The following is a 72089-nucleotide window of genomic DNA, read 5'->3' as shown; positions in this document are numbered from 1 at the left end:
GCCGCGGCTCACTTGGCTAATCCCCTGCCTGTGGCGCTGGCACCCCAGGTTCTAGTCCCAGTTGGGGCACCGGATTCTGTTCCAGTTGCTTCTCTTCCAGTCCAGCTCTCTGCTGTGGCCTGAGAGTGCATTGGAGGATGGCCCAAGTGCTTGGGTACCTGCACCCGCATGGGAGACCAGAAGGAAACACCTGGCTCCTGGCTTTGGATCGGTACAGTGCGCCGGCCATAGTGGCCATTTGAGGGGGTGAACAAATGGAGGGAAGACCTTTCTCTCTGTCTCTCGCTCTCTCTCTCTCTTTCTCTAGGTTTAAATCTGCCTGTCAAAAAAAAAAAAAGACAGAATCATTTTATAGTGGTCCAAACTACCTCTAAATTTATTACAGGCAAAAGAGAAGTGAGGAGAGTCAAGAAGACCTCTGATAGGATGCTGATACTGGGAACTTGCATTGGAGAGGTGTGGGGCAGCTGTCAGCCAAAGCCTTAATTACTCAACAAGTTGAGTACAAGGTCATGAGACCAAATAGGTGAGTCTAAGTTTGAGGGACATTAGTCTTAAGTCAAAGTAATGTCCCAGACAAGGGGAGACAGTTTACAAGCATGAGGCATATCATCACAATTTTTCTGTATTTTATGTGCTCTGTCTCCTCTGTTGGTACATTAATAACTTTTATTGACCTTTTATTAAAGTCCTCTTTTATTGAGCTAGAGAAACGAAAGGCAAGTCACATCTTTGAGGAGGAACACAGAGGAAAGCAAATACTTTGCATAGGCAGGGCCCTTCCTTGGCTGACAACAGATATCAAGTTTTACCCTTACTAACCAACGTGGGCAATTTATAAATCTATAAAATGTGGGTAGATACCAAATACTGTTCCTGTTTCTTCAATACATGTTGCTTTCTAGATGCCTCCAATATTCTTGCATTGTTGAAGTTTACCTACTTTAGAGAGATTTGTAATCCTAAAAAGAGAATTAATTCTTGTATTCTCAGTCATTTAAATTATCTTAAAGTAACTTTAAGAGTTTTGATTATTTGATATTTGCCCACATTTTTAAGTACACCCTACATTGATTTTGTGTCTTCTTTTCAAAAATGGATTTTGTCTTTCTATTTCCCTAAAAAGAAATCTAAGTTCTCCTCCTTACTGACCTCAATAGTCATCTTTCTCCATTTTATCTGATTCTTTTGCTCTACACTTGGAATGGTAAGTGCCACGATCATTCTAGTATTGCCTTGTTCATCATATTCCTTCAATAGGCTTTAAACTTTGGCTTTCCATATACCTTCAGGTTAACATTTATCCTTCTATCTTTCCCTCTACCTTATAATGGAGAAAACATTTTACTCTTAACACAGATATTAGTGCCAGACATGAGAGACAGTAGGAGAGGTTGTTTAAATGTTTGGACTCTAGCAGACTGTCTAGGTTCAAATCCCAATACCAACATATTTAACTCTATGAATTCAAACAATATTCTTAGTCAGTTGCTGAGTTTCCAGTTTGGTGCTATCATAAAGAAAAAGCACAACTCACTCAGTTGCATAAAACTAGGGCTTTTGGGGCCGGTGCTGTGGTGTAGCGGATAAAGCTGCCGCCCACAGTACTGGTGTCCCATATGGGCACTGATTCGAATTCCAGCTGCTCCACTTCCAATTCAACACTGTGCTATGGTCTGGGAAAGCAGTCGAAATGGCCCAAGCACCACATGGGAGACCCTGCACTCATGTGGGAGACCCATAAGAAGCTCCTCTCCTGGCTCCTGGCTTTGGATTGGTGCAGCTCTGGCTGTTGTGGCCATCTGGGGAGTGAACCAGTGGATGGAAGACCCCACTCTCTGTCTGTAACTCTCTCTGTAACTCTGTCTTTCAAATAAATAAATCTTTTTAAAAAACAATGCTGGGACTACTAGATAGCCACATACAAAAAAGTAAATCTTAACCTCTACTTCATGTCATACATAAAAATTAACTAAAAATGATCAATTACCTAAATTTAAAGTTAAAATTATATAATTCTTAGAAGAACACATAGTAGTAAATCTTCTTGATCTTGGATTTAATAGGGTTTTTAAGTTTTGACTACATGCAAGACAATAAAAAATAATGGCTGGACTGAACATCATAAAAATTAGTTTGTGGGGCCTGCGCTGTGGTGCAGTGGGTTAATGCTCTGGCCTGAAGCACCAGCATTCCATTTGAGAGCCAGTTCAAGACCTGGCTGCTCTACTTCCGATCCACCTCTCTGCTATGGCTTGGGAAGGCAGTGGAAGATGGCCCAAGTCTTTGGACCCCTGCACCTGCGTGGGAGACCCCAAGGAAGCTCCTGGCTCCTAGCTTCGGATCAGCACAGCTCTGACCATTGCAGCCAATTGGAGAGTGAACCATTGGATGGAAGACCTCTCTCTCTCTCTCTCTCTGCCTCTCCTCTCTCTGTGTAACTCTGACTTTCAAATAAAAATAAATCTTTAAAAAAATTAAACTTTGTGCATCAAAAGACACAACCAGGAGAGTAAAAATACAACCCATATACTGAGAGAAAATATTTGTAAACTATGCCTCATCAGAGTCTAGTATCCAGAATATATATAATTATTTCATATACACATACGTATTCCATGTTTCCCATATGCTAATATAGAATATATATACATATATATACATATATATATATATATAAAACGATATGTATTCCAGAGAAAATCTACAAACTACTAATAAGCATTAGAAAAGATGTTCAACAATTTTAACACTTAGGGAAATGCAACTAAAAACTACAATGAGATTTAACTACATATTCACAAGAAGGGCTATAATTAAAAATATAGAAAACAGCAAATGTTGAGTATCTAGGGAAATTGGCAATCTGATCTATGGATGATGGGAATGTAAAATGGTGCAGCTGTGGTGAGAAACACTCTGATGGTTCCTCAAAAAGCTATACAAAGTAATCAAGTGGTCCAGTAATTCTACTCTTAGGTCTATGCCCAAAAGAATCAAAAGCAGATATTCAAATTAATAATTTTATAAAATGTTTTATGACTTCCTTAATAATGGCCAAACGGTGGAAACAACCCAAATGTTTGACAAGTGGTGAATCAATAAAAAATAGTATATTGTTACAGTGGAATATCATTCAGCTATAAAAAGAAATTAAGTATTGATACATGTTATATCAGGAAGAGGTCATGAAAACATTGTGCTCACTGAAAGGAGCCAAAACTAAAAGGTAAGATTTCTGTGAGTTTATTATGCGAAATACCCAGAATAGGTAAATTGTGAAAAACAGAAAGCAGAGGGGCTGGCACTGTGGCACAGCAGGTTAACGCCCTGGCCTAAAGTGCGGCATCCCATATGGGCGCCAGTTCGAGACCTGGCTGCTCCACTTCTGATCCAGCTGTCTGCTATGGCCTGGGAAGGCAGTAGAAGATGGCCCAAGTCCTTGGGCCTCTGCACCCATGTGGGAGACCAGGAAGAAGCTCCTGGCTCCTGGCTTCGGATGAGAGCAGCTTCAGTCGTTGCAGCCAATTGGGGAGTGAACCATTGGATGGAAGACCTCTCTCTCTTTCTCTGCCTCTCCTCTCTCTGTGTGTAACTCTGACTTTTAAATAAATAAATAAATCTTTAAAAAAAGAAAGCAGGGTCAGGCATTGGGGGTAGTAATTAAACCTGCACTTGTGATACCCAGATCTGAATTTGAGTCCTGAATCTGCTCTCCATCCTAGCTTACTCATAATGTGCATCTTTGGAGGTAATGATGATGGATCTTGTAGTTGGGTACCTGCCATTCATGTGGGAGACCATAATATGGTTCCTGGCTACTGATTTCGACCTGGCTTAGTCCCAGCTGTTGTGGGTATTTGGAAATTGAACCAGGGGATGGAAGATTCTCTCTCTCTCTCTCTCTCTGCGTGTGTGTGTGTGTGTGTGTGTTTCAAATAAAAAGAAACAGAGGTGTTAGCTTCTGGTAATTGTAGGTATGGGCTCCTGTTTTCCAGTTTCCTCATTTGTACTTAATTGGAATAAACCTGGTGATTTATAGGGAAATTTTTAAAAAAGATATAAAATAAAATTTACAAAAAGGTAGCAGATTAGTAATAGTCAGAAGCTGGGGAGATAAATGGAAAATGACTATTTACTCAATATGGAGTTTACTTTTTGGGCGATGAAAATATTCCTAAGTGAGATAGGTGGTGGTTGCACAGTATTATGAATTTACTAAGTGCCACTGATTTGAACATTTTAAAGTTATTTAAATTATAAAGTTTATGTCATGTTTACTTTGCCACAATAATAAAACTCAAAACAAAAAGGTATATCTCATTTGATGAGCTTGTATTCTTTAAATATTCCTGTTCTAGAACTTAAATTTGTTACTGGCAATAAGGATAGTCCTTTTCAAGGTGACATTGCCATTACTGGCAAAGGAACATGACGTACTACATTATAATCTGTGTCTGGTACCTTCATTTATACCTGTACTTCAAAAGCTAATTCTTCCTTTTGTTGGGACACATTGGTTGTTTTTCAGAAGATTCTTCCACTAAAGAGCTCTTATAAGAGTTCTGAAAATGGGTGATAGTTTTCCTCACTGATTCCTTATGACTATTTTTCATCCAAATGCTAGATTCTGGGTGAATAGCTGTTATTTGGGGTCATCAACAGTGCTATCAGTGCTCTTGAACAAAATTCCTTTCAACACTATGCAGTTTTATTTGCTTCCAGATCAATCCCTGTTCCATGGGAAATGTGTAGCTTGGTCCCATCATTAGTGGAAGTGAAGCTTGCTCTGAATACTTTCCTCATGTTTGTCTCTACTTTCTAGCAATAGGTATATCAGGTCAAAACCCTCATGCATTTAATATTTTTTCAAAAATGACTTTTTTTGCCTTTCCTTATATGACTTGGCAATGGGTAATTTCTGCTGGCAAATCCATTTTAAAAATATCTTATGGGGCCAGTGCTGTTGTATAGGCAGTAAAGCTGCCACTTGCAGTGCTGGTATTAAATATGGGTGCCAGTTCGTGTCCTGGCTGCTCCATGTCCATTCCAGAACCCTGCTAATAATGTACCAGGGAAAATAGCTGAAGATGGCCCAAGTTCTTGGGTCCGTGCACCCATGTGAGAGATTTTGGATGAAGCTCTTGGGTCTTGGCTTTGGCCTGGCCCAGTCCTGGTGAACCAATGGATGGAAGACATCTCTCTCTTTCCCTCTGCCTCTCCCACTCTATAACACTGATTTTCAACTAAGTAAATAAATAAATTTTTAAATTTTTTTAAATTAAAATCTCATGATCATTTCTTTTTTTATTTTTTATTTTATTTTATTTTTTGACAGGCAGAGTTAGAGAGTGAGAGAGAGAGACAGAGAGAAAGGTCTTACTTTTTCCGTTGGTTCACCCCACAATGGCTACTGTGGCTGGCACGCTGCGGCTGGCGTACCGTGCTGATCCAAAGCCAGGAGCCAGGTGCTTCCTCCTGGTCTCCATGTGGGTGCAGGGCCCAAGGACTTGGGCCATCCTCCACTGCACTCTTGGGCCACAGCAGAGAGATGGACTGGAAGAGGAGCAACCAGGACAGACTCCGGCACCCCGACCGGGACTAGAACCCGGGGTGCCAGCTCTGCAGGCGGAGGATTAGCCTAGTGAGCCACGGCACCGGCCAATCTCATAATCATTTCATAGTATCTTAGTATGGTTTGATGTATCATCTTATTAGATCTTATTTATTTTTAGAAGCTTTCTTTCTTGATTTATTTGAAAGGCAGAGTGACAGAGAGAGATATCTTCTGCCCACTGGTTCACTCCTCCACTGCCTGCAATGGCCAGGGAAGTACCGGGCTGAATCTAGAAACCAGAAACTCCATCCTAGTTTCCCATGTGGGTGGCATTACTCCAAATATCACCTGCTACCCCTAAGGCACACTGGCATGAGGCTGGATTGGAAGTGGAGGTAGGACTGAATACTAGGTACTCCAGGAAAGGATACAGGCATCACAAGGAGTGGCATAACCCACTGCACCACAACTCTTACCTCTACAGTATCTTTAGCATGTCAGAATACTTGACTCCATTTTGTTGTTCGCTTACCATCTGTTAATATTTATTTGTTTATTTGAAAAGCAGAGATAGAAGAGAGAGAAAGAGATATATAGATAGATAGAAATATCTTCTAAACTTCCAGCTCACTCTCTAAATGCCTACAATAACTGCGGCTGGGCCAGGTTGAATCTAGGAACCATCCAGGTCTCCCACATGGGTGACAGGACCCCAAATTATTGGCTTACAGTCTACTGCATCCTAGGTGCATTAGCAGGAAGATGGATTGGAAGCAGACATGGGACTTGATTCCAGGTACTTCCATATGGGAGGCAGGCATCCCAAGCAGCCAATTAACCACTGTGCCACAATGCCTGCCTCTCATGTTTTTATCGTGTCAGAATATTTGACCTTATTTTGATATTTTTTCTTATTTTTTAAAGTTTTATTTATTTCTTTTTACTTATTCTTTTTTAAAATATTTGTTTATTTTAAACTGGTAGTTGCTTTACCTGCTATGCCACAATTCCAGTCTCTCTTTTTACTTATTCTAAATGCAGGGTGACAGAGAGAGAGAAAGAGAGAGAGAAAGAGACAGACAGTGGGAAAGATCTTCCATCTGCTAGTTCACTCTTCAACAGCCACTTGTGCTGGATCAAACCAAGGCAGAAGTCTAGAATTCAATTTGGGTCTCCTACATGGTGACAATAAACCAACTACATGAGCCATCACTGGCTGACTCCCAGAGTGTACACTACTGAAAGTTGGGTCAGCAGCAGAGGAGCCAGGTCTCCAACAAGGCTGTCAGATATGGTATGTTAGCATCCCAAGCAGCAGCTTACCCAGCATACCACAATACCTATCTCCTTCTTAGTTTTGAGTTTGAAATTAAAAACCCATGGGAAAAGTGATATTTAACACCTTGCTTTGATAATTACAAAAAAAAAAACCCTTGATAATTTTCTCCCTAAATTCTATTTTCTTTTGTTTTCCACTTTTATTTAATAAATATAAATTTCCAAAGTATACCTTTTGGATTCCAGTGGCTTTTTCCCCACCATAACTTTCCTCCCACCTGCAACTCTCCCATCTCCCACTCCCTCTTCCATTTCATTTGCATCAAGATTCATTTTTAATTATCTTTATATACAGAAGATCAATTTAGTATATACTAAGTAAAGATTTCATCAGTTTGCACAACACAGAAACACAAAATGTAAAGTACTGTTTGAGTACTAGTTATAGCATTAATTCACATTGTACAACACATTAAGGACAGAGATCCTACATGAAGAGTAAGTGCACAGTGACTCCTGTTGTTGATTTAACAAATTGACACTCTTGTTTATGGCATCAGTAATCTCCCTAGGCTCTAGTCATGAGTTGCCAAGGCTATGGAAGCCTTTTGAGTTCGCCGACTCCAATCTTATTTAGACAAGGTCATAGTCAAAGTGGAAGTTCTCTCCTCCCTTCAGAGAAAGGTACCTCCTTCTTTGATGGCCCGTTCTTTCCACTGGGATTTCACTTACAGAGATCTTTGATTTAGGTCTTCTTCTTTTTTTTCCAGAGTGTCTTGGCTTTCCATGCCTAAAACACTCTCATGGGTTCTTCAGCCAGGTCTGAATGCCTTAAGGGCTGATTCTGAGGCCAGAGTGCTGTTTAGGACATCTGCCACTCTATGAGTCTGCTGTGTATCCCGCTTCCCATGTAGGATCATTCTCTCCCCTTTTAATTCTATCAGTTAGTATTAGCAGACACCAGTCTTGTTTATGTAATCCCTTTGACTTTTAGAGCTATCATTATGATCAACTGTGACCTGAAATTGACCACTTGGACTAGTGAGATGGCATTGGTACATGCCACCTTGATGGGATTGAGTTGGAATCCCCTGCCACGTTTCTAACTCTACCACCTAAATTCTATTTTCTTTGTGTTGTGCATATCAGTGAAATTTTTTTCAACTTCTCTTATCTTGCATTTTTAAAGTCATCATTTTGATGAGCACATTGTACTCAAGGTTTATCCTTATCTACAGATCACAAAGTATTGTAAACAACTTCTCATTATATAAATATTCTTCTCAAACAGTTCTGTCTCCATGGCTTTCTTGAAATAGAAAATAATGGCTTCTTATCTAACAAAAAATAGCTGAAAATGTATCATGTGCACTCTGAAATAACTATGGCTGTTCCAGAAACTGTTACAGATTTAGAATGAAGTTAATTTTCAATATTCTAGAAATTTTATCTCTTGTCCTAATATCCCCTTATGTCAAATCACTGTAAAAAAAGTTCCTTAAACATTGCTGTTTGCTTTTTGTTTTGGAGAAAGAATGGGGGTGAGAACTAAGAATGGAACATGCTTCAGGTTGCACAGAAAACTCATTAACACAGTCAACATGGAGTTCTCTGTTATCCTAATAAACACCACAATCAAAGCTAAACTATATGCTTCCCCTGAAGCTTCAACAGGAACCAAATATTGTCTGGGAATTCTTTGTAAACATTTCCTAGCTCTACAAGAAAGAAACAGTGTATTTTTACTGCAACTTTTCTTATTTCTTTGGACTAAGTTATCACAGCCAAACTTATGATTTACTTTGCCCTTCTGAAATGTGATTCCTATCATTCTTCATGTCTTCTGAATGAATTACTTAATTTGGTTCAAAAAGGAGAGAAAAGTCTACAAAATGATTAATGTAGTTTCCTATAAGTGTGTCAATTATTGTAATATAATTAATATAATAAAAAGATAAAGATATAACCATATTCTATACAACACATTCTAAAAGGAAATAGTAAATATATGGATGCTGACAGTAAATGTCTTTCACCATACACACTCTCTAGCCAAGTAAAAGGGGAAAAAGCAACAGCAATTTCATGAGGTCAAGTGAATGACGGTGCCTTAGGCATTTTTTTGATCTTTAAATATAGTGTCAGCCAAATCAATCTTTAAGCAGTGTGACTAGAGTGTACAATAAGATTTTGTTTTATTCGAAGAGCGTTTCAGATTCCTTTCAACATCATGAATGGCTGTACAGCACGTTTAACAACATGAAATGAAGAGCAATATGTTTCAGAGCATCACTTGATTAACATATTATTTAACCTGAAGTTGAGGTAGTATTATCTAATGGTTCCTGTATTCTACTGCACATCAATCTGGGGGCTCTTTCAAAAGCAAGATAGCTATGCTCATCCCTGGTGATCATGATTTATTTTGACCAGGGTGGAGGGAGAAGGTGAAATGAGGCCACACTACTTTAACAAAAGGTATAGTTTAAGGGCAAAGATCTCTTTCTCTATATCTGCCTTTCAAATATATTATATGGTACATATTTATCATTGTTCAATGAGAACCAATTTTCATATCATTTGTTTATTCTATTTTATTTTCATTCACAATTCCTATAGTCCTCATAGATAACTGTTAGGAAAAATGTATCTTTTATGTGAATGAGTTCAAGTATCTTTGAACTTTGCATATGGTGTCTAGAAACCATTAACTTTGAATTAACATTATCACTTGCTCCCTTATAGTTTATGCTTTTGAGCTTTTATTTCAGATGACCTTCCCTGCTCCCTAGTAACAAAGGTATTTTTCTATTAAGCACATAGTTGACTGTGATATTGTGATGTTCAGTAAATGCAACTTTTTATTAGACATTAAGTAGAGATCTACTTTTATATATTTTAATTTAGGGAGCCAATTTTCTTCACACAAACTATTTTTAAAAAACATATCTGTCCCCTATTGATTTATAGTATCTCTATCTTATGAATTTACATGCACATAACACAAGCATGTGCACAGACCATCATATCAGTCTGCCTTTGAGTGCTCGATGCTTCTTCAGTGGCATTTTTCCCCTTTGGTGGATACCACAGATGTATTTTTTTATTATGGAGGTTTTAAGATGTATGTTGATAACAGAAAAGTCATGTTTTTCCATGCTAGCCTTAATTTTAAAGATTGAGATGAAGGTCTGTTTTGCATATAGGTTTTTAATGTTTATCTACTTATTTTCATCTATTTTGAAAGGCAAGGTGACATAAAAAGGGAGAGAGATATCAATTTTCTATCCACTGGTTGTCTCCCCAAATGCCCATAACAATTAGGGTTGGGCCAGTCCCAAGGAACTAATCTGGGTCTCCCATGTCGGTAGCGGGGGCCCAAGCACTTGAGTCATCATCTTCTGCCTCTCAGGGTACATTAGCAGAAAGCTAGATTGCAAGCAGAGGTACCAGGAGTCAAACCAGAACTCTGACATGGGATGTGGCATATCAAGTGGCCACTTAACCCACTGCACCATAACACCTACCTCCTCCATATAAATTTTCTCTTCAGTATATCAAAGTTATCCCCCTTTGCTCTATGCAGAAGTGGGTCTTACTTTGCCACCATTTTGCAATGCCCCTCTGCCCCCCCAGATTTTAACATACTTCTCAGTTTCTTCACAGTACTACTTACAGAGCAAAAGTTCAACATTTTGGGACTGGTGCTGTGGTGCAACCAGTTAAAGAGCCCCAGCCTGCAGTCTCAGCATCCCATAAGGGTGCCAGTTCCAGTCATGGCTGCTTCACTTCTAATCCAGCTCTCTGCTATGGCCTGAGAAAGCAGCAGAGGATGGCCCAAGCCCTTGTGCCCCTGCACGCATGTGGGAGACCCGGAAGAAGCTCCTGGCTCCTGGCTTCTGATAGGCTCAGCTGAAACCATTGTGAACATTTGGGGAGTGAACCAGTGGATGGTAGACATCTCTCTTTGTCTCTACTTCTCTCTGTAACTCTGTCTTTCAAATAAAAAAAATTTAAAGTTTAACATTTTGACATAGTCCCATTTCCTTCATCATTTGTGCTTTTGACTCTATTCTATGCAGAGCTCAGGGATAAATCTTGATAACCTTGTGCACTATAGAGGCTCCTACCTCGGTTTCTTTCCTAAAATTAGATGGCTTACTAGGACATTTAAAAAATGCTTCTGCTACTGTCTATGGCTCTGTCTCGAAAAATGATCTTGATCTCCCTTCCCATGGCACCCCTGTAGCACAGTCCAGGGATTAATTCAACTGTTGCCATGTGGAGGTTCCTAACACTGATGATACTGATCTGAGGCTTTCTAGAAAAGAGAAACTATTACACATAAGCAGAGTATGGAGCCCCTTTCCAAGTAACACATGTACGTGTGGGTGTACACATACACACACACACACACACACTGTGAAGCTGCCTAATGGTATTCAAGTAGTGAAAGGCCATTAAGAACATTGCTGAGCGAAGTGGGACAATGCAGATCATTCCCAAGGCTTCAACACGGCCTTATTAGCTTGGAGGAATTTTAGATATGAAGTGCAATAATAGTGATTCAGGCTGGAAAAGAAATGAATGAGCCAATGGAAAGGGTGGGCAGGGGAAAGTCTTGGAGGAGACACCTGCTGTCTGCCATGTGACACACCGCAACTCAACCAGAGGTAATTAAAAGAGGAGAAAAGTTCTTTTGGAAATGCTCATTAACCAGAGCTGGGGAAATGCTCCCCCACTTCCTCTAACTGGAGGAGTTGGGCCTCCTTGGCATCCTCCCCTGCCACCCATCAGAAGTGACAGTTGTACATTATGATGTCTAAGGCATCTGAAGACTCCCATTGGCTTGGGGGCACACCCTCCTAACCAATCAAAGCTGAGGTTGGTGGCTCTTCATTGTTATGTGGAGAATATATTTAGAGAGGTCAAGGGCCCTAGTGCAGACCACTCTTGGTATAGCGATGGCTGAGCTGGATGAGCCTGAGGCAGAGCAGCCAGGGGAAGCCCTCGGAGATGAGGGACCAATGGCTGCAATTGCCGGCCCATCAAGGCTAAGCATCACACAGGGGACAGATGAGAATATTCCTCTTGATCCCAACATCAAAGAGATTGAAAAGGTCAGAACACTTCCTGTGACCTGCTATTTCACCACTGACCCCCCCACCCTCACCCCACCACCCAAAACTCCCCACACTCTCCTTGTTTGTCGCAATGCCCTTTCTTTTTTTTTATTAAACTTTTATTTAATGAACATAAATTTCCAAAGTACAGCTTATGGGTTACAATGGCTTCCCCCTCCCATAACTTCCCTCCCACCCACAACCCTCCCCTTTCCCGCTCCCTCTCCCCTTCCAATCACATGATTCATTTTCAATTCTCTTTATATACAAAAGATCAGTTTAGTATATATTAGGTAACGATTTCAACAGTTTGCCCCCATATAGCAACACAAAGAGAAAAAAAAAATACTGTTGGAATACTAGTTGTAGCATTAAATAAGAGTGTACAGCACATTAAAGGCAGAGATCCTACATAATATTTTTTTTAAAAATTAATTAATTTTCTATGCCGTTTCCAATTTAACACCAGGTTTTTTTTTCATTTCCAATTATCTTTATATACAGAAGATCGACTCAGTATATAATTAGTAAAGATCTCATCAGTTTGTACCCACGCAGAAACACAAAGTGTAAAAATACTGTTTCAGTACTAGTTATAGCATCACTGCACATTAGAAAACACATTAAGGACAGATCCCACATGGGGTGTAAGTACACAGTGACTCCTGTTGCTGACTTAACAATTTGACACTCCTGTTCATGGCGTCAGTAATCTCCCTAGGCTCTAGTCATGAGTTGCCAGGGCTATGGAAGCCTTTAGGGTTCGCTGACTTTGATCTTATTCCGATAGGGTCACAGTCAAAGTGGAAGTTCTCTCCTCCCTTCAGAGAAAGGTACCTCCTTCTTTGATGGCCCCATTCTTTCCACTGGGATCTCACTAACAGAGATCTTTCATTTAGGTCTTCTTCTTTTCTTCTTTTCCATGGTATCTTGGCTTTCCATGCCTACAATACTCTCATGGGCTCTTCAGCCAGGTCTAAATGCCTTACGGGCTGATTCTGAGGCCAGAGTGTTGTTTAGGACATCTGCCATTCTATGAGTCTGCTGTGTATCCCACTTCCCATGCTGGATCTTTCTCTCCCTTTTTGATTCTATCAGTTAGTATTAGCAGACACTTGTGTTGTTTGTGTGATCCCTTTGTTTCTTAGACCTATCCAGGCCATCAAATGTGAACTGAAATTGATCACTTGGACTAGTGAGATGGCATTGGTACATGCCACCTTGATGGGATTGTATTGGAATCCCCTGGCACATTTCTAACTCCATCATTTGGGACAATGCCCTTCCTTAGCCCACATCTCTTTTATTTTTTTAAGATGTTATTTATTTATTAGACAGGTCGAGTGATAGACAGTGAGAGGGAGAGACAGAGAGAAAGGTTTTCCTTCTGTTGGTTCACACCCCAGATGGCTGCGATGGTTAGAGCTGCACCAATCTGAAGCAGGAGCCAGGTCTCCCATGCGGATGCAGGAGCCGAAGGACTTGGGCCATCTTCCACTGCTTTCCCAGGCCATAGCAGAGAGCTAGATTGGAAGAGGGGCAGCCAGGACTAAAACCAGCGCCCCTACAGTATGCTGGCACCGCAGGCAGAGGATTAACCCACTGCACCACGGAGCCGACCCCAGCCCCCACCTCTTTTTACAAAAACCATCCTTCCTGTTTACCTGTTCCTCTCTTGCCCCACACACTGCCTCTAAACTAACATCCCGTCTGTGCTCACTCTGTTTCTTTACAGTTGAAAAAAACATGAAAAAAGTGAAACTTGCCCTCCAACACAGTCCAAGGCCAAAACGGTACCCAAGCCTCAAATAATCATCATCTACTGCAGGGGGTTTAAGAAGAAGGAGGGACGGAAGGCGGACCAGGATCCAGAAGGCCTGTGTGACTCTCCAAGCAATGCCTTGTCCATCAGAAATACTGAAGAAATGCAACTGGCCTGTGTGTTCTGAGTCAGCTCTGGAGAAGTTGCTAGCCCTGAAGACTCACTCGCATACCCATGATGACAATAAAGTCAGAGGCTCTAAAGTGATGTGTCTGTATTTTTGTAAACTCTTTGATGGTGGGGAGGAGGAAGGAGAAGTGGGTGTGGGAGAAGGGAGGAAGGTGGGGCCTGTGGGGCTGGGATCCAGCAGACATGGGGGAGATGGACTAGGAGAGATGGCCTGGGTGAGGCTGGGCACAGAAGACAGGTTTCCCTGGACTCTTACCTGCCAGCCACCAGGAAAGGCTCTGGTGTTGCTAGGAAATGGGCAGGGGGTCATGGCTGGGAAAGAGATAGAGGGGAGACATTGGGGATGAGACTGCCAGAACCCAGATGGGGAAATGTAAAAATTTAAATATTTCTTCAAATTTATACATCAATTTGTAGATATTATGGCCATTATAATGTCATCTCCTCATTTAAGAACATGGAATACTGGCCGGCGCCATGGCTCAACAGGCTAATCCTCCGCCTTGCGGCGCCGGCACACGGGGTTCTAGTCCCGGTCGGGGCACCAGATTCTGTCCCAGCTGCCCCTCTTCCAGGCCAGCTCTCTGCTGTGGCCAGGGAGTGCAGTGGAGGATGGCCCAAGCCCTTGGGCCCTGCACCCCATGGGAGACCAGGAGAAGCACCTGGCTCCTGGCTTCGGTGTGCCAGCCGCGGCGGCCATTGGAGGGTGAACCAACGGCAAAGGAAGACCTTTCTCTCTGTCTCTCTCTCTCACTGTCCACTCTGCCTGTCAAAAAAAAAAAAAAACTAAAAAAAAAAAATCCAAAAAAAAGAACATGGAATACTTCTTTTAAAGTTAAATAATTTGATATTATACTTTATTATTATTTCAGAGTTTTCATAAGAGCACTTTTCTATTTTTATTTAATTCCTAGATACTTTATTGCTTTTGTTGCTATTGTAAAATCATTTTATATTAATTATATTTTCTAATTGTTTATTTCTTATATAAAATTTTGTTTTTGACAGGCAGAGTGGACAGTGAGAGAGAGACAGAGAGAAAGGTCTTCCTTTTGCCGTTGGTTCACCCTCCAATGGCCGCCGCGGTAGCGCGCTGCGGCCGGCGCACCGCGCTGATCCGATGGCAGGAGCCAGGTACTTATCCTGGTCTCCCATGGGGTGCAGGGCCCAAGCACTTGGGCCATCCTCCACTGCACTCCCTGGCCACAGCAGAGAGCTGGCCTGGAAGAGGGCAACCGGGACAGGATCGGTGCCCCGACCGGGACTAGAACCCGGTGTGCCGGCGCGGCAAGGCGGAGGATTAGCCTAGTGAGCCGCGGCGCCGGCCTCTTATATAAAAATTCTATTGATTCTATAGATTGGATTTGAAATTGGCAACCTGTTTTCATGCCTTTATTAGTTCTAAATGTTACTTATTTATTAAGTCTGTCTTATTTCTAGAATCATTTCTAGAATGCTCAAACATTCCTTTACTTAAGAGATAATATGCTGACTACTCATCAATCTTTCTCCTTGTTTGAGCAGAACATTCTATGCGTCGAGATTTTATTTATTAGTTCCTCAAATGCATTGTTGAGCATTTATTACACCCCAGAAACTGTGAAGAAGATGGAACGTGAGCACAGTCAACCTTGTTGCTGCCCTAAATGGAGCATACATCCAATGTAGGTGAGAAGATAAGGCAGGATGGGGTTAAAATGGAGTTGCTGAGCTAACTGCATATTGTTTTGCTTCTGTGCAAAATGCTTTGGCTTGCAAAATGCTGTTATGAGATAATTGAACTATAGCTGACCTTGTGACATGTGATAATTGTTTTAAGTTTTAAAAACCACAAAAACAGAAGTTGATCGGAAATGTACCCAACCTATGTCATGATGACCCCATATTTGTGCTTACTCAAGTACCTTGTGATCTGTACCCTGGAAAAACCCTTTACCTTGTGATGTATTTGTCATGCTGTGGTTTATCTTGTGATCTTTTGTAATGCTGTGGGGATATGCTAATGTTGTGGTTTTTAACCTTAAATACTGTGGGCAATTGAAGGTCGGGGTCGTTCTCTCTGCACTGCTTTGTAGTGTTGCTGAGACGGCCCATCTGCGCAGATGTAATAAACTTCCTCTTGTTCTTTGCATCGATTGGAAGGATTTCGTGTTTCTGGGGTCGGTAGAAGTGTGAGACACCTGTCAGGGGTCTTACACAGGAAACAGATCATTAGGTGAACAATCACAAGAAAGTGGATTTTAATACCACAAAGGTAGTAAGGGTGCTGTAAAGGCTTGCAAAGGCAAGTAATCTGGCTTATGTAACCTCAGAAGAATCCTTGAAGGAATCGTTTCAGCTAATATGTAAGGGTCAAATAGTTATTGTCCCACCAAACGGGAGAGAAAGAGTATTTTTCATTTTTTTTAAAGATTTATGTATTTATTTGAAAGTCAGAGTTACAGCGAGGCAGAGGGGGAGAGAGAGAGAGAGAGAGAGAGAGAGAGAAGAGAGAAGAGAGAGAGAGAATCTTCTGACTGCTCGCTGGTTCACTCCCGAGATAGCCACAATGGCCGGAGCTGAGCCGACCTGAGGCCAGGAGCCAGGAGCATCCTCCAGGTCTCCCATGCGGGTGCAGGGGCCCAAGGACTTGGGCCATCTTCCACTGCCCTCCCAGACCACAGCAGAGAGCTTTCTCAGAAGTGGAGCAGCTGGGGACTCAAAACCAGCATTCACGTGGGATACCAGCCCTGCAGGCAGTGGCTTCACCCACTATGCCACAGCGTTGGCTCCAAGGGAAAGGATATTCTCTGTCACATTAATTTCCAGGAGCAAAGAGATCATGGAATTTTTAGTAATTGAATGAATTTCCTTATGGCAACAATGTAGGCTTTGAATATTTGCATAACATAAAACTGAAGTGATAAGGAGGGGCTAGATCACTGCCTAGAGTCTAGAAAGCTTTTTTGTTTGTTTTGTTTTGCTTTGCTTTGTTTTGTCTTGAGGATAATGGAGAGCTATTGAAATACTTTTGGCAGAGACTTTGTGGTAGAAGCCTTTGTCTTTTAATTAAACTTATTTCAAAGGAACATGATTGAAGTTGTGGTAGAGGCCTCCCCAAGGTCAGACAGAAAAAAGAAATTTACCCTGGAAATGGAATATGGCCATTATCTGCTTGCCTGTGAACCCTTCAACTGTAGTTATTATCTGCTTATATGTAACCATTCAGGTTCTGCTTGCTAAATAGAGCAATAGTGTTAGCCCCTTGCCAGACAGTGAAGGCTCAGTATGTGTGTGAAATAAAAACATCAGTAGCTAAGTAGGCATGCCCAGTATTGCATCAATTCCTGTGGCTGCCATGTAGCATTAGAATATCCAATCAGATGTATGCATGTAGCCATATAAGGGAGACAAAGATGCTAAAACCATATATAAGGAAATAGCTCTCTTTCTTCTGGGATCAGACTTTTGGATAAAATTTTCCACTTGGGTCTTATGCTGGCATAAATAATAAAAGACTACTTTCTGTTAAAAGGCCTTGGTGTCTTGTCTCTGTACAGGAATCCTACAAACTGACATGATTGCTTTTATAGTTCAGTACTGGGAGAGATAAATTTCATAATGTAGGCCTGTAGCATCTCCCTTTAATTAAGGACCTAAGGAACATGGTGTTTGCCTAGGCCTACATAAGGAAACGATTAAACGATACAGAAATGTTATTATGTCATGAAACAAGATGAATGGATACAGAATGTTTCTAAGAGTTAGTTAATTCAGTAGTTTAACTTCAGATTTCTGTGTCAGCTTTTCTGTGATTTTATTGTGTCTAAATTTTCAAGATGGGTGAAACTGAAAAAATATTGTTTAAAGAGTTTCTCTTCATGGGTATATGTTTTATCAGGGAATAAAATCATTTGAGAAGCTCTTCCAGAGACATATCTCATTAGCTGGTGTTGGATCACATGCCCATTCACCGAATGACCAATCAGACCGACTGGGTGTCTTAGGCCAATCAAACTTCAACTACTGGGGTTAGGGAAGAAAACAAGGAGTCAACTTTATCTGAGCATAAAAATCAGAATTCTATCAGCAATAAAGAAAGGAAATAGAGATAAATTTGGAGTAGGCAACCAATAGAGTCTGCTGCACTGTATGTCAAAAAGACCTCATATAGTCCAGCCCATACCTGTTCTGTCCTTGTCTTCTACCCTCACTTGTTATATTATAATAGTATATTATTATTCAAGCAAATTACCTGTTTCAAATAGGAAACCCGTAATGCAGTCATTTTATTACACCCTTCCCTGAATCTCCTCACTGTAATAATCTTGCTCATATTCCCTCTTGTTCTCATCTAATATCTCATATTGTTAGAGTGCCTTCCCATAGAGTACCTCATTTAATTCTTACTCAAGATCCCTAAGGTAGGCAGCCCATGAAGTCAGGTGACTCTACAGAGTCATCCAAATACCTCCTGGATCAAAAATTACTTTCACAACCATAACAACCCCATCGGTTTGCAAATTCTCCCAATTTATCATCTGCTACTAACTGTGATCATACTCTCATGAGTCACATTTGAGAAATGCTGTATATAATAATAAAAGGGTATGCTTTGGACAACAGAGGTGAAGGAAACTGCAGAAAGAGGATGAAATAAGTTGTGAGAGAAATACAAGCCAAGTCATGTCTGAATCTCAGGGTTCTGGCAGTAGGAAATCTGTGCCCACAGTCCTGTTAAGCCAACGGTTTGCAAAAACCTCAGCAGGAAACTCCAGAATGACCCTGCACCTGCTCCAAAATATTGGCAAATAGAGTTTTTCAAAACAGGCAAACAAGGAAACACTGGAATTATGCTTCAGAGGATCACTTATGCCTAGCCAGTTTGCAGTATAATGGCACTGAGCCCAGCTGGTCTGCATACTATATTGATCTGGACGGCTGTGGATGCAGACATTCAAATATCCACTGCAACACTCATTTTTATTATGCGTGTTCCTTCACTATAAAAGCAAAAAAACCAACAAAAAAACCACAAAATTAACCCAAAAAACTCCCCTTCCTTATTAAAATCAAACTGAAATCAGATATTAAAATTACCATTTTTTATCAAATGTGTATTTTTTTATTTACCTACTTATTGTTTGAGGCATTATAATCTGCTCACAAGATCAGACGTCATCAGTCATTTTAATTCAAATGCATTCCTTGATCTGTGGTAATTAATAGAGTACCAAAAACCTAAGATAGAGGAGTCAAATTGACATTTTGAGATGCAATGCTTGTTTACAGCCCCTGTCTCTACTGTTGAGGAACAGTGTTTTTTTCTTCTTACTATTTGTTGAACTCTTAGTGTAGGGTTACTCTTATGAGTCTAAAGTAAACTGAAAGCAGACCATTGTAAAATTAAGAGAGGGAATAAGAAAGGAAGGAGGAGGAAGTGTGGGAGCATGGGAGGGAGGGAGAGTAGAGTGAGAATTATCACTATGTTCTTAAATCTGTATATATGAAATACAGGAAATTTATACACCATAAATAAAATTAAAATAAACAAATAAATAAGTTTAACAACAACAAAAAAAGCAATTGCACCATCTGAAAGAAAATAATTTTCTCTGTTTAAATGTTTGTGCTTCTTGGTTAATCCTCTGCCTGTGGCACCGGCAACCCATATGGGTTCCGGGTTCTAGTCCCGGTTGCTCCTCTTCCAGTCCAGCTCTCTGCTGTGGCCCGGGAGTGCAGTGGAGGATGGCCCAAGTGCTTGGGCTCTGCACCCACATGGGAGACCAGGAGGAAGCACCTGGCTCCTGGCTTCAAATCAGCGCAGCGCCGGCCGTGGCGGCCATTTGGGGAGTGAACCAATGGAGGGAAGAACTTTCTCTCTGTCTGTCTGTCTGTCTCTCTCTCTCACTGTCTATAACTCTGCCAAATAAATTTTAAAAAAAGTTTGTGCTTGAATGTTTATGTCTGAAGCAGACATGTTAACCACTATGCCCACATCCCATAGTGGAGTAGCTGGGTTTGATCCCCAGCTCTGACTCTTGCTAATGCAAACTCTGGGAGGTAGAGTGATAGCTCAAGTAATTGAGTTCCTGCTGCTCACATGAAGACCTGGATTGAGTTCTAGGCTCCTAGTTTATGTTCTGGCCATTTCAGGCATTTGGAGAATGAACAGAGAAAGAAAACTCTTTCTATTTCTCTATCATCTCTCTGCCTCTTCAATAAAATAAATAGTTAGATACTGTGGAAAAATGGAATTCAAAGATAAGTTCATTTATTTAAAAATGTTTATGCTAAATGTTTATGCAGGTGTTTTGTGTTTTGCATTTTCCATTTTCCATGTCTTAAATGACCTTTTGCTGTTTTTTCATATGAACAAGAGTATAGTTACTGGGACATTTATATGGCTATAAGTGAACTTAGACAGATGTGATTAATACCATGGGTTTCATGTTCAGTGGCTGACACATTTTCAATGTGCTGTTTTGAGTTTCTCCCTCAAATCTCATTCTCAAACCTCAGTAAAACACTGTCAACATTTATTCACGTCAAAAGATAGCTTAGGATGAGTATTTGGCATGGTGGTTAAGAGACCCATACCCCACCACAGTGTCTGCTTTCAGTTCTCAGTCTTAGCTCCTGACTCCAGCTTCCTGCTACTGTGGACCCTGGGAATCAGCAATCATGGCACAAGTGATTAGGTCCTTGCCACTCAAGTAGGAGAACTGGTTTAAGTTCCTGGGTACCCCTGGCTCTGGCTTTGGCCCAGGGTGCCATCTGAAGGTATTTGAGAAATGGACTGCCAGATGGAGGTCTCTTCTGACTTTGAATAAATAAATAAATGTAAATAAAATAGCTTCCTGTTTCCCTTTATGATAGCAAATACTTTGAATTTTTTATTTTATTTATTTTTGAAAATTCTTTTTTCCCTAAATTTCAGATCTACATTTTAAAGAACACAGTGTTTAAAAATTTAAAAAAAAATCTATGGGACAGAATAATCTATATATAGACTGATGGTTAGGGTCTAATACTTACTATCTGTTTGATCTTGGGCAGGGTACTAAAATTGCCATAAGTTACAATTTACCAGTAAAATAATGATGCTAACACCTCCCTAAAAGGGTTGAGTGACTGAATACTTATGACACATTTAGCATTGTGTTGGTCACACAGTGAATCAGAATCATTATTGGCACATGAAGCTCAGAAATCATGAAAGAAAAGGCAAAAATTGTGCAAATGTTGGGAAAACTCATTATTATACTAATTCAAAAAAGGAAATTCAATACAATTTGTATAATGATTCCATTTTTTTTTTGTTAACTAAAATAAACCCCACAAGGGGAAGGAAAGGGAAGAATGTTTGAGCTGATAAACATATAAATCATCAATGACAAAAAGCTTCAACCCACTCACCTAACTCCAACAAGAGCATTTTACAATGTTTTGTAAAATCTTTCCCAAATAGTACAACACATAAGTATGAAAATTTTAGATAATATACTCTCAGGAGAGTAAGGGGCAGAGACTAAGAACAACTAATTACGTAAAAGGAAGTTAAAATGCTCAATATATGAAAAGGTGCTAAAATTTAATAGCAATTAGAAATTCTGTTGTATTCTAGATTCTGCACCTTCTACCACTGCTTCTCATATTCTGATACCAGTGGTGGAGGGAATGTGAGTGCATTTTTGTAGTGAGCCGAATGGTACTCTCTCACCCCCAAAGATACATCTATGTCTAACCTCCAGAACCTGTATCATTCTTTATGGCAGACAAATGACTATTACATTTCATGACTAAAAAAATGTGATTAATTTAAGTATCTCAAGATGAGGCATTTATACAGGTTTATCTGGAGACGGCCTAAATGCAATCCCACAGATAGAGGGGATTTCACACACACACACACACACACAGGAAATGACAATGTGAATAAAGAAACAGATATTGGAATGATGCATTCACAAGCCAAAAAAATGACAAAAAATTCAACAGCTATCAGATGCTAAGGGAAACATGGAAAGGATTATCCTAGAGCCATAGGGACAACAGCCTTAGCTAACATCATAATTTCAGATTTTCCATCTCCAGAACTGTAAGAAAATACACTTCTGTTGTTTTAAGTCACCAAGTCTATGGAAATTTGTTATGAGAACCCTGGGAAATTCATAGACTAATAATCTGGTTTCTCTAATCTGGTCAAGACAATAGAAAGGACTTACAGGTGCTATCATGTTCCTTACCTGCACAAAAACTTTTTTTTCCTATCTCAATTTCATCTATCTAAAACCAATCATTTTCCCATTTACTCTGAAAAATCATTAAAGATTGTAGTATCCACTGTTAGTAAACATAAGGCAAAGGCTTATATTATACACACTCTTCATGGGAGTATAAATTAGTACAGTCTGTTAGAAAAATAGTTGTGGATGCCTATTAAATTTTAAACATGTACATCAATTCCACTTGTACTTCTTAATAGTAAGGCACTTATTATAATATTCACTACAGTATTATTTGTCAAAGAGAAAAAATGTATTTACCTAAATTTCCAGTAATAGGAAAATAGTTAAATTAAATATGGCTTAGAATACTATGTACTGGTTAATAGATAAAGCAATATACCTATATAACTAACATGGAAATATCCTTAAAATATATCATTTATCTAAAAAAAGCAAGTCAGATATGGAAACTTAAAAAATGTTTCTCTCAAAAAAGTAGAAAATTAAAACAGAGGTCACTAGAGACTAGAAAGGGAAGGAGGGAGTAGAGGGAGGTTGGATAAAAGCCACCAAAATACAATTATATAGGAATGAGTTCTAGTGTTCTACAGCACAGTAATCTATTATATTATTTTATGAAGAACTAGAGCTCAAAATCACCAAACATAAAGAAATAAGAGGATAGAAATACTTATTACTTTGCTTTGGTCAGTACACATTCTATATATATATATATATATATATATATATTAATATTACTGTGGCACAGTGGGTTAAGCATCTATCTGCTGTACCAGCATTCCACATGGGCACCAGTTTGAGTCCCAGCTTCTCCAATTCTGATCCAGCTCTCTGCTATGGCCTAGGAAATCAGTAGATGATGGCCCAAGTCCTTGGGTCCCTGGACCCATGTGGGAGACCTGGAAGAGGCTCCTGGCTCCTGGCTCCTGGCTTCAGATTGGTGCAGCTCCGGCCATTGTGGCCATCTGGGGAGTGAACCAGCAGATGGAAGACCTCTCTCCCTCTCTCTCTCTCTATCTCTCTCTGCCTCTCTGTAGCTCTATCTTTCAAATAAAAAATGAATAATTAAAATGTGGACTATTTGAAATTTTGTAAAAAAGAAATATAATGTAAGTCATTAATATGCACAATTCTTATGTGTTAATTTAAAAGGAAAGTAAAATTTCAAAAGATAATTCTGAGTATAATATGTATTATCTAATAAATAAATATATTTATGAAAAGGAAGACTTTGAATCTATCTGCAATATACCACTCACACCCTAATCTAATCGCTACCCTCTCTCCTTTGCACTATTGGAGTCTCCTCACTTCACTCTTGCCCCTTTCAATGACCATCTACACAGTAACTTAAGAAATACTTTCAAAATATAAATTACACCAGTCACCTCTGCTTATAACTTTACCCTGGGTTCCTTCTGGTCCTTGTGAAAAATGAAGAAAAACAAACCTATCAACCACGGCCTTAAAACCCTGCATGAGGTGCCGGTGTTTGGAGCAGCAGTTAAGGTGCAGCTTGGGACACCTGTATCTATCCCATATCAGGGTGTCCAAATTTGAGTCCTGGCTCTGCTTCTGTTTCCAGCTTCCTGACAAAGCTCCCTGGGAGACAGCAGTTGATGGGTCAATAAATTCTGACCCTGACACCAACATGGAAGTTAGGTAGAGTTCCTGTCTCCAGGCTTTGGCCTGGCCCATGCTCAGCCATTGTGATTGTGGCTATTTGGGGAGTGAACTACAGGAGATTCTCTCTCCTCTCTCTCTCTCTTTCTCTCTGCCTCTCAAATAAATAAAACAAATTTAAAAAATTATAAATAGCTTGCATGACCTGGTTGTTATCCCCCACTGAAATCTCCTGTCATACAAAGCTTTCATACATCTTGGGGCTCCCACTTTAACACTGGGTCATAGCATATCTTTGCTAATTCAGGGCTTTGTACTTGCTGGTCTCTCTGCCCTTTCACTGATACTTAAAATGACTGGTTCGTTCTCATCATTAAAATCTCAGCTTGGGGCCGGCGCCATGGCTCACTTGGTTAATCCTCTGCCTGCGGCGCCGGCATCCCATATGGGCGCCGGGTTCTAGTCCCAGTTGCCCCTCTTCCAGTCCAGCTCTCTGCTGCGGCCCGGGAAGGCAGTGGAGGATGGCCCAAGTCCTTGGGCACCTGTACCTGCGTGGGAGACCAGGAGGAAGCACCTGGCTCCTGGCTTTGGCAATGTGTCGGCCGTAGCGGCCATTTGGGGGGGGGGTGAACCAGCATAAGGAAGATTTTTTTCTCTGTCTCTCTCTCTCACTGTCTAACTATCTGTCAAATAAATAAATAAAAATCTCAGCTCAAGTTTCGCCTCTTCAGACAGGCTCTTTTGGACATCCTATAAGGCAGTGATAAATATGCTCCCCTCAGATCTCCAGCTGCAGAGGGCTGAATTAACTAGGCTGTGTCCCCCTTACTCCACCCCACCCTCTGAAATCATCCCTGCATTGACAGAGAGACCACACTTTATGGGCTGCTTCCAGCCAACGCCAGGGTCTAACAGGGATAGTAAACCAGATACCTTTCTTGGAGATACAGGCCTCCTGTGCCAGGGAACTCTACCTGGAGGACTCCCATATCAGCTAAAACATGCTCAGAACTTCCTCTCCTTCCTCATCCTCACAGAAATTACAGCTGCATGGTCACCACCATCAACGGACTTTCAGTCTCTGCTGGCTCCTCTTTGTTCACACAGGTGTTTTCCCAATAAACCTCTCACACTTCTAATCAATCCTGATATCTTTCTCAGAGGTACCAGACTAACAAACCACATCTTAAAGTAGTCTCCTCTAGTCAATATCTTAGTTCCTGGATTTTCTTCAGAATACCACTGCAGCATAAAATTATTGATTACTCATGTACTCATTTTTGTCTTCTTCACTTTACTGTCAATTCTATGAATACCTTATCTTTCTTGTTTATCCTTGTGTCTCCAATCCAGCATGCAGCACTAATTAGGTATTCAATAGGTAATTGTTGAATCAATCTATTCATGAATTGCCAAGCAAACAAAGCAAAGGACATAATGTTTTAATAGTCACCTACAATGAGAGGAGTAGAAATAGAGGATAGCATTGAAGAAGGACTTTCAAATTTTACTGCCTATATCTTAAGTTTTTAAGAAATATAAATTTTCTTAATTTGTAATTTTGGAAGAAATTAAGATAGGTAAACATGAAAGTATTAATCACCTGTATTATTCCAAGGAAAAACACATTACAACCTGAACTCCAAGCACAGGTTAAAATGATACATTTTTTTCATTCAACTCTCAGTTATTTAATCCTGTTTTAATGAGATTTTAAAGCCCATTATAAACATCTATAAAATTCTTTTCTTTATTGGATACAAAATAATCTCCATGCTTGCTTCATAAACCTATAAACTAAAGAAGGTATTGGTAATGACAAGAATACGTGAGGAGATGAGAAATATTTCCAGGGTCACTGTGTCACAAGACAGAAAATGGCACCTATCCTTCTCTAAGCCTCATATGTCTTCTATAATGATTGAAGAAAAGCTTCCCCAAAGAATTAATAATGGATTTTTAAGGTGGCATGTTGTAATGTCAGCACAATAATGTTACTCTAAACAGTGAGGCCACAGACATGAGGTTGTACAACTTCGGCCAAAGAACAGGGTAGATAGGAAAAGGGTCCTTGTCTAACCACCTCACATCTATAAATACCTATTATGTGTCATGTGCTGTGTTAGAAAACTTTTCTCATAAGAGAAAGAGCCCTTAACCTCATAAAACTTAGTTTAATGGGAAAGTCTGGTGTAAATGAAAATGTATAAGAATCTTATTGGGAACGTAATAAGTTGCAGCATGTGCCAACAGAATGATAGTAAAAAGGAGAATACTCTGTGGAAAATGTTGGAGAGCAAAGTAGTATTTGCTGAAGCTATAGAAAAGGACAAAGGCAAGATAACAAAGGAGCATTGGATATCATGCTATGTAATTTGTATTTTAACTGAGAAAACTAAAGCAGTCATAAAAGTACTTCCATACACTCTTACCATAACTTCTCTCAATACAAATACTTCGCCTTACTTTCTGTGTGAATTGATACAAAGTGGGCTATTCTGAATGATAGTCTAGAGTGTGTATGAGGGAGACTCAAATGCAAAAATGGAATTAAAAGAAAATGTCCATTTCCATGTTCCAAGAACTTTTTGAAGCCCCCAGTACTATGTACATCAGGCGGCAGCATCATTAAAATGAACCCCCTTACTTCTGCATTGTATCTCATCCCTTAGTATCTAGTCAGGACATCAAGATAACATTTTGCTCTTCTTTCTATTGGATCATCACTTTTTTCTGCTTAACTTGATCATTACCATGAGTGAACAAAATATAGTAATTTTACACTAAACCTTACTCCAACATATTCCTTTCTGTACTGCCACTTTAGCTGATCCCCTTTCTGGCGAATCTTGAAAAAACATTCTGTCCTCTTGATCTTTAGCAGATAGGTTCTAAGTCCCCCAGTGGATGCCTGAGAGCACACGCATTAGCAAACCTTCTATGCACAATGTTTTTTTCTATGTATAGATATCTATGTTAAAGTGTAACAAATTAGGTAGAGAGATTAACAATAATAAAACAGAGCAATTATAACTGTAATAAAAATTATGTGAATGTGGCCTCTTTCTCTTAAAATATCTTATTGTACTTTCACTTTTTCTCATAAAGAAAGTGCCTTACAACTTCTTTTTGGTGTAGCCAAACTATCAGCACCACTACACTTATTCTTTGAGGTTATTAAGTGAAATAAGGGTTACTGGAACACAAACTCTGAAATACTGAGCAATTGTTCTGATAACCAAGATAGCTAATTGACTAACAGTTGAATAAATTTCCCATTTAATATTTTAAAATTATAATGTTTGGGGATATAAATTCACATACCCTCTTGGCTTTCTAAGGTAGACACTTATGTCCCTATTTTAAGACAACTCTGGTTTCCAGCATAAGCATGTTTTTAAAGATGTTTACTTATTTTAGAGAGAGAGAAAGAGTGCAAAAGGGAGCGAGCTCCCATCTGGTGGTTCACTCTCTAAATACCCTAAATTGCTGGGTGTCCAAAGCTGGAAACTGGGAGTTCAATTTAGGTCTCCCACATGGATGGCAGGGACCCATCTACTTGAGGCATCACCACTGCCTCCCCTGGTTTGCATTAGCAGGAAGCTATAATCAGGAGCTGGAGCTGGAAATGGACCCAAGCAATCAGATGTGGGATGTGGGCATCCTAACCAGCTGCCTAACTGCTATGCCAAACACCCAATCGCAAACATAAGCATTTAAAGACAAATGTATTTACTGCTTTAGGTGTGTCCCACAAATTTTAATGTGGTATTGTCAACATCATTTCATTATTACTCAATGTTGAAATAGCCCTTGGAATTTCATATTTGACCCCTTATTTAGATATGTTCTTCGTGGGGCTGCCTGTGTGGCATAGCGGGTAAAGCTACCACCTGCAGTGCCAGCATCCCATTTGCATAATGGTTCATGCCCTGGCTGCTCCTGTCTCAATCCAGCTCTCTGCTATAGTCTGGGAAAGCAGTAGAAGATGGCCCAAGTCTTTGGGCCTCTGCTCCCGTGTGGGAGATCCAGAAGAAGCTCCAGGCTGTTGGCTTCCTATCAGCCCAGCTCTGGCCATTGCAGCCATTTGGAGAGTGAACCAGTGGACGGAAGATCCCTCTCTCTCCCTCTACGTCTCTGTAACTCTGTCTTTCAAATAAATGAATAAGTACACCTTTTTCTAAAAAATAAATGTACTTCTTGTTTTCCAAATCTCAATGCTTTTCTGGATAGCTTATATTCAATAATTACCTACTTAATTAGCCAGAGAATATATCCTCTCTGAAATATATTATTGGAAATATGTTTTATTGCCTAACAAAGTCTGCATTGATGAACATTCCATATGAACTAATAAAGAATGTATGTATTCTGCCGCTCCTACATGTATTGTAGTACTGTAGAAATGTAATTTAGAATATGTTTGTTGGAGTATGTTTCAAATAATCTTCATGACTACTGATATATTGCTAATTGTTCCATCAATTACAGAGGCAGAAGTTTGGAATTTTCCAAGTATGACTGAAGATTTTTCTATCTCTCACTTCAGACTACTTGTCTTTATTGCTTTTGAAGTTATGTTATTAGGTTCCTCCAGTTCACATTTTTAGTTACCATGGCACTGTTACAGTTTGGATTTGGTTTGTCACTCAAGGTTTATGTGTTGGAGGTGTCATTCTTAGTGTTACAGTTAAAAGGTGTGGGACCTTTAAGAGCAGGGACATTGAGGCTGGTCTTTAGGTCATTGTGGGCACTGACCTTGGAAGGTACTAACAGTTTTCATAGGACCCCAGTCACTCTTCATTTTCTGTTTGAGAATCCTGCATAGGCTCCTGCCACTGTGATGCCATCTACCATGAGGCCTGCATCAGAGCCGAGATGATGCTGATGTTATGCCCTTGAACCTCTAGAACTTGGAGCTACATAAACCGTTTTTCTTTATAAGTTCCCAGCTTTTGGTGTTTTGCTATAGTAACCCAAAATGAACTAATAGAGGCTCTTTGATTATTTGACATGATCACATTTACTACTAGTATTTTTCCTTTTCTTGAATTCTACTCTATCTCATTATAGTCATACAGGTTTTCTTATGCTTAGGGTCTGCATACTTTATTATCTCCTTCCTTTTATATTTAGTCTTTCCATGGGTTTTTATTAATCAAGCATCTTAAAAAATAAACAGCCTACAATTACATCTGGCTTTTATTTATCCAGCCCAATGATCACTGCCTGTAAGTAGGTAATTTCATCTTTTTATATTTACTGTAATTATTACTGTAGTTAAAATCTATCACTTGTTATTTGTCTCATCTGTTTTTTTCCCTCTACTTCTCTTTCTTTGTTGTTTAAATTGAATATTTGTAGTAGTCAATCATTTCTTTTATTAGCTTTTTTGATTTCAAATATTTCTTCAGATTCCCATCTCTCTGCTATTCTTGCATGCTGTTTACTTTACCCATTAGATGCTTTACTGAATTGATTATAATTGCTTTAAATTCCCAGTATGATAATCCCTGCTGTATCTGAGTCTGGTTCTGATAGTTGCTTGGTCTCTGCAAGGCAAGTATTTTTTTTTTTTCAAAAGCCTTTTTAGCATACTTTGTAGTCCTTTTTTTCTTGATATCGAGACTTGATGTACTGGATATGAAGGGAATCATAGCAAAGAAGCCTATAGCAATGTGGTGGTATACTACTAAGGCATGTGAAGGGATGGAAGCATTCTATACATCTATGGCCAGGTCCCAGTCTTTCAGTGAGTCTCTGTGTCTGTAGCCTGTGTACTTCACAAGTGCTTCTCAATTCTTTTACTTTTTTCTTTTCCAGCATAGATGGTACAATATGGCTGCAGGAGGTGGAACTGGTGTTTCTATTCTCCCAGTTCACAGGCTCTGTTAAAATTTCAGCTGGTTAGGCTCAGGTTACATAGTTTCCCCTGAATAAAACTAGTTAAGAACAGAATGCTCTGGAATATTTCAAAATGGCCACTTTTCCTTTTTCCCTGCCAGAAGTAGAGGGATATCACTCTCCAATATTCACTATGAGAATCTGGTTGAGCTCCTGACAGTAAAACATAAAAATGTACAGACTACACTCCACCTCCAACAGAGTTCCCTAGAGGATTTTACTCTCACATTTGTCTATACTGAAGCCCCAGCAATTTGTCAATTACAGTTCAAATTCTCCTCCCTTGGTACTAGTACCCAGGAAGTTTTCTCTGCCAGCAAGCTTTTAATCTTTGTATTTGCCTGTTTCTTTCCAGTTTAGATGGCAGTGCTTTGTCCTGTGACCTCATTTCTTTTACAGATCTAAGGAGAGTTATTGATTTTTCAGTTTGTTCAGCTTCTTACTTGTTGTTACAATGGAATGGTGGCTTTCAATATCCTTGCCTGCCAAGCCAAATGAGTTCTTTGATTTTTACCCTTCTTTTGCACTATTAATGTAGATCAATGATTTTTCTCTTGTCAATGATATGCTGTGCCTTCAGGCTTATTTCAGGCTAATTCTCAGTACTTCTGTTTTCATACTTCTCCAAATAAATTTTTTAAAACAAACTTTATGAGGCTTCTTTTTAGTACAATTTCTTAGGTACTTTGGTATTTTATATGGAGTTCTTAACCTCTACCAAACCTAAAGTCATGTTAGGATCCTACTGTCATATAATACATGCTGGGAAATAGTGTTCAAATCATAACAGAATTTTACTGAGTTTTGTGCCAATCAGCCATGATTGAGAAATGACAAAATTTCAATGGTAAATATAATAATACATATATATTTCACATTTGCATATTAGCTAATCTAGGCTGGGTCCACAAGCTAACAAGGGAGATCGTTTTCCCTGAGTTTTTCATCTAGGGTAAGTGGCCTAAGTGGACCATGATTTTCTCATTGGCAATGACATAAGCAAAAGAGGTCACAACCAATTGTAAGCACAACTCAAATAGCATTTCTATATGAGATCTACTCACATCCCATTGACCAAAACAAATTTCATGACCAACTCCATTTTGTAGATCTGGGAAATATATGATTATTTTTAGGTAGAAAACACAAAGTTAAGTGGAGATTACAGGGCATGAAGGATTCAGGCTTATAACCCAATCTACCAGATTTCTTAAGATTGTTTTGAATGTTGCTGCAGGTAGGAGTCATAATACCTGAACTTCAAGTGTTATAAAACCTCCATCAGTGGAGGTTTTATTTTAGATTCACACAGGGCAATCATTCCTGTACATTGTCCAATTTTATCATTGCTGGCTCTCACCCACTAAATGCTAAGCATCCTGACAGACTTTTCCAAGTGCCGCCTATCTAATCAGTAACACTTGTAAGTTGAGAAACAGTGGTGGGGTCTACTGCTTACTAATTGTGCAAACTCAGGCACATAATTCAGCATCCCACTTTTCTCAGTCATGATGAAGAAATTAAAATTAAAAAACACAAGTTCAATATTGGTGTTAACATTTGATGAATTGAAATCCAGTAAACAGAGGGAACTTTGCATGCAAACCATCTCTTCCACATCCAGGTCATCCTAGGAGTGTATGGTTCCATTCTCAAACTTTACAATGACAGTTAATAAGCTACCAATGTAATAGGGAAGCAAATGGTTGTTGAAAACTGAAAAAGTCATATTAGTGATATTTAATCCAAATAGTTTTGCTTTGTCAAGAAATAAGCAATTTATATAGAACAGAGAATTGGGGCAGGGGGTAGTGTTGTGGTGTAGCAGGTTAAGCCACCGCATGTGATGCTGGCATCCCATATGACACTGGTTCATGTCCCAGTTGCTACACTTCCAATCCAGCTTCCTGCTAATGGCCTGGGAGAAGCAGAGGAGGATGGCCCAAGTACCTGGGTTTCTGCCACCCACATGGGAGACAAGGAAGATTCTCCTGGTTTCTGGCTTCAGCCTGGCTCAGCTCAGCTCTTGTGGCCATCTGGAGAGTGAACTAGCAGATGGAATATCTCTCTCTCTCTCTCTAACTCTGATTTTCAAATAAATAAATACATCTTTTAAAAAAAGAAAAGAGAATTTGAGCATGAGGATGGGGGCCAAATTAGAATTTAATTTACTCACTAGAAAAATCATTATCTGATATGAACTAGATGTGATATTAGGCCTTTTCAAATTTATTATGTAAGACAGATGTATTATGTGTCACTCAGAAAGCAAAGCTAGAGACATTATGTGAAATGACAGGTAAATGATTTTTGGCTGACTACAAGGAAAAATATAATTATAAAATAGTCTTAAAAAGAAATGTGATTTCAGGAGTCTTAAAAAGAAATAAGTGATTTCAGGAGTCACCAGAGTCCTCATAATTAGAAATATTCATCTTTTCAGAGACTTGAAAATCAATCTTACTCCTTTTGAATTCCTGATGCCTTAGCACATGGCCAGGCACAGGGCAGATGTCCCATATGAATTTGTTGGGAAAAAAAAAAGAATCAAATGAGTATTATAAGCTATTTTATCTTAAGTTATCCAACTCAAAGATTGTTTTTGAGAGAACATGGGGCCCTTCTCAAAGTTAGTCTCTGTCTTTTTTTCCCTCTCCATTTCTCCCATAAAATATGTCAAAAGGGAATATCTTTTCCAAATAAGTTCAAAGGCAATATGGAGGAAAACACAATGTAGACTGACAAATGTATGCAAAAGAGGATACAAGCAGTGCTGCTGAAAGCTTGGTCCCTATCTCTGGTGCTAAATCAAAATAATGAGGACAAGGTTTTGGACTGAAGGAAAGAGAACTTTTAATCTGTTGACTGATGTGAGGGTATCAGACTTCAGAGTCTTAAGAACTACCATCCTGCTGGATGAAGGTGTTTTGGGGATTTTACATGGAAAGGGGTACTGGTATGGCAAACTCACAAAGGAGTTGTAAATTTCTGGTGACAGGTGTCGAGGCTTGTACATTTCTTCTCTGCTTCTGGCAGCCGTTGTCTGCAAAAGTTGAGATCAGGAACAAGGCAGTGTGTGCCTAAGGACTTGGGAAGCCTGTAGTCCAGTTGTAAAGCACAAACAAGAGGTTTTACTTGTGTGATGGCCAAGTGGGCTTCAGTAAGCCTGGGGTCTACATGCAGGTGATAGTTACTGCCCTGGACTTGGAATTCCCTTACCCAAATCTGAGATTCCCTTAAATGGAACCCCTGGGGACAATACTGGCCACCGATGTGTTATCTAGTGGAGAAAGAAATGACCTCATGAGTCTGGTGATTTGAATCTTGTGGAACTCGATGTAGCATTCCTCCATTTCAGTGAATTAAACCAAGGGAGAGTGGCTAGGAGACTAGAGCCTGATGGTACCTAGTATCTGCATTTAAGGCACTGTTTTGGGGCTTCGTTAAAGTAATACTGGGATTTTCATGATAATGTCTCAGTGGAGGATGAGAATATGCATATGATTCACTATTTCCTTTTTATACCATCTGTAGTACTTGGAAAGGCACTAATATAAATGTTCTGGAGAAACTATCATAATTCTCCACTTCCTTCATTACTTTTGAATAAATGTAACGTGTTTCTTGTCATTAGTCTCCTTCAAACAAATGAACAAAATAGATGAGTATTATCAGAGAAAAATAAATCAATTACAGGCTCAGTTAGCTTTTGGTTAATAAAGATTTTATCTTAGGAAAGAAGATTCTTATTGATGAGAAATGAACAGTTGCCAGACATAAATGAGTGGGAACACATGTTTGAGTCACTCATGTCTCTCCAAGGAAAAGCTGTGTTAAAATGTCCCTTTAAAAAATCCATTTATTTGAAAGTCAGAATGACAGAGATAGAGAGAGAGAGAGACAGAAATAGAGATATATAGAGATCTTTCATCTGCTGCTTTACTCCCCAAATGGTGACAACGACCAGGGATGGGTAAGGCTGAAGCTAAGAGTCAGAAACTCCATCTGAGTCAACCATGTGGATGGAAGGAATTTAAATACTTAAGCCATTACCTGCTGCTTCCCAGAATTATTAGCAGGACACTGGATTAACTGGGATTGAACTGGCATTCCAATATGGAATGTGGGCATGCCAAGAGGTAGCTTAATCCATTACATCACAATGCCCCCAAAACGGCCCTTCCAGATACCATTTGATATCTCAAATACAATTTGTATTCCACAACATAAACATTTTGATGCAAAACAGGAAATCCTATTTAAAAAATATCTTTTGCCAAATTAATTATCTGTTAACATTTAAGGTTAGAGCTGAGTCACAATTATATTGAAATTTAAAAATTCCTGGTTATCTTCAAGTCATGTCAATTTTTCCACATTTAGTCAGCACTTACCTCAACACTAGAAATGTGCTACAGGCAATCAAAAAGTGGATAAAATGTACTTCTTATTTCTGGATATGATGAAACACCGGAGACTGAGCTTATCTTCCCACTGAACATAACTAGAAAAGTGGACCAAATATATGCCAATGCAGTCATACATTGCATTAATGGCATTTTGGTCAGTGATACATCATATATACCATGGTGTTCCCCTACAATTATCTTTTTGAGTAACATCTTATCCATCTTAGTTTGTGCAAGTACAGTCTATGATGTTCACACAGCAGTGAAATCAACTAACGATGTGTTATGTAGAACATATTCCCAGTGTTAAGCAGCACATGTCTGTAATTATTTTTACACATCTGACAATAGGCAGCACAAGGACAGAGAATAAAATGAACTCTATGAGCACACTGGTTTTCTGCCTGAATATATATTCCCTACCACAAAGCCGTAGGGGGACCCCACCCAGAATAGGGTGGTTTCCTTGAGTTGAGGTGACAGAGATTAGGAAACTAGAGGACTGGAACATGTAGGACAGAGTTCTGAGAGAGAAATTCCCAGTAAAAGAATTCCAGAAGTCTACTTGATGAAAATATCTTTCATAAATGAAGGAAAAATCAAACTATGAAAAATGAGAGCATTTTCACCAGCAGACCTGAACTGCAAAGAAATGCTAAAAATATTTCATCATGTTAAAGAAAAATTATACCTGATAGGAAATCAGGTCTAAATGAAAGCTTAATAGCACTCAAGAATAGAACTAAGTATAAAGGACTAATTTGTTTTTCTTGATGTAATGTAAAAATAATCACTAAAGCAGATATGATAAAGTATTCTGGGCTTATAACATATATAGAAATAAATGACAGCAATAACGAAAAAGACAAGAAGGGTTAAATAAAATCATCCTGTTGTAAGGCACTTAGAGTATTATGTAAAGTGGCATAATATTAATTCAAAGAAGAGAGTAAGTGAACGATATGTAATATAATTAGTGAAGCAAATGTCAAAATCTACAGTACATCAATAAAATGGCAGAGTTAGAATGTCTGAAAATTAATAGTAACACTGACAAAGATGGTCAAAATCAACATTTTTCAGAATGCTGGAAATTAACCAAAGGCTTTCAGTACAATCCACAAAGCATTTGTTCTAGGAAAAAAAGCTAAATTTCAGTAAGAACAGTGAGCTCTATTGCCTTTTAATAGACTTAATTCCTGTGCCCATCCATTGAAGCCCACAGTAGCCTTGAAAACCAACAATCTACAATGTTGGTGAAAACCCACAATCTGGCACATCGGAAAGAGACACAAGAGTTGGTGCTCCTGGCAAAGCCCCAGTCCCAGAGAATTGTTGTTGTTTACCTGTCCACTGATTCGCTGGAAGACACCACTTATGAGGCTATCTTTATTTGATTTTGTTTGGTGTTGGCTCAGTAAATGAGCCTTTTGCCTGTGGTGTGTGTCAAGAACATTTAGAGACACTACTTAAATTCACAGGTGCTTAAGGTGATGCATAATAGCTGTGACAAAATAGGTTCGCCAAAAACCCTATAAGGAAAGCCATGGGGGCTTTGAAATGATTTTACATATTACTGGGAATCTAAAGAGTGATATCTATACATGACACTCTACCAAACAACAATGAAATATGCATTCTTCTCACAGGCACATGAAATGGTCTCCAAAATACACCATATATTAGGACACAGAACAATTCTCTTTAAATTAAAAAAAAGCTTTAAATTCTATGAAACATCTTTGACCACAATGGAATGAAAGTGAAAGACAATAGTAATAGGATGATTGAAAAATTCACAAAATGTGGAATTTTTAAAGTATATTCTTAATCAGTGGGTCCATAAGAATTATGAAAGAAATTACAAAATACTTTCAGGTGAATTAAAACCAAAACGTTTTTGGGATGCAGTAACAGCAATGCTGTAAGATAAATTTAAAGCTGTAAATTCCTACTTTTAAAGGAAGATAGTTCTCTTTGGATGTGACACAAAATCACAGGTAACAACAGAAAAAATAGATAAATTGAGTTATATCAAAATTCAAAATTTGTGTGCTTCAAAGAACACAATCAACAGAAGGCAAGTCCCTGAAAGGGAAAAAGTGTTTGCAAAATTACACACTGGTAAGGGTTTAATATGCAAAAAATATAAAGGACTCTTACCATTGGACAATTACAATGAAAATAAACAGCCTATGTATGTATGTATGCATGTGTGTATGCATGTATATATACATATATACATATGTGTATGTATATATGCATATGTGTGTATATATATACACACACACGCACAATTATATAAGGGCAAAGGACCTAAGTAGACATTTCTGCAGAGAAGAAATACAGATGGTCAATAAGCATGTATAAAAAATGCTGAACATGACTAATCATTAGGAAAATTAAAATTAAAATCACAAAGGGCATCTCACATCTTTTAGAAAAGTTACCATTAAATGAAGAGAAATTAAAAATTTTGGTGAGGATGTGGAGAAACTGGAATCCTTGTACAATACTGGTTGGAATTTAAAATCATTCAGCCCCTGAAGAGAACAGTGTAGCAGTTATGCAAAAAGTTGAACATAGAATTACTATGTAAGTTATTAACTATACACCTAGGAATGTACTAAAAGAATTTAAAACAAGTGTTCAAATAACCTGTACACAACTGTTCATATGATTAATGTGGTAAGTTCTACAACAGAATACTTTAACCCCATGAAGAGGAATGAAGTAGTGATTCATGGTACAGGAATGGACCTAGAAAACAACATTAAATGAAATAAGCCAGACACCAAAAAAACCCCTATGTTTCCATGCATATAAATGTCCAGGAAAGGCCAACCCATAGAGATAGAAATCAGATGCATTTTTCCCTGGGAATAGGAGCAGAGAGGAATGGAAAGTAACTGCTTAATGGCTACAGGATTTCTTTTTACAGTGATGAAAAGGTTTGAGAATTAGATATTATTGTAGATTTTTCCATATTGTAGATGTACTTGAAGCCACTGAATAGTGTACTTCAAAATTATTGAAATGTCAAATTCTATATAATTGAATTTTACCTCAAAAAAAGGTAAAAGTAAATACTGAGTTTCCTTGTGACCCAGCAATGTCATATTTCAGTATACATTTAGGAGAAATGAAAACTAAATAACATTCAAACAAAAGCTTGTGCACAAATAGTCCCCCAAAGGAGATTATTCGGAACAGACAAGAAGTGGAAACAATCAATATCCACCAAGTGGCAAATGGTTGAACAAAATATGCTACATCCATCTGGTGGATTATCACTTAGTCCTTGAAAGGAAGTACTGATTTCTACCACTACATGAATGAACCTTGAAAATGTTATCTTGTCTTAAACAATGCAATAACAAAAACCATATACTGTATGATCCCATTTATAGGAAATGTTCAGAATAACAAATCTATAGGTACAGTAATTAACTGCACTTAGGGCAAAAAGTTTGGGGTAAATGGTGAATGACTACTAACATGTGTTGGGTCTCTTCTTGGGGTAATAAAAATGTTCCAAAAGTAGATAGTGGCAATTATTACACAACTCTGTGAATATTCCAAACATACTAAAACCTCTGAATTGTGTATTTTAAAAAGGTGAATTTTATTGTTTTCAGTTATATCTCAATTTAATAATACACTATAAAAATCTACAACACTAATAACTAAGAAAAGGGAACAAACTGAGTTCTAAATACTCTATCCAAAAGAAAGCAAGAAAACAAGAAACCAAGTGCAGATGGGAGAAATAGAGAACAAATCTTAGGATGGTAGAACAGACTCAATAGTGTCAATAATTACAATGAAAGAAAACAAATAAATACTGCAGCTGACAAGCAAAAATTGTCATAAAAGATATAAAGGAAGACTCAATTATGTGCTGATTATAAGTGATTCCATTCCAAATAAAAATTTTGGTTTTCAACTTTCTGTGTGTGCATGAAATTAAATCTATGTGGCTGGAAATGCTGCCATGCAAAAGCATAAACTACTTAATGAAAAACAAGCCAACTCTCGATACCCTACCAGCATTTTCCAAGAAATACTCCTGCTTAGTATTTTGAGTCTCTCATTTTGAATAAGTAAATATTATCTGATAACAAAATAATTTTCATAAATACCTCTGGAAATTCAACATGTGTTCGGATTGTATACAGGTGCTCTATCAGCTTAAAAATATCACTAAAGCACCAAATTAGCAATGTTGCAATGTTTCATATGAAGATGGCAATACCAGAATAAAATCCTGATGGGAAGAGTATTATCTTTCTGCTTAGCTAGAGCCCATTTCCATCTGTAAAGGGAACTTATCTTTCAAATACTTTTGCTTGTAGAAAATTTTCATTCAGCTGTCACATTCTTCACTTAGCAGAAGGCTTACATGATATTGTTGGATCATTCAGGAATTTTTTTTATCATGTTAAATTCTAGCAATGGATACTGCTGAAGACAATAGTAAATCTCCCAGTTTTCCAGTAAACAAGAATTTGAGCTGATAGCTTAGTAGTCAATGTCATATTAAAAATGAATCATGATTGAGATTTCATATTACACTGTTTCTCCTTAGAGTGTGAGAAATTGATTATTACTGAAAAAACACATAAAGACTATCTGAAGACTGAGAAACTAGAGGTGCCGTTTGGACTTAGAGTTAAGCAAATGGATATTGCACCCTCAGCCTACCCTTGGAGACCTAGTATTAACTTGCGATTTCTCCTTGTTTTCAGCAACAAAGGTTATAAGGCAAAGCCTTGGTTTTTATGGTGGAATGCCCTTACTGTGCACATTTCATAAAATCAGCTCATCCAGTTTCTAAGTTTCTGCCATATAGGAAATTATATCCCAATTTGCCCATGGACAATTATGTGTCTTGACTACGTTCTGTCAAAACCCAAGTGTGTGTGTGTTTGGGGGCATCCTCCCATTAAATAAGATTTTTCTGTTTGTCTTTTTAAAATACTTACTGCTAATCTTACTAAATAGGCAGCTAATATTGTTTTCTTAATGTTTCTCTGTGTCTAAACACACAATAGAAAAAACAAAGTAGAATAGAAAATCAAAGCACTGGGCAGCTTCCTATCAGAATATTTTAGAACTCCTTTAATTGGGGAATATATAGGCAAACTATTCAACTTTGCATCCTCAGTGCCTAGAACAGTGCATGATAAATGAGTTTTTACAAAATTTGTATTTCTTAAGTTGATGTATGAAAGGAAATATCTTCACTACAAAAATATTCAACGTTATGATAGCTGTCCTCACAGATTTTCTTCACAGTTTCAAGTATGTGTGTGTCCATGTGTTTGATTTTGTAGACAAAACCGCAACTTCAAACCCATTTACTGCAGTTCTTCTGTTCAAAGGCGACAGGGTGAAAACAGAACTGATAGTTTCTGTGCATCTACGTCTTTATCTCTGCGAAAGTGATAGTCATTTCTCCTGAAATCAAGCATGCAATGTCAGGATCATTTTCCACTCATTCCCAAATGTGCAAAACTTCTCAGTCTTGTGCCAATACTTTATCATTTCCCAAGCCTTTCTCCCTGTCATTACATCGACAGACAGTGTTCATGCTCTGGTTACCAAATTATTTGGTTCTCTCTGATTTCATCACCTTTGTGCCTATACTACAGCATAATGAAATAACCAGCACTATAATCAGTTGATTTTGACTGCATTATATCTATCATCATGTTCTTTTGTTGTCTTCCTATTATGCCAGAGGTTATTCAGTATCTACTTTCTACACTCACTATAAGAAAAATTTAATACAGAGCATGGAATGATGTGTATGTACATGCGTGTATTTGTGTGAATAGAAAATAACAAGGTCTACAACCTTGAGAAAATTACAATCTATAGGGGAAAATAGATATAAGTGCTAAAAAATACTTAAAGGAACATTTGCAAACTAGTCTCCTAAATCTGCTTTGTATATTAAGGAAAATGGAGTAAAAATTTTAAACATGCACAGACATATACACACTCTTCAGACTACTTAAAAACAGTCAATTTTGGGGCTGGTGCTGTGGCGCAGTGTGTTAAAGTGCTGGCATCCCATATGGGCGCTTGTTCTAGTCCCGGCTGCTCCTCTTCTGATCTAGCTCTCTACTATGGCCTGGGGAAGCAGTAGAAGATGGCCCAAGTCCTAGGGCCCATGCACCCATGTGGGAGACCCAGAAGAAGCTCCTGGCTTCTGGTTTCGGATCAGCACAGTTCCGGCCGTTGTGGCCATCCGGGGAGTGAACCAGTGGATGGAAGACCTCTCTATGTGTTTCTACCTTTCTCTGTAACTCTGTCTTTCAAATAAATAAAATAAATCTTTTAAAAAACCCGTCAATTTTGATAGAAGGCTAATTTCATATCCTCTGCAAACAGCAATTCCCTCCTCCTAAGATCACATTCTTTCTTGATGCATTTCTTAAAATGCAAAGTAAATAGTCTATCATGTAGTAATTTTTGAATTTGGCTTGTCATTCATTTGATGGCAAGCACTTGAGAACTGATGTTGTTTTAATTCCCTCTGTTCCTCCTGAATCGTGAACTGCAGAACCTGGCTCAGCGAATACTTGCTTCAAAGCAGATCATCAATTACCAAAAATAGACCATCCCTAAATGTTACCTATATGCTAAGGGATCACAGAATAAAAATGTGATGAGCATTGATTCCTGTCAGTTTAGGGAAGTTATTTGGTAAAGGTAAATTTGATCCATTTGTTAAGATTGTGAATTTGTGAAGCTGTTAGCTTAAGTTCTCATTTCCTCACAATATCTAATCTCCCAAAACCTCTGAGACTAATATTTATTGAGGATATATATACACACATATTATTTTATTTACTCATATCAAGAGTGGACTAATATTCCATTCTCCATATACTTTTTGTTTTGCCTTATTTAAAGCTTTTCTATTTTGCTTCATTTTCTTTAACAAAATGATGCACCCAAAATTCTTAATTGTCCTCTGCAAAAAATTAAAAAATAAAAATCAAGCCATCTGGACCCAGTTTGAACACTGTAGTACAAATCATACTGTAGTATAAATCAAGTGAAGTCATTTGTCAAATTAGTATTAGCACATATGAGATAGGGAGCATTTATTGTAACAATAACAACACAGTAAGGCCCAATTTTGATCTTGCCTATCTTATAAATTTATTGGCAGTATGGTAGCACATGGAATATAAAAAGCATGATTTGAATTAGGGTCTTAGCACTGCTACCTTTTGGACATTGAATTCGTAAAATTATTGCCTTTATCTGGACTTCAAAGTCTTCATAATGAAAAATGAGACTATAATCATTATAACCTCACCAAATGTTTCTGAAGAAGAAATCAAAAAATGTATGAAAGATTTTTTGCAAATATAAAGTGTCATACATTAGCAATGAATCATCCTTTACTTAGAAAGGCCCCTTGTACAGTGCTTACATTCATTGGAGAAATAGCACCCTTCAAATTTTCTCTGGATTTTTTTCATGCTCATCTAACGAGGTACTTGATTCAGGGTGACAACATGCTACAGCAAAGCAGCTGATAACATCTGAGTAATGCTCTACTCCCTCTACATACATCTACCTCCATCTGTGTGCTGAAGTCCACAGTCTGTACCTTTGAAATCATGATTAACTATATGCTTAGCTTTACACTGAGGTTCTTAGTTGGGCTTTAATTGTCAGGAAAAAAAAAGGCTTCTAATCATACCTGTTTGTGTAAAGGAATGTTTGTTCACAGTCACATTTTTTCTGTCCATTGCACACAATGAAGCTAACCTAATTAGAAGTTATTTAAAAAAAAAAACTATTTTGAAATTTAAAAAGATTTTAAAGTCTAATATTGGAGAAAACAGAATGTTAATTTTGTAAACATTCATATATTATCTGTCCCTGTTCTGAACTCCTGTAGCATATAATATGTACCAATCTAACATTCTATTGTAAGGTTTTCATGATTGTTTAATTACTTTATGTTAGTCATCATTGTTGGAAAGGGGACTCAAGTGAATAGCTGTGCTTTTTGGACAAGACAGGTTCTGTTTTCAATTTCAGCACACATAGAATGTGGAAATTTGTCCAGCATAGTGTTACCTATTTTTAAATGCCTTTAGATAGCACAAACATTCTCAGAGTCTACAAACTAGGTCCAACCACTCTTTATTACTTTATTCCCAGTCATTTCACACATTTATATTACCTGTATGACTCCTAGAGACATTATAGTTTTGGATTTCTGAAATAAATCACATTTTAAGTTCTTTCCAGCCGGCGCCACGGCTCACTAGGCTAATCCTCCACCTTGCGGCGCTGGCACACCGGGTTCTAGTCCTGGTCAGGGCACCGGATTCTGTCCCGGTTGCCCCTCTTCCAGGCCAGCTCTCTGCTGTGGCCAGGGAGTGCAGTGGAGGATGGCCCAAGTACTTGGGCCCTGCACCCCATGGGAGACCAGGAGAAGCACCTGGCTTCTGCCATCGGATCAGCGTGGTGCGCTGGCCGCAGCGCGCCAACCGTGGCGGCCATTGGAGGGTGAACCAACGGCAAAGGAAGACCTTTCTCTCTGTCTCTCTCTCTCTCTCACTGTCCACTCTGCCTGTCAAAAATAAAAATAAAATAAAATTTAAAAAAGTTCTTTCCAGTTCAAACATTCCATAATAGTCACATAATAGAAATTAATCTAGATCTTGAGAACTATATAATTTCAGGGATGTCTGATATTACCAGTATGTTCATCTGAATCAATTATGAAACAATACGCTACAAGCACTTTTGAATGATAGATCAAAAATTTTAAAAACTTACAGATGTTATAAGAAACAAAAATGAAATGCTGTATGCTATATGAAGAATGACAAGAAGGAGGAGGAGCAAGTGAGGAGAAGTGGGAGGAGGAGAAGGAGGAGGAGGAGGTGTGAGGGGGGAAACAGAGCGGGAGGAGGAGGAGAAGGAAGAGAGTGGAAAGCCAGGAAAAGTTGATGGTGGAAAATTTAGAGATTAGTGTATGGTCAAGTTATTTTGGTATAAAAATTACATAAAGAAAGGATTCAAGACCTTGGGACTTTGCATGTTGGAAGTTAGAATTCAAGTTTCCTACTTGAAGATAGAACAAAGCTTAGTTAAATGGACAACTCAATAGAATCTACCAGTGGTCACAAGAGATAATAAGGGAGTTTATTGTTTTAAATTAAAAGAAATAAAAGCTCTTTCTTAAAATTTGGTACCTTTGTCTCAGGGTATACTTCAGGTTATAGGGAAATGACAGTAGTTTCTGGTACAGGCATCCAAGAAATTGACTTAAATTTGACCCAGTGACAGTATAGGAGTATGTAATAAATATGAATGTGAAACCTCTCATGAGCAAGAAGGCAAAGGATTCTCAGGAAGAAAAGAGACCCATTTAAGAGAAGTTATATTTTTCAAATTACAAAGTATATAATATCATCACAAATTCTCTATTGTGATTCTCTTGTTTCTGGTGTCTGTTCAGAATCTTAGGCAAAAGAATAACAATCTAAGAAAAGTTTATAAAATAATCGTATTAAATGGATAACTACCTAAAATAAAGGATCAAAATTTTAAGAAAAACTGTATAGTTCAATTTAAAAAATAGATGGATCTGACCAAGTCAAGAGTAAGTATCTATAAAGGAAAATGTACTCTTTGATTCAAAAAACCTCAGTAGTAGGGATAAAGCTGAATAGTGAATTAGATATAGAATGCATGTATGAAAGCAATGTTCAAGAGACAAGAACAGAATGAGAAAGTCTAATGTACCTCTTGTAGGATTTTAAAAATTATTTATTGATTTCAATGGCAGAGTGAATAGAGAGAGACAGAAAGAGGAAAAAAAAAGCTTCCATTTGTTCACTCTCCAAATCCAGAAACCAAGAACTCCATTCTGGTCTCCCTTGTGAGTAACAAGGGCCCAAGCACTTGGGATATCTTCCAGTTCCTTTCCAGGAGCATCAGCAGGGAGCTGGATCCGAAGTGGAGCATCTGGGACTCGAACTGGCACCCATATGAGATGCCAGAGATGTGGCTTAACTCACTGTACCACACTCCAGCCTCTTTTGTAGGAGAGTTTGAAGGAAAGAAGTGGCCAGCTTTGTGGTGTGGTGGATTAAGCCACTGCTTGCAATGCCAGCAACCCATATGTGCACTGGTTCAACTCATGGCTGCTCCACTTCCAATCCAGCTCCCTACTGATGCACCTGGGAAAGTAGCGGAAGATGACTCAAATGATTGGGTTCCTACCACACATGTAGGAGACCCAGAAGGGGTTCCAGGATCCTGGTTTCAACCTGGTCCAGCCATGGCCATTGTGGTCATTTTGGGAGTGAGCCAGCAGATGGAAAATCAATCAATCAATCTCTCTCTCTCTCCCTTACTTCCTTTCAAATAAATAAGTACATCTGTAAAAGAAATTTAAAAATGATGAAGAGCAAAAAGGGATTGGGGTAAAATAAATATTCAAAGATATGAAAAAATGATGTTCATAATGATAAAATACATGCAACCTCAGACTCAGTAAGCACAGAGCACCATACGCCATTGTGTTGCAACAAAAGTATTAAAAAGGGAAAAATAATTTTTAAATCAAGGGAAAAAAACACATATTTCTTACAAAGCACTGAAAAGTCATCTGACCATAGCCTTACTACTGTATATATTCCAAGATATTTATGATGTTAATTTATTATGTTCCCAAAATATTGTGGGAAAATGAAGAACTTCTATGATTCATATCAGTAATTCTTTATAGTACATCAGCTACAGGGCTCTGATTTCTCAGCAGGAGGCACAGAAAAAAAATTACATTTCTACTTGGTGACATGACAACAGATCAACCAGAGGGTTTTTTTTTTTTAATACATACTGATTTCACTTAAAGCCATAGAATGTAGTTGGTTATAATGAATTCTTAAACTACAATGTATAGCTTTCATTTTCACTCGGAATAAAAACAAATCACAGTAGTCATGAAAGAGGATACCACCATTCTGTGTCACAAACCTGTTCTAAACTACAAAAAAGGAAATAGGGGTAGGTGTTATGGTGCTATGTTTGTGTTAAACCCTTCCTTGGGCCACGTGTATCTGCTATCAGAGTACCAGTTTCAGTCCCCCAGTTCCTCTGCTTCTGGAACAGCTTCCTGTTATTGTGCATGGGAAGACAGTAGATGAAGGCTCAATTACTTGGGTTCCTGGTGCATATTTAGGAGACTTGAATGGAATTTCTGGATCCCAGCTTCAGCCTGGCCATTACCTGGCTGTTGTTGCCATTTGAAGAATAAACCAGTGGATGGAGGATCTCTTCCTCTCTTATTCACTCTGCTTTTCACATAAATAATGAAATAAATCATTAAAACAAATGAAATAAGCATTATATAAGTACAATATTACATAGCTATGTGACTTGACAATGACTTTTGAGGAGCATTTACATAAAAGTCCAGTCTGTACTTTAATAATTCAGTACAGAGCTATACTGAAGAAACAACATGTTGTTTTTCTTAAAATGTATTTATTTTACTACCTTGTACCCACTAGTGGAGAATAAGAGAACAAACAGCATGCTTTTTAAGTTGAGAAATTCAACAAGAAGTTTAGAACATTTTCTTGATTGATTTATTTTCCCTTGTCCTTTACAATTACGAAGGCTTATAGTTCTTAATTAGACCATATTGATCATCGAAGTAGTTCTATTCAGCAGCTGTATTTACGTGAGTTAAATGCCAAACAGTATTTTCATTAATGTCTGCATAGGCTCAGCTGTCTAAATTACAAATGTACTTTCAATTATTAAGGTGTTTACATCAATGATCAAAGAGGAAAAGAAAGGTTAGGTTTTTGTTTGCTTCTTAAATACACATCACACATAACTCCAGATAATAAAAAATAATTTTGAATGTATTTAAGTTTAATATCCTTTCAAACTTTGGGACATTCTTTCATGGAAACTCTATTAATTCTAGAAGACTAGCAAAAATGCACTGGATACATATGGATGATGATGAATTATAAAAAATAAAAATGTGTAGGCAGTGAATCATCATAGATTTACTTCCAGAAAGTAAGTGAAGTCCATATATAGAACATCCCATGAAATAAATGTTATTAATGGCATAGTTCAAGCATTCTGTATAACATTTAGAGTGATTTATTTATGGAAAGAGGTTTTTAAGAATATATTATGGGGGCCGGCACTGTGGCATAGCAGGTAAGGCAACCGTTTGCGGTGTCAGCATTCTATATGGGCGCCGGTTCAAGTTCCAGCTGCTCCACTTCTGATGCAGCTCTCTGCTATGGCCTGGGAAAGCAGTGGAAGATGGCCCAAGTCCTTGGGCCCCTGCACCTACTTGGGGGACCTGGAAGAAGCTCTCGGCTCCTGGCTTCGGATCAGCTCAGCTCTGGCCTTTGCAGCCATTTGAGGAGTGAACCATCAGATAGAAGACCTCTCTCTCTCTCTCTCTCTCTCTGCCTCTGCCTCTCTATAACTCTGCCTTTCAAATAAATGAATAAATCTTTAAATATATATTATAAATGTGATTCTTCAATTTCTCTGTGTAGTTCTACCTTTTCAATTTATTTTGAAGCTCTGATAAAAATATCAATATTCTAAATGATAGTAGACTGCTTTATGCATAATACTTAAAATTTATTCTATTTTATTGTTTTAATTGTACAATGCAATCAGTTGGATTTGTGTTATAAATGTTTATTTCTTGACTTTTAAACTTTATGATTCTTTTTGCCTTCATGGGAGTTCTACTTCTGGTATGAAGGAGTGAGAGTTTAATTAATTGATCCTCCTATACATTCCATAAAAATACTAAAAAAAAAACTAGATATTTTTTCATCCAGAGAAAATGTAGGTAGATTTTTCTGAGCAGTGGAAAGATGTAGCAAGTGGGCCAAATGGAATAATACCCTTTTTTAGCAATATTGTCCTGAGGACAGCCAGTTTTCCTCCAAAGTTTTAATATTTTGCTCTATGTATATGTATATCTACCTATATATAATTTTTATGGTGAACAAATTTCATGTATTTCATATATACAGATTTAGGACTATAATGATACTTCCCACCAAACCTTCCCTTCCACCCATATTCACAGGTTTCCTCTTCCTTCCTCTCTTATTCCCTCTTTTAATTTTTACAATGATCTACTTTGTATATTAGTTACCACAAGTCAGGGAAAACATATATTTGTCTTTTTGAGACTGGCTTATTTCACTAAACATAATGGTTTCCAGTTGCATCCATTTTGTTGCAGAAGACAGAATTTCATTGCTTTTTATGGCTGAGTAGCATTCCATACTGTATGTGTGTGTGTGTGTATCCGCAATGTACTTTTCCACTCTTCAGTTGACAGACATCTGGGTTGATTCCATATCTTAGCTGTTGTGAGTAGAGCTGCTATAAACACGGGAGTACAGATAACTCTTCCATATGCTGATTTCATTTTGTTTGAATAAATTCCCAGATATAGAATGGTTGGGTCATATGGTATTTATTTTCAGATTTCTGAGGAAGCTCCATATTGTCTTCCATAATGGTTGTGATAGTTTACATTCCTATCAACAGTGTATTAGGGCATCGTTTCCCCCACATCCTCACCAACATTTGTTGTTTTTTTTTTATTTTTGCATGGTAACCATTCTAATTAGGTTGAGGTGAAACATTGTGGTTTTTATTTGCATTTACCTGATGGTTAGTGATCCTGAGCATTTTTTTCATGTGTCTGTTGGCTATTCATATTTCATTCTTTCTGGAGACCACCATAATTAGTGAAATAAACCAGTACCCAAAAGACAGATATCAAATGTTTTCTCTGTTCTGAAGAAACTAATAGAATACCTAAAATGTAATGTATTGGCATGAAATGAGCATTTTGAAAATTGATGATTGTTTACAGCCCTTGTCTCTAATGTTGAGGGACAGTCTTTTCTTTCTTCATACCATTTGTTGAACTCTTTACTTAGTGTTGGGTTAACCTTATTAGTATAAAGTAAACTGAATATATATAGAGGGAGGAGGAAGAAGGGTTGGAGCATGGGATGGAGGATAGGGTAAGAAGTATCACTGTGTTCCAAAATCTGTATATATGAAATACATGAAACTTGTATATCTTAAATAAAATTTAAAAAAAATGCCTGTTCATGCCCTTAGCCCACTTCTTAACTGGATTGCTTGTTTTGTTGTTGTTGAGATTTTGAGTTACTTATATGTATGCATATACATATTACTATACATATTAATCCTTTATCAGGTGTATAGTTTTCTAATATTTTCTCCAATTCTGTTGGTTGACTCTTTGTTTAGTGTTTCTTTTGCTGCAAGAAGATTTTAGCTTGATGTAATGTCATTAGTCTTATTTTTGCCTTTATTGCCTGTGGTTCTGGGGTCTTATCCAAGAAGTCTTTATCTATGCCAATATCTTGCAGTGTTTCCCCCATGTTTTCCTCTAGTAATTCGATGGTCTCCAGTCTTATATTTAGATCCTTTCTTCATTGTAAATTGAATGAATTTTTGTATAGGGTGTAAGGTAAGTTTCTTAATTCTGGATATAGGAACAGACTATCCTTTCTCAAGGGAATGATTTTTAGCTTGTTTGTCAGATTTAGTTGGTTGTAGATGTGTGGGTTAATTTCTGTAGTCGCTAATCTGTTCCACTGGTTGGCATGTCTATTCTTGTGTCAATACTAAGCTGTTTTGATTATAACTGCCGTGTAATATGTCTTGAAATCAGGTATGTGATGCCTCCAGATTTATTTTTATTGCTTAGGATTCTATAGCTATTAGGAGTCTCTTGTGATTCCATATGAATTTTAGAATCATTTTTTTTCCAAATCTGAGAATGTGTTTGATATTTCAATTGTGATCACACTGAATCTATAAATTGATTTGGGTAGTATGGACACTTAAATGATATTAACTCTTCCAATCAATGAACATAGAAGATTTTCCCATTTTTGTGTATATTTTTCTATTTCTTTCTTTAATATTTTGTAATTTCATTGTAGAGACCTTTCACGTCCTTGGTTAAATTTATGCCAAGGTATTTAAATTCTCTTGTATCCATTGTGAATGAGACTGATCTTACAAGTTCTTTCACAGCCATGGCATTGTTTATATATACATAGGCTACTGCTTTTTGCATGTTGATTTTATATCTTGCAACTTTGCCCAACTCTCTTATGCATTCCAATAAGTTCTTAGTGGAGTCTTTTGGTTTCCTTATGTGTAGGATCATATCATCTGCAAATAGGGTTAATTTGACTTCCTCATTTCACATTTTTATCCATTTGATTTCTTTTTAAATTTTTTTTAATATTTATTTGACAAAGTTACAGAGGGAGAGGGGGAGGGAGAGGGAGAGGGGGGGAGGGGGAGGGAGAGGGAGAGATCTTCCATTTGATGGTTCACTCCCCAAATCCTTGCAATGGCCAGGGCTGGGCCAGACTGAAGTCAGGAGCCAGGAGCCTTATCCAGGTCTCCCATGGGGTATAGGGGCCCAAGCACTTGGGCCATCCTCCATTGCTTTCCTAGGCACATTAGAAAGCAGTTGGATCAGAAGTGGAGCAGACAGGATGCAAACCGGTGCCCATATCGGATACCAGTGTTGCAGGTGGCGGCTTTACCCACTATGCCACAATGGTGCCCGCCCCTCCCCCCGGTATTTCTTTTTCGTGTCTAATAGTTCTGGCTAAAACTTTCAGAAAGTCTACATTAAAATGCTTAAGGTGTATAGCATACAGTATTCTTTCAGCAAAGAGTTTTATCTCATATTTTCTTTATCCTTTCATCCATCAATGGATACTTAGGTTGATTTCATTTTTTACCTATTGTGAATAGCATGCATGAATATGGAAAAGCGGATGTCTTTTTGACATACTGATTTAAATTGAAAAGCAGGAGTTTTTTGGTTTGATGCAATCTCCTTTATGGTTGTTGCCTGTGCTTTTAAGGTCATATCCAAAAATTCATTGCCCAGACCAATGTCAAGAATCTTTTTCTGTTTTCTTATAAGAGCTTAGCTCTTATGATGGTATTTTTTGTTCATGGATGCTTGTTTGAGTTTATGTTTTCACGAGGAAACATAAGCTGGAAATGCCTATTTTGCCATCTTACTCATTCCACTCTCCCCTACTTTGATTCTTTTCCTTTAATCGGTTTATGTGATGGATTATGTTAATTGATTTTGAATGTTAAACCAGCCTCGCATACATGGAATAAATCCCACTAGGTCACAGTTTTTATTCTTTTCAAGCATCACGGGTTTTCATTTACTAATGCTTTAAAGAGAATTTTTGCATCCAAGTTTATGAAATATAATTGTCCATAGTTTTTATATATTTTTGTGGTTTAGGTGTCATGAATGGTATTAGTAGCTTTTCAAATGGATTAGAAAATGTTCATTCCCCCCTCTTTTACTTTCTTGAAGACATTGTGCAAAAATAAATGTTAAGTTCGCTTTTGAATATTTATTACAATTCTCCAGTGACACCACGTGGACCTGGAAAATTTCTTTTGGGGTTTCTAATTACCAATTCAATTTTTAATGATTATAGGTCAATAGGTTTGTAAATTTGATGTTGATTGTAATTTAAAGATTTGTGGGCCCAGAGTTTCAGGGTCAAAGCTGACTCCCAGTTCTTCTCTTTCAACTGGACAGAAGTCACTCTGTCCTTAGCCAATAACTTCCTGGAAGGTGGCCTGGCCATGCCCATCTCCAAGACTGCTTTAGTGCACACGGAGTGAATCAACTTGCTGCTGCAGATGAAGCACACAAGTAAGTAAATCATTGTAGATAAGCATACAAAAGGCATTATAGACTGTGTGGTATACATCTCCAAAGTTCAAGAGTCTTGTCTTTCTGGTACGGTCACCTGGTCAATGTCATCAGATAGTTCCCTGCCCAGGCCCTCAACTTTGCCTTCAAAAATAAATACAAGCAGATTTTCCTGAGTGGCACCGTCAAAAAGACCTAATTTGGGTACTACTTTACATGGAATCTGGCATCAGGTGAGGCCACATCCTAACGTTTTGTGTAACCTCTAGATCTTGCACATAACAGTCTAACAGCAAATATGGGTAAAGCTGAAGCTGGCAGAGAATTCAAAGGTCTCAGTGACTGCCTGGTTAAGATTTACAAATATGGTGGGATTAAGGGTTTCTACCAAGGCTTTAATATGTCTGTGTAGGTTATCATCATCTACTGAGCTGCCTAATTCCATATTCATGACACTGAAAAAGGAAGGCTTCCAGATCCCAAGAATACTCACATCTTCATCTGCTGGATGACGGCAGTCTGTCAGTGCCACTGCTGGGCTGAACTCCTATCAATTTCACACTGTTCACAGCCCCCTTGATGATGCAGTCAGTGCACAATGGAACTGATATGTACGCACTCTTGATTACTGAGGGAAGATTGTTCATGATGAAAACAAAGCTTTTTTCAACGATGCATGGCCCAGTGTCCTCAGAGGCAGAGGTGATGCTTTTGTGCTTGTCTTATGTGATGAAATCAAGAAGTTTTCATAAGTTATTCCTAGATTTGTTCCCCCCTTGAACAGTATGTTGCATTATATCTCTTGAGCATTACTGACAGACTTTTGGTTGTCTATTTATCAATGGAAACTATGTACTAGTTGAAATAAGAAGCAATAATATTCTTATGACCACGTTTTTCTTAAAGCCATTTCCATGGTGATGATGATGATGGGACTCACTTATAGTTTTATTTCAGTCACCCCGATAAATAATTAAGTTGAAGAAATAGACATATATGCAACACAAAAGGGTCTGTGAGTTTTGAGGGTATTGCTCCATTTCTTCTTTTTTAATTGAATTGTAAACATAGTTATAATGTTCTCTAATTATCCTTGTAATTGTTGATATGTTGTAATATCTCTAATGATATTCTCTGTTTAATTCTTAACATTTATGATCTGTGTCTTCATTCTTTTCATTTTTGTGTGACTTACTAGAGTTTCATCAATTTTATTATTTTCAGGAGACAGTTTTTTGTTTTAATGATTTCCTATTTTTACTGTTTTTAAAGATTTATTTTATTTATTTGAAAGAGTTACAGAGAGAGGTAGAGACAGAGAGAGAGGTCTTTCACCTGCTTGTTCACTCCCCAGATGGCCACAACGTCCAGAGCTGCGCCGATCCAAAGCCAGGAGCCAGGAGCTTCTTCCGGGTCTCCCACGTGGGTGAAGCGGCCCAAGAACTCGGGCCATCTTCTACTGCTTTCCCAGGCCTTAGCAGAGAGCTGGATTGGAAGAGGAGCAGCAGGGATAGAATCGGTGCCCACACGGGATGCCAGCGCTTCAGGCCAGGGCTTTAACCTGCTGCGCCACAGCGCCGGCCCCATATTTTTACTGTTTTTAAAAGTTATTTATTTATTTAAAATGAATTAGAGAGAGAGAGAGAGAGAGAGAGAGAGAGAGAGAGAATCTTCCATCTGCTGGTTCACTCTCCCAAATGCCTGTAAAAGTTGAGGGTGGGCCAAACAGAAGCCAGAAGCCAGGTAGTCCATTTAAGTCTCCCATGTGGCCACTAGAAAACCGAGTTCTTGGGCCATCTTTTTTGTCATCCCACACACATTAGTAGGAAGCTATATTAGAAACAGAGTAGCCATGGCTCCAACAAACACTGTGATGTGGTGGTATGTGGGCATGACAAGTCCCATCTTAACCAGCTGTTCCACACCTGCCCCTCTCCTCTTTGTAAACTTTTTTTTAAAAGTTTCTTGAGAATTTGCCATTGTCTGAGTATTTGTCGTCCTCTAAAATTCATATTTTGAGTGCCTAATCCTGACAGTGATATTAGTTGGAGCCTTTGGAAGAGGACTAGCTAATAAGGATACAAGCTTCGTATTTCAGATTACTAATATGAAAAATACCACAGAGAGCTAGCTAGCCCCCTCCATCAGGTGAGGGCACAGTGAGATGGGTTCATGTATGATACAGGAAACAGACCCTCACTAGACATCAGATATTCTAGGGACTAGATGTTGGACTTCTCAGCATCTGGAACTGTGAATAATAAATGTTTTTTATAATTCACTCAGGTTGGGATATTTTGCTTTAGCAACATAAATGGTTTAAGCGGGAAGGAGCTTGGATTATTTATTTGAGATCTTTCTTCATTTCCAAAATACATAGCTTCCATGGTTTGAACATTTTTGTCTCCTTGAAAATTCATGTTAAGACATAATAACCAGTCCTAGTATTAAGAGGTGGGCCCCAGACCAGCATTTGTGGCACAGCAGTTTAATAGAATGCTTATGATGCTGGCATCCCATATTGGAGTGCTGGTTCAAGTTCCACTGCTCTGCTTCTCATCCGGCTATCTGCTAATGTACCTGGAAACGCAGTGGATGATGGGCCAAGTTTGGGGGCCTCTACCACCTGTGTGGGAGATATGGATCAAGTTCTAGGCTCTTTTTTTGCTTGGCCCAGCTCTGGCTGTTTCAGGCATTTGAGGAGTGAACTAGTGTGCTTTCTCTGGCTCTCTCTCTCTCTCTCTCTCTCTCCCTGTCACTCTGGCTTTCAAATAAATAAATCTTAAAAAAAGAGGTGGGGCCTTCAGGAGATGATGACATCACAATTGAGAAGCCCTCCTGAATGGAATTGGTGGTCGCCCCATTTGCTCTTCTGCCTGCTACAATTTAAGTACTCAATTTAAGGCACCACGATAGAAGCGGAGACCAGACCCTCACCAGAAAACCAACATGCTAGCCTCTCGACCTTAGAGTTCCCACCCTTCAGAAATGTAAAAAATATTGTTTCTTTGCAAATTATCCATTCTTAGTTATTCTGTCATAGTGGCACAAAACAGACTAAGAGTAGTAATTCTATAATTTTCTGTCGGTATTGTCTTAGTGGCATCCCACATATTTTGATGTGTTGGGTTTCACTGGAATTTAGTTCTATCGTATTTTAAATTTTTGAGACTTTATATTTGATTTAGATTGAGGTTTATTTTTTTCAATTTCCAAGGGTTTAGATTATATCATTATCTTTCTGTTATTTCTAGTCTGATTTCACTATGGTCAAAGAACACACTCTGCACTTTCAATTTTTTTAAATACTTTTTAAAATTTATATAAGGTAAGCAAATTTCATGTATTTCATAAATATACAGATTAAGGAGCAAGTGATACTTTCCATCTTACCCTCCCTCTTGCCTACACTCCTACCTTCCCTCGTCCTTCCTTTTTTTTTTTTTTATAGGCAGAGTGAACAGTGAGAGAGCGAGACAGAGAGAAAGGTCTTCCTTTTCCGTTGGTTCATCCCCCAAGTGGCTGCTATGGTCGGCGTGCTGCAGCCGGTGTGCTGCGCCGATCTGAAGCCAGAAGCCAGGTGCTTCCTCCTGGTTTCCCATGCTGGTGTAGGGCCCAAGCACTTGGGCCATCCTCCACTGCTTTCCCGGGCCACAGCAGAGAGCTGGAATGGAAGAGGGGCAACCGGGACAAAACCGGCGCCCCAACTGGGGCTGGAACCTGGTGTGCCGGCGCCGCAGGTGGAGGATTAGCCTAGTGAGCCGTGGCGCCGGCCTCATCAGTTCTTGAGAGGAGTTTTTAAGTCTCTGATTATTGTTGTGCATTTGACTATTTCTTATTTCAGTTACATCAGTTTTTGTTTTATATATTCTTTAAAGCTTGATTAGTTGAAACATACATATTAGGGGTCATTAATATATTTTGGTGGATTGGTCCTTTCTCATTGTGTAATATTCTCCTTCGTCTCTAGTAATTATTATTTTTGCTATGAGGATCAATTCTCTATAAATGTAATATACCTATCACTATTGTTTTCATGGTATATCTTCTTAGTCCATTTTCTGTTGCTATAACAAAACACCAAAAGTGGATAATTTATCAAGTTTAAAGTTTAAAGTTTAAAGACTGGCATTGTAGCATAGCCGGTTATGCTGCTTCTTGCAACAATGACATCCCATATCAGATTGCCTATTCAAGTCCTATCTGTTCCACTTCTGATCCAGCTCCCTGCTAATGTGCCTGGGAAAGCAGTGGGTGATGGCTCAAGTACTTGGGCATCTTCCACACACATGGGAGACCCAGATAGAATTCCTGGCTCCTGGATTTGGCCTGGTCCAGTCCCAACTGTTGCAAGCATTTTGGGGAGTGAACCAGTGGGTAGAAGACCTCCCTCTCTCTGGCACTCTCTGTCACTGCCATAGTTAAATAAAATACATCTTTAAAAAATGAATAGAAGCTTATTTGGCTCAACAAATCCATTCATACATACACCCTTCTACTTTGCTATAAAGTAGTAGTTCTGATATTCTTTCTGAAGGTTGAATCTGTTTACCTTCTATGTAAAGTCCTATTTTTTCCTATTTGGTGAAATAGGAAAAAAGGCATAAATAATGTATTTACTTGGTAGAAGTGACTTACAAAACCTTAAAAATTCTAGGAAGATTTAGAAATGCCCTTTCAGATGGAGTAGTGGTAAATGAAATTTTGCACTTGAACAATCATAGTGCTCAATAAGCATATAAATAATGGATGTTGAAAATTATAAGAAACACACTGAATATTTTTAATTTATTTTAAAAATATGAATATGCTATCTGAAGTTTCAAGGCAACAATGTGATGTCAGTATTTTCTGTCCTCTTCTTGGAAGTCACCCTCAAGCAACAAAATAACATGAAAAAAAAGATACAAACTCTATATTTTTTTCATTTGAAAAGGGGGTAGAGAAAGAGGGAGAGGAGAGGAGGGGAGGGGAGGGGAGGGGCGGGGCGGGGCGAGGCGAGGCGAGGAGAGGAGAGAGAGTATATAGTCCATCTGATGGTTCACATCCTAAATGCCACCAACAACCAGGACTGGGCCAGGCAGAAGCCAGGGGCTGGGAACTCAATCTAGATCTCCCATGTGAGTGACAGGGAACCAAGTAGCAGGAAGCTGGCTTGGGAAGCAAAACCGGGACTTGAACCGAGGCACTGTGATATGGAATGTGGACATCCCAAGCTGTGTCCTAACCACTGTGCCAATTGTTCGCACCACTGTATGTTTCATATTTTTTTTTTTTGGAGAGGAAGAGAAAGAGACAGAAAGCTCCCACCCACTGGTTCACTCCCCAAATACCCGAATGGAAGCCCAAGAGCTAGATCTAGTGCTTTGCCAGGAGCTCAATTACTTGAGTCATCATTGCTGACTATATGGGTTTGCATTAGAATGAAGCTAGAGTCAGGAGCCAGGTTCAAACCCAGGTACTCTTACATGAGACAAGGGCATCTTTACCACTAGGCTAAATAACTGCTTTTTGTTTAAACTATAGAGGCAAAATGTTGCAGCAAAAAAAGATGGCTGGAGTTGTTCCCAAAAAAGAAAGTCAAGCATGACTGCAGAAAGAAACTGAAAGGAAACATATGACAGCAAATCTTACAAAGAATTAGAAAGTTTCAATTCCATAAGGTAAGGTGGGCGCTTTGCAGTTGTAAAGCGATAGCTCCTCAATTTCAAAGCATGCATATACCCTGGCAGTGTGAGGTTTTCTGGATCTGATTTGCTTTCAAGAAACAGGAGCAGTATTATTGATTATGGAACTCATACAGATGATTTATATTTATTGGAAGCAATCTGTATTTATGGCATTGTGATTGGTACTGTGATATGCCAACAGCTGTCTTTTCCCTTGGATTGAGTTCTTGGCTCCTGGATCTGACCTACCCCAGCCTTGGCTGTTGTGGGCATTTAGGGGTGAACCAGCGGATGGAAGATCTCCATCATCTCTCTCTATTCATCTGACACACACATAAACACTCACTCCACACTCTGCTTTTCAAATAAAGTGAAAATAGATAAGAAAAAAAGTACAATAATGTTGCACAGTAGAAATGAAAACTATGCCAAATGTTTTACTATGAAAGCCAAAAAATCATCAAAGCAATATTCACTCTAGAAGGGCATGAAGAAGAGATATAAGAACTGTTATTATACAGAAAGAGACAATAGATAGATATGACAAGCTTAAACACTAGGAAAAAAAGAAAAGCAAACATAATGAAATGAAGTTGAATGGTCAACATTCTGGCACAGCGGATTAAGTCACCACTTGGAACACCAGCTTCCCATATTAGAGTACCACTTCAAATCTTGGCTACTCTGCTTCTAATCTGGGTTCTTGTTAATGCACCTGGAAGGTATCGGAAGACCACTGAAGTAGTTGGGCCTCTGCCACCCATGTAAGAGTCCAGCATGGAATTCCTGGCTTCTGGGTTCAGAGTGGTCCAAATCTGGCTGTTGTGGCCATTGGGCGAGTGAATCAGCAGATGGAAGATTTCTTTCTCTCCCTCTCTCCACCCGTCATTAACTCTCTTTCCCTCTTTCTGCCATTCTGCCTTTAAATAGTTTTTTTAAATGAAGATAAAATTATAACTCACATAAGGAAAAACAGATACTGTAATAAACATATTGAGCTACAAATAAAGTAGGGAAATCAGGCAGAATTTCATTGAAAACTGTGCTATGAGAATTAAACAGAAAATAACATGGAAGAAAAAAATTGTAATGTGCACATAGCAGAAATCTCTGAATAACACAGTAAAATAAATAAAAGGAAACAAATATGTTTTGCTATAAATAAAAAAACTTTTTAGAAATAAAGATAAAGCTAGTGTCTACATATTGAAAGTATGTATTTTCTCTTGGAATATTGACCCTGAATGGTCAACACTGAACCATGTTCTAATAAAATAACTGGATCTCAAGGATAAAATGTCCTCTGGTTATTGAGGCAGAAATACCAAGTTACTTGTACAGAGAAAATTATTAGGCTGGCTTTATTACTCCACAATCACAATCAATTCTAGAAGAAAATGTTTATAAAATTTTCAAGGAAATTATGAATGTTCTAGGGGGCTGACACTGTGCCTGTGACGCCAGCATCCCATATGCATGCTAGTTCAAGTCCCGGCTGCTCCTCTTCCAATCCAGCTCTCTGCATGGCCTCGGAAGGTAGTAGATGATGGGCCAAGTGCTTGGGCCCCCGCACCCACGTGGGAGGAAGCTCCTGGTTCCTGGCTTCAGATCAGCCCACCTGTGCAGCCATTTGGGGAGTGAACCAGTGGATGGAAGACCTCTCTCTCAGTCTCTCCCTCTCTCTGTCCGTAACTCTACCTCTCAAACAAATAAATGAAATACTAAAAAAAAGAATGTTCCAATGATTTATGCACTGAAGAAATAACTGGAAAACATCAGAAGGCCTATTAAGTACTGAATTGTTAGGAGTAAAATTTAAAAAGTGTGAGGTTAATGGTACCAGAAACCTCATAATAACCTTATAATCATTGAGGACCAAATTTAAGAAGCAGTGGGAGTTCTTCCATGCATTTTTCTTTATTATGTTGAATATTCAAGTCAAAAGTAGCATTAAAATTCATATATAAAGTAGTAAAGGCATATTACTCATCAATATGAAGTCAAGCAGTAAGAACAATGATATAATTACCTGTAATTAGATGGTGGATAAAAGGTAAAGTGTACATGGAAATTGGTGAGAATTGTGTTATAGTAATTATTGTACATTTTCTGTAACCCTGAGAATCTAATGTGTTAACAAATTCCTTTTAAAAATAAAAAAGGTAATACAAAGGTAGGAATGGGAAATAAAATAGGTAAAAAGGCACAGTATTTAATAACAGATTCTAAAGCAGGCTACCTGTGTTTAAATCCTAGCTACATAACCTTGAGTAAATTGCTTAACCTTTTTTTGTCCTGGATCTCAAGCACAAAAAATTAGTATAATAGCTCCACTCACTTTTATAGGAATGATATGAGGATTAAATGAGTCAATATATGCAAAGTACTTAAACTGAGCCTTAGCTGTCTATTACATTAAGTTTATATGACTAATTTAATAATATTAGTGATAATAATTATTCCCCTTTCATATGTATGTCTTGGGATTGATCAGTAGGAAAAAGAAAAAAAAATGCCAAATGCCCCTCTGGTATTTAGGAAGGAATGATTTGAATATAGGGCTTTGTTTATTTTTATTATTCTGTCCAACTATTATTACTGTCACTCTTTTCTATAGTATCCTCTGTATTGCATATAAGCAACCCAAAACTACAACTCCCAGGAGCCCTTTACATGGGTGGGTCTAGATTCAAGTGTTCCCTCAAAAAGGTACTTGTGCTAGATCATGAGGACAAAAGAGAAGAATCAGTTGGCAGCTGTAAACAATGGATGGCTATTGTGAGCCACTGCATGACAGATAGCAAATGGAAGTTTTGCAGTGGTTTCAGGTAACCTTAAGAAAACTTGTGTGATACTATTTGCCTCACTTAAATTCCAGGCTTACATACATATATTACCAAAAAGTTAATTAAATATATTAATTAGCAAATTAAAGAGTTAAGGAAAAAAATTAAAATAAACCAAAGGAAATCAAGTCATGAATTAAAAAAGTACAAGAAAAATTAATGATTTTTTTTTAAAAATCATTGATACTTTAAATAAAAAGCAATAAAATTGAAAAAATGATTAAGCTAATCTGGTCAAAATAAAACATGGGGATGTTCTTAAAGAATGCCAAAATAACTACTGAGACATCTAAAAATAAGGAAACTACTCTGTTCAACTTTGTGCAAATTTGAATACAGCAATGAAACATATATTTTAGAAAAATATGCCAAGACTCACCCAAGAAGATATAAAAAATCTACTTCAAAACAAGCATTAGAGCTAAACAATTTCACAGCATTTCTACCTCTTAGCATTTATCTTGCAGATAAATTTGCATATAGGAGAAATGGTGTATGCACAAGGTTGTTTAGTGAATATTATTTGAATATAGCAAAATACTTAAACAACCCAAACATTATCTGTAGTGTGCTGGTTAAAATGAAATAATGATACAGCAATTAAATGGAATAATATGCCATTGGAACAATCAAACAAAGAAATACATGTAAGTTGTTAGTGTTAATATGGGTCAATTTCAAGCTAGATTGTAAAGTTAAAAAAAGTCAGGTGTATAAATAGGTGTACAGTAGATTAGCAGTGCTTAAGAAAAAATATTGCATTTGTGTGCTTGTATATGCACATACATGTATATGTGAGAAGTATTTCTGAAAGTAGAAAAATTAACTAATACTATGAAATGGAACTTGGTGCCCAGGGGTACAGAAGTAAGAAACTTTTTCATTTTGTATTCTTTTTTACATTTTCAATTTTGAATAATATAAATATTTTACCTGCTTTAAATCAAATATAATTTAATTTTAAAATAATAAGGCAACAACAGAAACTTTTTTTTATCAAGGGAGGACTTGAAAATTAGTAGATGATTTAGATGTTTTGGCTCCAAATCCTAGCCCTTGCATGCTAGGACATACTAAAGCAAAACTGGGACAGCCTGGTATTTTTGAGCTTTATGAAATCTACTGTCCTTCAGTTTCTAAGTGAAATGCCAAATTTAGTATATGTGGAGACAAAATGGAATTTATTGCTTTAAATTCAAATTAAATCTTTTAAAACAATTTAGAGTCATTGAAAATAAAACCAACTTTGAAATTTAACTCACAAAATACACATGATTTTTGCCTGCAAAGACAAAAAGGCTTTACTGTGGAGACCCCAATTTGTAGTACATACTAAGAGGTAGTTGAATCTCAATTCAGGTTTAATAACTCATTTCCAGTTTAGAAAATTTCAGCAATAGTCCCTGTACAACACATAAATGAGAGTCCTAACAGACATCCCCACCTCAATTATAGTTGGATTTTAGGAAGCAGGAGAGAACTTGGAAAGATAACTTACATAAAGTAGAACAGGTTTGGTCCATCCTAACCTTCCTTGATATTTCATTAAGAAAACTAAGTCCTTGGAGTGGACATTTGGTATACTGGCTAAGACCATTTGAGAAGCCTGTATCTCATATCAGAGTGCTTGGGTTTGAGTTTCTATTCCTGATTCCAGCTTCCTGCTTATATGCACCCAGCCTGGGAGTCAGCAGATGATGACTTCATTATTTGGATCCCTGCCACCCATATGGGAGACCTGGATTGAGCTCCAGGCTCCTGATTTAACCTGGCATAGTCATGACTGTTGAAAGTATTTGGGAAATGAACCAGCAGATGGAAAATCTCTCTCCATCTGTCTTTCTATCTTTCTTTCTGTCTCTGTCTCTCTGAGTCTCTGGCATTCTCTCTCTCTCTCTCTCTCTCTCTCTCTCTCTCTCTCTCTCTCTTCCCCCTCTCTATCTCTCCATGAGTATGTCTACTTTTCAAATTAATAAAAATAAATAACATTTAAGAATAATAATAAAAGATACAAGTTTTTGGATCTAGTTCTTCTTTCCTTCCTAAAAATGTAATACGATTTGTACCTTCACTTGTACTGTTCAGTAGTATGTGACATGAGCCTCATTCAACCACTGGGAGATAATTCTTCTAAGATTTAAATGGTCTGGTTTTTATTTCCAAGTTTGTAAACAGCTTGCTGTGTAACATTGGATGACTCATAATATTTTGATATCCAACTTTGAATCTTTCCAAATTGGGCTGATAATATCAAAGGCTTAAAGCCATTTCTTTGTAATGGTCATAAAAAATAATGTTTCAGTGATGTATAGTTTTGGAGTCTGAAAAAGTCTCTTAGGTTAGACTAATACAAGTTAAAAAAATTACCATGCTAAAGCTACAGTGAAAATGTAAGAACAGTTTTGTCCTATCAGAAATCATTTGAGCTACATCAAAGCACAGGAGCTAGTTTAACTGTCCTGTATTAATTTTTGGTACATTAGAACAGTCAAGTCAGTCATGTGAACCCTTAACCATTTATTGTTAGTTGCCTAATGAGTAATTAAGGACGAGCTATTTCAGATTGGTCAAAACTTCGCTATGTTTTTGGGCTCTTCAAAAAGTTAATGGAAACCATGTATATTGTGAAAACACTATGCATGGCTTTCAAAAATTTTTTGCACCAAAATGAATTTAACTTCTAATTGTATTCTTGGCAAATGTTTTGAAGTATCTTCACATTGCATTATTGAATTGTCTTTTTAAAAATCTTTACTAAAGATTCTATACTAAGGAAAAAGCAAAATGCTTATCCAGAAAAAATACTTTGTGAAAAAGTATCTTGTACTCTGCAATGTCTTTCACAGATGGGAGCAAATGTCTCACCTGACAGTTTTTGACAAAACTCTTCCTCTTTTTTTTTTTAAAGATTTATTCATTTATTTGAAAGTCAGTGTTACACAGAGAGTGAAAGAGAGGCAGAGAGGAAAAGAGGTCTTCCATCCACTGGTTCACTCCCCAATTGGTCTCAATGGCTAGAGCTGTGAGGATCCGAAGTCAGGAGCCAGGAAATTCCTCCAGGTCTCCCATGCAGGTGCAGGGGCCCAAGGAATTGGGCCATTCTCCACTGCTTTCCCAGGCCATAGCAGGGAGCCAGATCAGAAGTGGAGCAGCGGGGACTCAAACTGGCACCAATATGGGATGCCAGCAGTGCTGACAGCGGCTTTACCTGCTACCCCATAGTGCCATCCCCAAAATCTCTTCCTCTTTAATTTGCAAGTTTAAATTCTGCCATGTTGCGGTTTCTTTAAAGTATATATTTATTGTAGTAGAATACATTAACATACAATTTACTATTTTGATCATTTTTAAGTGTATCGTTCTAGAACATTACGTACACTAACTTTGTTGTGCGACCATCACCAGTATCCATCTCAGAAACTTTTCATCTTACAAGGCTAAACTCTGTGCCTATTAAATAATAACTCCCCATTTTCTCCTTCCTCCTAATCACTGACAGCCCTCATTCTACTTTATTTCTCTATGAATTTGGTGACGTTAGGTACCAAATATAAATGAAATCATACAATATTTATCCTCTTATGACTGTCATATTTCACTTGGCAAAATGTCCTCAATGTTTATCCACATTATAGCTTGTGTCAGAATTTGTTTTCTATTAAGGGCTGAAGACACAACTTTGTCTAATGCATTCATTTATTGACAGACACTTAGATTGCTTCTACTTTTTGGCTATTATGAATAATGCTGTCACAAAAATGGTTGTAGAGTTCCTGCTATGAAAATGGTTGTTAAATACTTGATCTCACTTCTTTTTAGTAAATAGCCAGAAATGAAATTATTGGGTCATATGGTAATTCTATGTCTAAGTTTTTTAGGAATTTTCAGATCATTTTCCACAGCAGCTGCACCATTACACATTCCCACCAGCAATTCCAAGGGTTCTAATTCCTCATCAATACTTTTTAATTATTTCTTTTAAAAAATAGCCATCCTCATGGGTGTAAATGTATAATCTTAGTGAATCTTGAGTAAATGAAACGAATGAAAGCTTAATTAAATTATTTTTAGTGTTGTTTAAGTGGTTTTCAGCCACAGAACCTAATGCTAAAAACTTACATCGAAGCTTACAAGAAATAAAAACATGCCCATTCTGTTTAAAACAAAGGTGGGGGCAGCAGAGCTCTGCCAGTTTTCCAGGCTCCCATCCATATTCCTCTCTCTCTGGAAACCTAAAATGACACCTCAAAGCAGTAAAGCAGTGACAAATGCTTGAAATATTACTACTTGAATCCTATGAGTGTTCAGATATGTAACCTCTGCTTTGTTGACATGAATAGCCACTATTTCAGTCTGTAAAGATTTTTTCAGAAGTAAGGGCAAAGAAACAATTCAGGCCACACTTAAAACTGTTAAATATACTGTGTGAACCATACAAGTGCCCTTATAGTTCCTTAGTATCTCAAAATATTTGACAAATCCATTTTATCCCTAATCCTCTCAAATTGACTGGAAATGCATTGACATCATTGAAAAAGTAATTTCAAGCTGATGAACATTTCACTATCTTTATATTTTAAATATGAATAGTGTGGAATATAAATTGCTTGAATATTAAATCATGCTTATATGCATGATTTTCCAATAAATATATATTCCACAGAAAACACTACTTAGTGGATTCACAATACCCCATTACTCTTTAAGTGAAATCCATATTTGTAAATTTTAGCTTTATTTTAGAAAATTTTTTGATAATATTTTTAATTTTTTTAAAGATTGAGATAACATTTTAAGTTTACATTATAGTCAAAGGCATTAGCTCCACTAAATAAAGAGTTCAACAAATAAAAAGTAAAAAGACCATAGTTCAGCAAAAATATAGGCAAGGGCTATAAATGATAATCAAATGAAAAGATGTCAATTTCAGACATATAAAGTAAATTTAAAATAATCACAGATCATTTAAACTATAGTAGTATATAATTCTTAGAAATTTGTTTAACAGGTCAGCGCCGTGGCTCACTAGGCTAATCCTCCACCTGTGGCGCCAGCACTCCGGGCTCTAGTCCCAGTTGGGGCAGCGGTTCTGTCCTGGTTGTTCCTCTTCCAGACCAGCTCTCTGCTGTGGCCCAGGAAGGCAGTGGAGGATGGCCCAAGTGTTTGGGCCCTGCACCGGCATGGGAGACCAGGAGGAGGTGCCTGGCTCCTGTCTTTGGATCAGCACAGTGCGCAGGCCGTAGTGGCCATTTGGGGGGTGAACCAACGGAAGGAAGACCTTTCTCTCTGTCTCTCTCTCTCTGTCTAACTCTGAATGTTAAAAAAACAAAAAAAAAATTTGTTTAACAAAGATATAAAACGAAGTTTGACTAAACTATATTTGCAGTAATACTGATATATGCAGGTATTTCTTTGTTTTTTGATTTAAAAAATGATGCATATATATATATATATATATATATATATATTGGAATTTCTGAGACTCAATAAAGATACGTAATAGTGCAATGGTTGACAGCATGGATTCTGGAACCAGACTATGTGAGTAAGACCCTAGTTCTACTACTTAAAGCTATACCATCTTAGGTGAATAAACTAACTCCTTTGGGTCTCACTTTCCGACCTGCTAACAGGGATATAATATTGGAACCTCTTTCATAGAATTACTATGAGGATTAACTGGAGTGATACTTATAAAGTAATTAGAACAATGTTTGGCATATAATACTATGAATAAAATTAGATGACACTAACTCCTTTTTTTTTTTGACAGGCAGAGTGGACAGTGAGAGAGAGAGAGAGAGAGAGACAGAGAGAAAGGTCTTCCTTTGCCGTTGGTTCACCCTCCAATGGCCGCCACGGCTGGCGCGCTGCGGCCGGCGCACCGCGCTGATCCGATGGCAGGAGCCAGGTGCTTCTCCTGGTCTCCCATGGGGTGCAGGGCCCAAGTACTTGAGCCATCCTCCACTGCACTCCCTGGCCACAGCAGAGAGCTGGCCTGGAAGAGGGGCAACCGGGATAGAATCCGGTGCCCTGACCGGGACTAGAACCCGGTGTGCCGGCGCCGCAAGGCGGAGGATTAGCCTAGTGAGCCGCAGCGCCAGCCTAACTCCTCTTTTGATAAAAGTTATGTTACTGGGGCTGAGGCTGTGGCGTAGTTGGTAAGACTGCTGCCTGTAGTGCTGGCATCCCATATGGGCACTGGTTTGATTCCCAGTTGCTCCACTTCTGATAGAGCTCTCTGCAATGGCCTGGGAAAGCAGTGGAAGACGGTCCAAGTCTTTGGGCCTCTGTATTCACTTGGGGGACCTGGAAGAAGCTCCTGGCTCCTGGCTTCAGATCAGCACAGCTCCAGCCATTCCAGCCATCTGGGGAATGAACCAGTGGATGAAAGACCTCTCTCTCTTTCTCTGCCTCTGTTTCTGCCTCTCTGTAACTCTGCCTTTCAAATAAATAAATAAATCTTTTAAAAAATGGTTATGTTACTGCTATATATTCTTAGAGGTCTATTGAGTTCTGATACATATTTTCTGTGTGCTTGCTACCTTACTTTACAAAATCAAAGAGCTGCTTATGTACTTGGTCAGTGTATTTCTACAAAATGTTTTTAATGTCAGTAGAAGGGGAGTGGGTTAATTGAGAACACTCCAGACTCTGGTGTCTACTAGTTTTCTGTCATCTTCCATCAATCTTCTACATGCCTCTTTGATTCAAGCCATAATGGGATACTTAAAATTATCCAAAGGACTCAGGCTTTTTCACCTTCCCATATCCTGTTTCTTCTTCCTGAATTATCCTTCACTTCTTGTTTCCACATGAATCACATGAGATTTAAATACTGATGGAGAAATTGTAATTAGCTGGTGAATTTTATTTGAGTTCCAGGTATGATGATAGATCATCAAAACAATCCCTAAATCATGAAACTTCATGATGAGGCAAAAGCAGACTATATTCTACATAACCCTTCTCAACATGTCTTATAGCATAAAATTCATTCAACCTAAAGTACAATGTATTTCCCTGTAGAAAAAGGAAAAGTTCACCATGGCCACTATACTACATGTAACCAGAGCATTGGTCCTTCCTCTGCCTTTTCCTCATTTACCCTATCCTCTCTCTGGAATTTGTTCTTTACAATTGTTCCTTAGTTCTCAAGTATAGACCATTATTCACTTCCTGTCACCCTGTAGAAATTCTAGGCACAGTTTCCTTATAGGTTGCCATCCCCATTCTGTGCATGCTGGTGGTAATCTATGAGCAAATTTGTTTAACTAACACCCAGAACATACTATATATTCTAAATTCTCATCCTTTTTCCAGGTCAATAGCCCCCTGATAGAATCACTATTCCGACTTCTGTCATCATATATTAATATTGGCTGTTTTAAAAACTTCAATATATGCAAGCATATTAGGCACTCTTTCATGCAGCATAATGTGGCCCATGTTGCAGTAATTTTTTCTTATTATTGTAGTTCCCTCACACCAATTTGAAGCAATTAATTTATGCATTATACTGTTGGTGTTGTTTTCAGTATTGACTATTACCAATAAATAAAATGTTATGAATTTTTACTGTCTTTTGGTACAATATATAATTATTTCTTTTTGGGAATGTACCCTAAAGTTGAATTCCTGTGGGAAGAAAGATACATACACACACGCACAAACACACACTTGTGCACAACACACATGAACATATACATGCACATAACTCTCTCCCAAGGAAAAATATTAATTCACAGAGATATGACTGTAAACCTCTAATGAGTAAGAGAATCCATGATCATTTACTATGTGCCTCCTGTCTTCCATGATCTATTCCATGCACGACTACCATATATTTTGTAAGAGATTATTTTCTATTGAAAGGTATATTCAATGTGATAATGAAGACAGACTTAATTTTTTCCTTACATTACTCACCACTCTGTTATGACTCTCAAATTTGCCTCTTCTGACGTGCTTTAGGTAAAAGCACTAGAATATTTCCATAAATGACTCATAACATCCATTCTTTTAGTTAGGCCAAATCAGCTAGGAAAAATTCAGATGTCAGCAATTCCTAGCCAAGGGTATTGCTAGTATTCAGTCTCTGAATAGGAGAGGAAATATGTGGTAGCAAAGTAAGAGATGGCTTAATTCTTCTGGTTATGTGAAAGTTATATAAGAATGTATGATAAAATCACAAGGCATTTTTTAAAATCTTTTTTAAGGTTCATTGGCTTATTTGGAAGGCAGAGTTACAGAGAAATGGAGAGAAAGAGAAAGAGAAAGAGGGACAGAGAGATCTCCCGTTTGCTGGTTCACTCCCTAAATGGCCACATCAGGTGGGGCTGGGTCAGGCCAAAGTACTTGGGCCATCTTCCACTGCTTTCCCACACCCATTAGCATTTTCCCAAACTTGTTCTCAAAAAAGTGTCAGATTTTCAGAAGTATTACCAAGAAAAATGTGTGCTAGAGTTGGGAAAATTATGGTCTAAAACAATTAAGATGATTTTTATAAGACTTATTGGAGCTTTTAATATTTTATGAAGCTTTAAGTTATTGATGCAGCTTTTATAATTTCCCAAATTTATTGAAAATGAAACCATTTTCTCAATGATCATTAGAATCAGTTTAAGAAATATATCCATAGGGAAATAAAGGATGCCAGCTAGCAAAATGAACTGAATCCACTGTGTCATTCCACAGGCTCTGGAGAAGAATCCCATGAAGTTTTGCAATGCTCAATAACTATTTACTATGTGACTAATGCGTTGTAAGTCTGATGCTAGGTACAAGAGAGATAAACCTAAGTTTCAGGTCCTTCTGCAGTGTTGCTCACAGGGAAGAGTAGAGCCTATTTATGCAAAAATTATTCAGAGATGGAATCCTAGAGTAGCTTTGTTATCATTAAGTTTACCTTTTAATGGATAAATAAGTACTATACATATTTATGGTATCTTAGTCCATTTCGTGTTGCTATAACAGAACACCTGACACTGAGTAATATATAAAGAAAAGCTTATTTGGCTCATTATTTTGATGGCTGGAAAGTATAAACAGCATGGCGCCAGCAACTGGCAAGAACCACCCTACATCCTGGTGGCATCAGGAATGGCAGGGAAGTGCAAAGTGAATAGACGTTATGTATAAGGGGTACATGAGCAAGCAATAAAGCAAGAGAATGTGGCAGGGCCAGGCTCCCTCTTTTTATAACAACCCACTCTTACAGAAACTAATCCACTCCTACCAGATTTGACCCATTTCCATGAGACAACATTAATCCATTCATGAGGGTGGAGCCTCCATGATCTAATTACCTTCCACTAAGCCCCACCTCTTTAAGGTTCTATCACCTCAACATCGCTAGCCTGGAGACCAAATGTCTAACATATGAAGCTTTGCAAAACAAACCATATCCAAACCACAACATATAATGTATCCATGATTGCTTGATATGTTTAGACATTGTGTAAAGACGAAATTAATCTAGCATAGCTGACATCTCATATACTTATCTTTTTTTGTTGTTGTGAGAATGTTTAAAATCTCCTTTAGCAATTTTCAGGTACATAACACATTGTCATTAACAATAGCCACCATGTTGCACACTAGGTCTCCTGAACTTGTTCCTCCCAACAGAAATGTTGTTTCTTTTAAACAGTGTTTTAACAAACACTCTCCACTTTCCCTCCATTTGTTAACCAACCACCACTCTATTACCTGCTTCTGTGAACTCGAATTTTTGGATTCTACATATAAATAAGATCATTCAGCAATTGTCTTTCTGTGCCTGGCTTTTTACACTTAGTATAATGTCCTCTATTAGAGCAAATTTCTTATCTGGAAGTGCTCTCAGGAGTAATGTCTCCTTAGGCTTAACTTTTTCATCCCAATTCTTTTAACTTTTATTTAATAAATATAAATTCCCAAAGTACACCTTTTGGATTCCAGTGGCTTCCCCCCACCCATAACTTCCCTCCCATCCGCAACCCTCCCATCTCCCGCTCCCTCTCCCATCCCATTCACATCAAGATTCATTTTCAATTATCACTATATACAGAAGATCAATTTAGTATATACTAAGTAAAGATTTCAACAGTTTGCACCCACACAGAAACACAAAGTGTAAAGTACTGTTTGAGTACTAGTTATACCATTGATTCACATTGTACAACACATTAAGGACAGAGATCTTACATGGGGAGTAAGTGCACAGTGACTCCTGTTGATTTAACAATTGACACTCTTGTTTAGGGAGTCAGTAATCTCCCTAGGCTCTTGTCATGCGTTGCCAAGGCTATGGAAGCCTTTTGAGTTTGCCAACTCCGATCTTATTTAGAGAAGGTCATAGTCAAAGTGGAAGTTCTCTCCTCCCTTCAGAGAAAGGTACCTCCTTTGAAGGCCCGTTCTTTCCACTGGGATCTCACTTGCAGAGATCTTTCATTTAGGTTTTTTTTTTTTTTCCATAGTGTCTTGGCTTTCCATGCCTAAAATACTCTCATGGACTTTTTAGCTGTACCCGAATGACTTAAGGGGTGATTCTGAGGCCAGAGTGCTGTTTAGGACATCTGCCATTCTATGAGTCTGCTGTGTATCCCGCTTACCATGTTGGATCATTCTCTCCTTTTTAATTCTTTCAGTTAGTATTAGCAGACAATAGTCTTGTTTATGTGATCCCTTTGACTCTTAATCCTATCATTATGATCAATTATGAACTGAAACTGATCACTTTGACTAGTGAGATGGCATTGGTACATGCCACCTTGATGGTTCATCCCAATTCTTTAAGAATAAAATCACATATCGTTCTCAATTCTAACCACCACTAACCCTAGTCCTGGGTTCTAGAATTACAAGAAAATATATTTGGGTAGCACTTCATGATTTTTAATTGTTTAAATATTCCTTATCTCATTTGAACCATGCAACTCCTGTGATTGTTAGACAATAAAGAGATTATGATTTCTATTGGACATTTGGAGAAATGGAAAGAGGCAGCATGGTAGAAGATAAAAAAAGAACTTAATATGGAGCCAGAAAACAAACCTTCTGTAATCTCAGCAGCCACTAACTAGTCACGTGGCCTTTCACAGATATTTATATCCCTTTTAAAAGAATGATAAAAAATGTGTTTTGTGTAACTATTGGAGTTTTTTTGGGGATAACGCAAAATGTTGGTAAGTGTACTTTGCAAAAATATAAGGACTAAATAAATGTAATGCATGTCTATTGCATTTTTTCACAGGTACATACTTCATCAGAGATGAAGTTAGTATGAGGAAACCAAAGCTCTTAGATGAATCTATTGCTTTTCCATAATATTAAGATGTGCAGTAATAAAACAAATAAACAATAAAATGTCTTCCTAAATGTTTTCCTTCATTCCACAATTGACCCACAGTAGCCTGGACAAACTTTTTAAATCATGAAAATTTTGATCATGTCATTCCTCTGCCTAAAAACATTTGATGACTTCTCATTGCAATAAAAATATGATCCACATTCCTTTTCATGATCTACAAGACCAAGCAGCCTATTCTGTCTGATGCCTGTCTGACCTTCGTTTACCATTGTTTTGCACTTTTCAGCTCTCCAGACACATTTTATTTCCTTGAATTCTCCAAAATCATCTTTCTTATCTTAAAGCACCTGTATATTCTGGTCCCTTTGTTGAAATGATTTCTCTGCATTCACCTTCAGGGTTCCACACATTTTGGATCTGAGGTTAAATGTCATTTCATTCCAGAGGCCATCTGTATGTATAATATACCCTATGGTACTTACCCTCCTAGCATTTTGCTTTTTGTATGTCATAGTCTTATTTAAACAAAAACAAATGAAATATATGGTTGTGCTATTATTCTTTAAGTGTTTGCTTTCATTCATGTACTATAAACTTCAAGAAAGCAAAGGACTTGCATGTTGTTTACCAAGCTGTATGTAACACTTATCACAGTAACTATAATTCCTAGCTTGGTTGCTCTCTGTGATAAAAGAAAGGAGGGTACTTTCTAAGGGTAAACACTATTGAATGGGGCTTTATTTTGAAAGAATAATCATTGATAGAATTGAAAATTTTAGATTATATTTCTAATTCATTAGTCTGTGATCCCCATCTGAAGCATGCTAGTATTTCTTGATCCCTCACAGCCACCATCCCCCTGGCCTTTGCTGTCAGTATCTGCTTCTCTGGCTTCACACAAACTTTAGTACAATACAGAACCACTTGACAGATGTGAATCTGGTGGGCTAGAAAACAGTGTCATTACTAACAAGAAACATTCACAATTAACATTAGCATCTATATAGTATGCATTTTAAAGGAATTCTTTAGTATTAAATAAATATTGTCCTTTATCATATATCACTTTCTTTTTTTTTTTTTTTTAAGGAGAGGGACCATCATTTGGCACAGTAGTTAAGATGCTCCTTGAAACACCTGCATCCCAAATCAGAATGCCTGAGTTAGAGTTTTGGCTTGGCTCCTGGTTCTTGCTTCCTGCTAATTTGTACCCTGGGAGGCAGAAGGTGATGGCCCAAGTACTTGGATCCCTACAACCCATGTAGGAGATCTGGATTCTGTTTCTGGATCCTGGCTTTTGTGGACATTGACAGAATGTTATCAGTTGATGAGAGATATATTCATTCTCTCTCTTGCTCTTTTTCTCTCTCTCTTTCCCTTTCAAAAAAAGATAAA

The 72089-nt window shown here is 38.0% G+C and overlaps 1 pseudogene; it reads left to right on the top strand.

Moving 5' to 3' along the window:
• The first annotated feature begins 28378 nt into the window (after positions 1 to 28378).
• Positions 28379 to 51638, top strand: LOC133752612 (ADP/ATP translocase 2-like; annotated as a pseudogene).
• Positions 51639 to 72089: the final 20451 nt, after the last annotated feature.

Source organism: Lepus europaeus, chromosome X (genome assembly GCF_033115175.1).
Source record: "Lepus europaeus isolate LE1 chromosome X, mLepTim1.pri, whole genome shotgun sequence".
NCBI lineage: Eukaryota > Metazoa > Chordata > Mammalia > Lagomorpha > Leporidae > Lepus > Lepus europaeus.
The sequence above is the reverse complement of the archived record's forward strand: the minus strand, read 5'-3'. Positions and strand labels throughout refer to the sequence as shown.